At 42.0% G+C, this 60,948-nt stretch overlaps 4 protein-coding genes across 6 annotated transcripts; 3 read left to right on the forward strand and 1 right to left on the reverse strand.

Annotated features, from left to right (window-relative positions):
- Window positions 1–940: 940 nt before the first annotated feature.
- Window positions 941–7,783, forward strand: LOC311139246 (B-cell receptor CD22-like; the record flags this gene model as incomplete). The annotated part of the gene is made up of 10 exons (XM_084174142.1): window positions 941–1,298; window positions 1,643–1,900; window positions 2,108–2,377; window positions 3,146–3,415; window positions 5,191–5,464; window positions 6,114–6,191; window positions 6,333–6,381; window positions 6,505–6,591; window positions 6,899–7,023; window positions 7,681–7,783. Coding segments are annotated over 10 exons (1,872 nt in total), but the record flags the coding sequence as incomplete, so codon positions are not given.
- Window positions 7,784–26,371: 18,588 nt separating this feature from the next.
- Window positions 26,372–38,120, forward strand: LOC311139429 (B-cell receptor CD22-like; the record flags this gene model as incomplete). The annotated part of the gene is made up of 10 exons (XM_084174306.1): window positions 26,372–26,426; window positions 27,310–27,657; window positions 27,744–27,974; window positions 28,646–28,915; window positions 32,913–33,173; window positions 36,717–36,998; window positions 37,103–37,190; window positions 37,295–37,340; window positions 37,576–37,940; window positions 38,054–38,120. The coding sequence occupies 10 exons, from the start codon at window positions 26,372–26,374 to the stop codon at window positions 38,118–38,120; spliced, it is 2,013 nt and encodes a 670-aa protein (XP_084030432.1).
- A 539-nt stretch (window positions 38,121–38,659) lies between these two features.
- LOC311139645 (sialic acid-binding Ig-like lectin 5) lies at window positions 38,660–43,610 on the reverse strand. Its single transcript, XM_084174556.1, has 6 exons — window positions 43,455–43,610; window positions 42,961–43,338; window positions 40,277–40,540; window positions 39,851–40,120; window positions 39,573–39,669; window positions 38,660–39,256 (listed from the first exon to the last, which is right to left on the reverse strand). The coding sequence occupies exons 1-6, from the start codon at window positions 43,510–43,512 to the stop codon at window positions 39,184–39,186; spliced, it is 1,140 nt and encodes a 379-aa protein (XP_084030682.1). The 5' UTR covers window positions 43,513–43,610; the 3' UTR covers window positions 38,660–39,183.
- Window positions 43,611–44,064: 454 nt separating this feature from the next.
- On the forward strand, window positions 44,065–60,440 carry LOC311140849 (serine protease hepsin-like). 3 transcript variants are annotated; one of them, XM_084176116.1, is made up of 13 exons: window positions 44,069–44,528; window positions 44,984–45,127; window positions 49,884–50,006; window positions 50,468–50,509; window positions 50,609–50,747; window positions 51,307–51,426; window positions 51,575–51,615; window positions 51,857–52,022; window positions 52,178–52,374; window positions 53,219–53,314; window positions 58,238–58,380; window positions 58,656–58,820; window positions 58,955–59,092. In XM_084176116.1, exons 2-13 carry the CDS (start codon window positions 45,109–45,111, stop codon window positions 59,006–59,008), a joined length of 1,305 nt encoding a protein of 434 aa, XP_084032242.1. In that variant the 5' UTR covers window positions 44,069–44,528; window positions 44,984–45,108; the 3' UTR covers window positions 59,009–59,092. The 3 variants fall into 3 exon arrangements, with proteins under 3 accessions (XP_084032240.1, XP_084032241.1, XP_084032242.1); XM_084176114.1 differs by having other exon boundaries at window positions 44,065–44,528; window positions 58,656–60,440; XM_084176115.1 differs by having other exon boundaries at window positions 44,065–44,528; window positions 45,002–45,127; window positions 58,656–60,440.
- The last annotated feature ends 508 nt before the right edge of the window (window positions 60,441–60,948 follow it).

Below are 60,948 nucleotides of genomic sequence, written 5' to 3' on the forward strand. Positions count from 1 at the left end.
GTCGGAGCAAAGGCGGGTTGTTGAGGAGAGCTGGGCAGGAGCATGATTCGACAGGGTTAGAGGTGATGGCCGGAGACTCAAGACTGACCCGTTTCCGCCTACTGTTCTATCTTATCCTAGGTTAGGTCAGCCTCCCAAACAAAGTCTGCGACCTGCGTCTTCATAATAAAAGACACCGACTGACATCCCTGGCTACTCTGGGAGAGACGAGGACAAGGACACCTGGCGAGGTGGGTCATGATGATGTTGATGCTGATCGTTGCTTTCATTCCTTCTATTCACTCGTATCCATTTTCACTCTCTGACTCTGGTTGAATTTGACTTTGTAGGGCTCGTGCTGAGACATGTTGACAGTTGCGTTTGCATTGAGCGTCATCCTCACTGCTTTACCAGGTATCCGCATAACACAACTTATTGCACCGTAGTTACTGGCATTTGATTAACTGGCACTTCAGTAGCCTATAGCCTATTTCTGTGGTTATACTTCTAAAGTTACTCAGGTGTCCTTGCATTGCGCACAGGTTATTTATATGGTATTGATCTGTCAGACAGGCAATCAGCAGCAGGCAGCACACATTATTGGCTTCAATACTCCTGAGTGGCGCAGTGGTCTAAGGCACTGCATCGCAGTGCTAACTGTGCCACTAGAGATCCTGGTTCGAATCCAGGCTCTGTCGCAGCCGGCCGCGACCGGGAGACTCATGGGCGGCGCACAATTGGCCCAGCGTCGTCCAGGGTAGGGGAGGGAATGGCCGGCAGGGATGTAGCTCAGTTGATAGAGCATGGCGTTTGCAACGCCAGGGTTGTGGGTTCGATTCCCACGGGGGGCCAGTATAAAAAAAAAAAGATGTATTCACTAACTGTAAGTCGCTCTGGATAAGAGCGTCTGCTAAATGACTAAAATGTAAATGTAAATGTAAATCAGTAATGTTTGTGTTTTCTTCCAGGCTCTGGGGGTAGTAAGTGGACCGTATCCTTCACCAGGAGAGAGATCTGTGTCTGGGCTGGGACCACTGTCACTCTCCCCTGTTGGTATGACTACCCATCAGGACACACTGTCAGGAGGGTGATGTGGTTCAGGGTCTCTGGTCTGAGGGAGTTTGCCCACCACTCTGACTCCAGCTTGGTTAGCATGTCTTATAGAGGAAGGACAAAGTATACAGGCAGCCATAAAAGCTGTGGGATCCAGATCACCAATGTGAAACTCGGCGATGCTGGACAGTACCACTTCAGGTTTGAGACAGACCACCCACAGGGACGATGGACCTCCCCTGACACCGTCTCGCTCTCTGTCACAGGTCAGTCATCTAACCTGCATATCAAAACAACTTTTGTAATTTTGGTTCATTTGATTACATCTCTATAAGATTACATCTCCATGTTAATCTGTGCTTGAAATGCATTCATTGTAGTATGTCGTGGAGCATTTCCATTGACATTTACCACGTTCACTGTGATACATGCTTCTCCGAGCCACAATGATTCCAGGACGGACACAGTAACTGTCTCTAATACACAGAGCTGTTCAGGCTATATCAACGCCTTACGTCAAACCACATAGGAATATAATATTAGGTAAATGAAACAGAGTCATATTCGTTGAATGCTGTCCCAGAGTCCTCTCTGTCTGTGTTGTTCCCAGAGCTTCAGGTTCAGGTCCATCCTGCGAGGACAGCCAACATGTTTGGGTCAGGAGAGACAGTGTACCTGGGCTGTATAGCCAGAGGCTGTGCTGCAGCAGGGAGGAGTCTTGCTCTCTACAGGAACGGCATCAACCTGGGATCACCTGCAAAGTGGCTGACCATCTACAATTTTGACAGCCAGCACGCTGGTGCCTACACCTGTCGCCCAATCCCCCCACAGAATGTCCAGTCTCCGCCGCTGGCCTTGGCTCTGGGACGTGAGTAGTGTTTATGTGTGATTACTCAGTAACTACTGAATTTTGATTTGACATTTGAATTTTCATGACCTTATAGGATTCAGTTAGTATTTACTTTCTATCCCCCTCTCTCTCCTATCCATCTTCCTATTTCCTTTTCTTCTTTCCATTCTCTTCCCCTCTCTTTCTCCCCATTCGCTCTCCCCAACTCTCCCTATCTCACCCTAGATGCTCCTCGTTCCACAGTGATTGAGGTGAGTCCCATGGGTGTGGTAGTGGAGGGGGGCTCTGTGACTATGACCTGCAGCAGCAGTGGGGCTCCGGCGGTGGAGAGCTATGCCTGGTTTAAGGACAGGGATAGTGGCAGCATTCCAGACAGCTTCAGACCCCAGCTCCACCTGAAGAGGGTGTCCCACACCGACCGGGGAGAGTACTTCTGTGTGGCACGCAACCCACTTGGTACAGAGAGGTCCAAACCTGTCCTGCTCAATGTCACATGTAAGGGCCTGGCTGTTGGTATCTATACATGTCTATACATTATCAGTGCTTATTTGGTGTCTAACATTAGCCCTTGGTCATGACTCTCAGTCCCATTGCATTACACATGGGAGTCATTGGACGAAGGTGTCTCCTGTACGTGGGAGTTTTGTTAAGAGCCCCGACGCTCGGTCTGAGCATTGACACGCATTGCTTGCGGTACGGTTTTGGAAGCAGTTGATACCATTGAATTAGAATTCTAGTTCTATGGTCAATACAACAGTTACTGTATAACTAGTGAGTGTGATATGGTCAAGCCTTAAGTATGAAAAATTTATGCACTCACTAACTGTAAGTCGCTCTGGATAAGAGCGTCTGCTAAATGACTAAAATGTAAAATGTAATATTACATTATTGCCTTCTATAGAAACAAAATGTATATTACTGTTGTAAAGATTTAACATCTATTCATCTTTCACATGACCAAGTGCCAAACTGCCAGTAGTTCATGACACTGTCTGTGAGGGTAGTCTGGGCCAATCATGATTGGGTAATATGTTTATTTTGGCAACTATGGGGCCATCATTTGTCACAAGGCCTACAACAGGAAGTTACAGTTCACTTTCCACAATGTCCAGATTTAGAACTTCTCATGACTAAGAGTGTTTACAAGGGCATTTTGACTTCTTAAATTGTCACTGCATAGCTCTACTTTTCGTACCTGCAATTTACGTTAATACTCTGCCAAACGAATACATCATAACAATAATGTATTGTTTTGTTGTCCAGACACTCCAAAGAGCACCAAGGTGTTGGTCAGTCCAGCAGGAGACATCAAGGAAGGCTACTCTGTCAACCTGAGCTGCAGCAGCAAGGCCCACCCCCCAGTGGACCGCTACGCCTGGTTCAAGATCATGGGGGGTCAGACTTGGGCCAAAGGGTCAACACAGAACCTCTCCTTCTCCAGCGTCCGCTCACAGAACGGAGGACAGTACTCCTGCACGGCCTGGAACCAACACGGACAGGAGAGCTCCCCTGTTGTCACCCTGGCCATTCTCTGTAAGTGGAACAACAATGTACAGTAGTCTCCTGTTCAAGTAATATTCAAATAATGGCTGGCTGGTCACTGTTCTGAATTGTTGTCTGGATGCAGCAGATATAACACTGTAGCTGATAATGTTATGAAACTGTCAGAGGAAATCTGATAATGGTTCCTGACCGCACACTGTAAATTGATGAAAATACTGTGGTCATTTTGCAAGCACTTCTATTCCAAGAGAGAGATATAGTGTACACTGAGTGTACAAAACATTAGGAACACCTTCCTACTATTGAGTTGCACCCCTTTTTGCCATCAGAACAGCCTCAATTTGTCGGGCCATGGACTCTACAAGGTGTCGAAACCATTCCATAGGGATGCTGGCCTATGTTGACTCCAATGCTTCCCACAGTTGTGTCAAGTTGGCTGGATGTTCATTCTTGATACACACGGGAAACTGTTGAGCGTGAAAAACCCAGCAGCGTTGCAGTTCTTGACACACTCAAACCGGTGCGCCTGGCACCTACTACCATACCCTGTTCAAAGGCACTTACATATTTTGTCTTGCCCATTCACCCTCTGAACGGCACACATACACAATCCATGTATCAATTGTTTCAAGCCTTAAAAATCCTTCTTTAACCTGTCTCCTCCCCTTCATCTACACTGATTGAAGTGGTGACATCAATAAGGGATCATAGGTTTCACCTGGATTCACCTGGTTAGTCTATGTCATGTTTTGTCCACTCAGTGTATGTCCAACCTCAGGAGTGTGTTAAGGTGAGCAGGAGTGTGTGTGGATCCAGTGGGCTGCTCAGGTTCCTCTGTCTGCAAAATGACACCTACCCTCCTTTCTGCTCTGTGGAGGAACCAATCAATCTACCTCTGTCATTGTCAATACCTCCCCTCTATCTCCCTCCTCTATCTCTATCGCTCTATCTCCTCCCTCCCTCTCTCTCCCTCCTCCCTCTCTCTCCCTCGCTCTCTCTCCCTCCTCGCTTTCTCCTTTCTCCCTCTCCCCTCTCTCTATCTCTCTCTCCCATCTCTCTCCTCTCTCTCTTTCTCCCTCCTCTCTCTATCACCCTCTCTTGCCCTCTCTGTTTTGTCACTCTGTTCCTTTACATTTCTCAAAAATCGTTCTGTCTCTAAATATTTGTTTAACTTTCCTTGTTTCTCTCCCTCTTTCTCTCTCCTCCATCACCTTGGCTGCCTGTCGGTCTACTCCCCCCCTTCTCCTCTTCTCTCTCTCTCTCTCTCTCTCTCTCTCTCTCTCTCTCTCTCTCTCTCTCTCTCTCTCTCTCTCTCTCTCTCTCTCTCTCTCTCTCTCTCTCTCTCTCTCTCTCTCTCTCTTCCATCACCTTGGCTGCCTGTCGGTCTACTCCCCCCCTTCTCCTCTTCTCTCTCTCTCTCTCTCTCTCTCTCTCTCTCTCTCTCTCTCTCTCTCCTCCATCACCTTGGCTGCCTTTTCGGTCTACTCCCCCTCTTCTCTCTCTCTCTCTCTCTCTCCTCCATCACCTTGGCTGCCTGTCGGTCTACTCCCCCCCTTCCCTACTTCTCCTCTCTCTCTCTCTCTCTCTCTCTCTCTCTCTCTCTCTCTCTCTCTCTCTCTCTCTCTGTCTCTCTCTCTGTCTCTCTCCTCTCTCTGCCCTTGGCTGCCTGTCTGTCTACCTTATTATCCTTTATCTCTTTCACTCCCTGTCTGTGCCCTCTCCATGCCACCATGTTTTCTATCCTCTCCCCTATCCCTCTCTCTCTGCATGCCCCCCAACCTCTCCTCTTCTCCCCTCTCTCCCAGATGCCCCTAAGAACACGTCGGTGTTTGCGCAGCCCTCCAGTGTGATCGACGCGGGCCGTCCTCTGACTCTGACCTGCAGTAGCCAGGCCAACCCGGCGGTGGACAACTACACGTGGTTCAGGATCAATGCGGCTGACGCCTGGGTAACGCGATCGGGCCCCAGCTACACCTTCGCTGAGGTCAGCCCCAGGGAGAGTGGCCAGTACTACTGCGAGGCACGCAACCGCATCGGCGTCCACAGCTCGCCTGTCCTCACTGTCAGGGTCAGAGGTCAGTGGACTGGGCAGGATGGAGGGAAGGTAGAGGAGGAGGTGGGGGGGGGGGTAATCTATAAGAAAGCCCCTGGCTTTAAGTATTTCCAACAGAAAAGTTAGATTTAGCAAGCAAGCAGATTCAGGGCACATCTCGGAATCTGGGGGCCAGAGAATCTGAACTCAGTGACCCAGATGGCTTCTGTCTGTGTGTTTCTTATTTAATCACTACTGTAAATGTAATGTCTGTCTCACAGACATGTTTTGCAAGACACCCTATATAAATGTTTCACTGTATGCCCCCCAGTCTGCCCACTCATGATCACAGAGTATTTCTGCTTTCGATTCTCTGACCTGTGAGTCATATATTGATAACTTTCACTAACTGTAAAAGAGGAAGAAGAGCAGAACTTTGATATCAGAAAACAGAAGTTTAGACATTTGATAATTGATTAGCAGACAAAAGCTAGATATTTTACTCTGTCTGTCTTCCTGTCTATGTCTGTCAGTCTTTCTGTCCCTCTTTCCTTCTCGTCCTTCTTGGCCTTCTCTCTCCTCTCCTTCACTCTCACTGTCATTAACCCAAACATCTCCATTCTCCCCCTCTATGATGGTGACTACTGTCAGATTTACTCAGACTGACCCAGTTGTTGCGCTCTGATTGGCAGGCAGACTGAAGGTTATCGCCCTGGCCTCAGCTGTGGGCGTGTCTGCTGGTCTCATCACTCTGACTGTGGCCATCATGATCAGGTGACGTCCACTACACCTTTCTACACTATGATGGTCTATGGAAGGCAGGGGACGTTAGGAACATTGGCCAGAATCAGTGTTACTAGACACTTCATTTGATTGTGGGAATCAACATGTTGTATCCATCTGCCTTCTTCACAGCAAAAACATGCACAGAGTAGACATGGATTATCCAGAGGAAAACAAGAAGGTACTTGACTCTTCCTCCTCCAAGCATTGACATCAATATAGCCTAGCCATTATGTGATTAAGTAATATATAGACAAAGAATGAACAAATCAGTTTCATTTGTTGTATTTATATGGAATAACAGAGGCCATCAGTGACATCGGACACACTGTTCTACGAGTCAGTCCAGCAGAGCCTTCAGCTGAGGACTGGCAAGATGTCTGACATCCCGGTAGGTCAAACAATAACTCCCACTCTGTACCACTAGATGGAGACACCATGGTTCACTTGTAATAATCATGTCATGCCATTAGAGTTCCTCATGATTAGATTCCCATCTTCTTTTGAAAGATCAAAGGTAACAATATGTACCTACACTTTAATGACACTGCACCTACCATGTAAATACATTAGGGGTAGTTACAACCCCATAATTGGGCCACATTTTAAACCCAGGATTGGGTTCTCTCTATTGAAGTGACACCAACCCTTCTTCAGTCCACTCATGGGAATCCCCCTCTTTTCTCTGTGTTTGATAGGAGGAGCCAGAGGAGGTGTATGAGAGTGCCCATCCCTCCATCGTACCCCTGAAGGATGCTCCACCCTGCACAGAAGCAGACAGCATCCTCAACTACATCACCGTGCATTACTCCAGGATCCCCAGGTAACCAACCATCCTCCATCTCTCATTTCCTCCTCCCCTTCCTTATCGTCCTCCTCCTCTTTCTCCTCCTACACTCTCCCCTTGCTCCTCCTCTCCTCTCTTCTCTTCTTCTTTCCCCCTCTCTCTCCTTTCTACTCACCTTTCTCCTCCTCTTTCTCCTCCTCTTTCTCCTCCTCTTTCTCTTTCTCCTCCTCCTCTTTCTCCTCCTCCACTCCTCCTCTTTCTCCTCCTCTCCTCCTCTTTCTCCTCCTCTCCTCCTCTTTCTCCTCCTCTTCCTCCTCTCCTCCCCTTTCTCCTCCTCCTCTTTCTCCTCCTCTTCCTCCTATCCTCCTCTTTGTCCTCCTCTCCTCCTCTTTCTCCTCCTCTTCCTCCTCTCCTCCTCTTTCTCCTCCTCTCCTCCTCTTTCTCCTCCTCCTCCTCCTCCTCTCCTCCTCTCCTCTCCCTCGTATACTCTCTCCTCCCTCTCCTTCTGCTCCCCCTCCCTTCCATTTTCATTTCCCATCCCTCCTCTCTCGCCCTCTTTCTCCTCCAACCCTCTCCCTTCCTCCTCATGCTTCTCCTCTCCTCCCTCAGTCTTATCCTCCTCTCTTCCTCCTTCTGACATACAGACCAGTGGCACATTGCATTACCTATGTCCCTCCCTCTTTTCTTTCCCAGCCTGGACCAGATTCAAGTTACAAATATACCACTGGATGGCGATAAAGAGCCAAAGGATGCTGCCAATGTTGTTTACACTGTCCTGGCCAGACCACACCAGTAGTGGTGCAGGTAAAGTAGGGCATCTTTTTATATACACCTCACAATCTAATGAAATAATTTGCAATAAGTTCAAGTTTGACCATAAAAACATATTCTAAATGTGAATTCAGTGACACACCTCCATTAACTTCCTATTTTTCACATATCTCCCAGATGAGAACTGTAGCTTCCTCTGCTCAGTTTATCAGTTGAGTGACATCGCCAGAAGGATCTCTACCATCTTCCCCTGAACTGCTTCTGAGCAGGACTGCTCACTCTAAGCCAATTTACTGTTTTATCTAATTTACTACAAAGTCTAATTTACTAGGAATAGTTAAAGTAGTTACTTTTAATTCATTTTGCATTATAAGTGGCATTATAACTCATTTATTAGCATTTAACATTTTACTAGTAGTGGCCAGATTATTAAATATTCTGATAGCAGAATCATCCTAAAAATTCTACTTTTTCACCCTCAGAAGGAAGTCATTTTGTGCATTTCCTCTCTGGGTTCTCTCTATCTCCTCAATTAGATATCATTAAAATGTAACATACTTTACAAATGAACCCAGTTTGGTATACATCATCACTCATGCTAGGCTTATGGAGGATGTGTGTAAATGTGTTACTGTACATACCTTATGTTTAGGGTATGGTTGTTATGTCCCAAATTGCTTGTTGAAATACAGTGGGGAGAACAAGTATTTGATACACTGCCGATTTTGCAGGTTTTCCTACTTACAAAGCATGTAGAGGTCTGTAATTTTTATCATAGGTACACTTCAACTGTGAGAGACGGAATCTAAAACAAAAATCCAGAAAATCACATTGTATGATTTTTAAGTAATTAATTTGCATTTTATTGCATGACATAAGTATTTGATACATCAGAAAAGCAGAACTTAATATTTGGTACAGAAACCTTTGTTTGCAAATACAGAGATCATACGTTTCCTGTAGGTCTTGACCAGGTTTGCACACACTGCAGCAGGGATTTTGGCCCACTCCTCCATACAGACCTTCTCCAGATCCTTCAGGTTTCGGGGCTGTTACTGGGCAATACGGACTTTCAGCTCCCTCCAAAGATTTTCTATTGGGTTCAGGTCTGGAGACTGGCTAGGCCACTCCAGGACCTTGAGATGCTTCTTACGGAGCCACTCCTTAGTTGCCCGGGCTGTGTGTTTCGGGTCGTTGTCATGCTGGAAGACCCAGCCACGACCCATCTTCAATGCTCTTACTGAGGGAAGGAGGTTGTTGGCCAAGATCTCGCGATACATGGCCCCATCCATCCTCCCCTCAATACGGTGCAGTCGTCCTGTCCCCTTTGCAGAAAAGCATCCCCAAAGAATGATGTTTCCACCTCCATTCTTCACGGTTGGGATGGTGTTCTTGGGGTTGTACTCATCCTTCTTCTTCCTCCAAACACGGCGAGTGGAGTTTAGACCAAAAAGCTCTATTTTTATCTCATCAGACCACATGACCTTCTCCCATTCCTCCTCTGGATCATCCAGATGGTCATTGGCAAACTTCAGACGGGCCTGGACATGCGCTGGCTTGAGCAGGGGGACCTTGCGTGCGCTGCAGGATTTTAATCCATGACGGCGTAGTGTGTTACTAATGGTTTTCTTTGAGACTGTGGTCCCAGCTCTCTTCAGGTCATTGACCAGGTCCTGCCGTGTAGTTCTGGGCTGATCCCTCACCTTCCTCATGATCATTGATGCCCCACAAGGTGAGATCTTGCATGGAGCCCCAGACCGAGGGTGATTGACCGTCATCTTGAACTTCTTCCATTTTCTACTAATTGCGCCAACAGTTGTTGCCTTCTCACCAAGCTGCTTGCCTATTGTCCTGTAGCCCATCCCAGCCTTGTGCAGGTCTACAATTTTATCCCTGATGTCCTTACACAGCTCTCTGGTCTTGGCCATTGTGGAGAGGTTGGAGTCTGTTTGATTGAGTGTGTGGACAGGTGTCTTTTATACAGGTAACGAGTTCAAACAGGTGCAGTTAATACAGGTAATGAGTGGAGAACAGGAGGGCTTCTTAAAGAAAAACTAACAGGTTTGTGAGAGCCGGAATTCTTACTGGTCGGTAGGTGATCAAATACTTATGTCATGCAATAAAATGCAAATGAATTACTTAAAAATCATACAATGTGATTTTCTGGATTTTTGTTTTAGATTCCGTCTCTCACAGTTGAAGTGTACCTATGATAAAAATTACAGACCTCTACATGCTTTGTAAGTAGGAAAACCTGCAAAATCGGCAGTGTATCAAATACTTGTTCTCCCCACTGTAGCTTGTTGTCAAATAAACATTTTTAAATGAAGAAAAAATTACTAGATTTATTAAAGACATATTAATCAGGCAGACACTTACCCTGTTTATTATGGTCTATCATGCTGTGGATGTCAGTACTGAGTTATTGATTAATTATTGACGTATTAACTATGTACTACTACGCTGTATGGCTCATAACAGATGAACAGGGAAATACTGCAGAGGTCAGAGGGTATATGTTATATTGTTCTAATGTCATTGTTGTGTTACCCTGATGGTGAAATTATTTCTGAAATGATGAACCTCAAAGGATAGGACTGTATCTCATCTGAGATTACAGAGTAACTCACTCATCTAATGAATACAAATATATAAGAGGCCATGATATGGTCAACTGAGTCTGTCTGCACCAGAACGTGTACAGTATTACACATGGTGTCTCAGAGGGAGATGGGATATGCAAAAATCACATTCTAAATTCACACGTGTATAATACACACTTGTACATGTGTGAAATAAGAAAAAGACAAGCACCCACCAAATTATCATTATTATTATTATTATTATCATTATTATTATTATTATCATTATTATTGTTATTATTATTTTCATTATTATTGTTATTATTATTATTATTATTATCATTATTATTATTATTATTATTATTATTATCATTATTATTATTGTTATTATTATCACTTCAACATACTGAATGGCTCTAAATCACTAAATCTATTCCCTGCTTACATTGAAAAGTTAGATGACCTTCCCTGTCAACCTTCAGTCTCAACTTCTGCATTCTATTGTGACATTGTTATTATCACATCAGTCCATGGTATTTGCATGGTCATTTGCTGACCAGTCTTATTCTGTGGACGTGCTCTGTAGATAGGTGAGGGATCCTGTTTCTCTCTGTAAAGTTTCATGTGTTTCCTTTCATGCAGTTGATTTTTATGTTTGCAATGTTAATGTAGAACATGATTTATATTAAGAAATTGAAGCATAGTTAAGTTTATTTCATGTTTGGTGAGGATAATAAACAGAACGGCTAGATTATGTAAAGGTGTACAGTGGGGGGAAAAAGTATTTAGTCAGCCACCAATTGTGCAAGTTCTCCCACTTAAAAAGATGAGAGAGGCCTGTAATTTTCATCATAGGTACACGTCAACTATGACAGACAAAATGAGAAAAAAAATCCAGAAAATCACATTGTATGATTTTTTATGATTTTATTTGCAAATTATGGTGGAAAATAAGTATTTGGTCAATAACAAAAGTTTCTCAATACTTTGTTATATACCCTTTGTTGGCAATGACACAGGTCAAACGTTTTCTGTAAGTCTTCACAAGGTTTTCACACACTGTTGCTGGTATTTTGGCCCATTCCTCCATGCAGATCTCCTCTAGAGCAGTGATGTTTTGGGGCTGTCGCTGGGCAACACAGACTTTCAACTCCCTCCAAAGATTTTCTATGGGGTTGAGATCTGGAGACTGGCTAGGCCACTCCAGGACCTTGAAATGCTTCTTACGAAGCCACTCCTTCGTTGCCCGGGCGGTGTGTTTGGGATCATTGTCATGCTGAAAGACCCAGCCACGTTTCATCTTCAATGCCCTTGCTGATGGAAGGAGGTTTTCACTCAAAATCTCCCGATACATGGCCCCATTCATTCTTTCCTTTACACAGATCAGTCGTCCTGGTCCCTTTGCAGAAAAACAGCCCCAAAGCATGATGTTTCCACCCTAGCATGCTTCACTGTAGGTATGGTGTTCTTTGGATGCAACTCAGCATTCTTTGTCCTCCAAACACGACGAGTTGAGTTTTTACCAAAAAGTTCTATTTTGGTTTCATCTGACCATATGACATTCTCGCAATCCTCTTCTGGATCATCCAAATGCACTCTAGCAAACTTCAGACGGGCCTGGACATGTACTGGCTTAAGCAGGGGGACATGTCTGGCACTGCAGGATTTGAGTCCCTGGCGGTGTAGTGTGTTACTGATGGTAGGCTTTGTTACTTTGGTCCCAGCTCTCTGCAGGTCATTCACTAGGTCCCCCCGTGTGGTTCTGGGATTTTTGCTCACCGTTCTTGTGATCATTTTGACCCCACGGGGTGAGATCTTGCGTGGAGCCCCAGATCGAGGGAGATTATCAGTGGTCTTGTATGTCTTCCATTTCCTAATAATTGCTCCCACAGTTGATTTCTTCAAACCAAGCTGCTTACCTATTGCAGATTCAGTCTTCCCAGCCTGGTGCAGGTCTACAATTTTGTTTCTGGTGTCCTTTGACAGCTCTTTGGTCTTGGCCATAGTGGAGTTTGGAGTGTGACTGTTTGAAGTTGTGGACAGGTGTCTTTTATACTGATAACAAGTTCAAACAGGTGCCATTAATACAGGTAACGAGTGGAGGATAGAGGAGCCTCTTAAAGAAGAAGTTACAGGTCTGTGAGAGCCAGAAATCTTGCTTGTTTGTAGGTGACCAAATACTTATTTTCCACCATAATTTGCAAATAAATTCATAAAAAATCCTACAATGTGATTTTCTGTAAAAAATAATCTCAATTTGTCTGTCATAGTTGACGTGTACCTATGATGAAAATTACAGGCCTCTCTCATCTTTTTAAGTGGGAGAACTTGCACAATTGGTGGCTGACTAAATACTTTTTTTCCCCACTGTATCCAAGTTGTGCTGTCTTATTGACAGCAGGGTTGGGGTCAATTCCATTTAAATTCCACTCAATTCAGAAAGTACACCAAATTCCAATTCCAAATTTCCTAATTGAAAAGCCTTGAAGATAATTGGAATTGGGTACTTCCTGAATTGGGTACTTCCTGAATTTAAATGGAATTGACCCCAACCCTGATTGACAGATACAGTTACACCTTCTTTAAATTAAAACAGTGTTGATGCTGCCACCACCATGCTTCACCGTAGGGATGGTGCAAGGTTTCCTCCAGTCTGTTTGATGATTAGCTTTGCTACTGTCTAATGCTCTATAATTCCCTCAACCTGTGGTGTTTTTTATTGAGGTGTTGCAGTTTGATTCGATGTGGCTCTTTGAAACAACCAGTGTGATGCTGGGGATTACTCTCACGTTGCCAGGTGAGTAGAATATATTTTTTGGTTTGATGCTCTATCATTCTGTGGATGCCAGTATACAGTTCTGAATAAATTAATGATACAAACTGTATATTGTATATGGCTCATTAGAGATGAACAAGGAACTGATCAGAGGGGATATTTGATATTGGTCTAATGTCATTGTTGTATTACCTTGATGGTGAAATGTATATTTATCAAATGATTAACCTCAAAGGGAAGTAATATATTATCTGAGATTACAGAGTAACTCAATCTTTTCATCAACAGCCTGTTTGTGCACCAGCATGTGTAGAGTACAATCTCTCATATTAACATGTCTGAAGGAAGGCCACACATATAGTTGAAGTCAGAAATTTACATACACTTAGTTTGGAGTCATTAAAACTCGTTTTGCAACCACTCCACAAATGTCTTGTTAACAAACTATAGTTTTGGCAAGTCGGTTAGGACATCTACTTTGTGCATGACACAAGTCATTTGTCCAATAATTGTTTTACAGACAGATTATTTCACTTATAATTCACTGTATCACAATTCCAGTGGGTCAGAAGTTTACATACACTAAGTTCACTGTGCCTTTAAACAGCTTGGAAAATTCCAGAAAATGATGTCATGGCTTTAGAAGCTTCTGATAGGCTAATTGACATCATTTGAGTCAATTCGAGGTGTACCTGTGGATGTATTTCAAGGCATACCTTCAAACTCAGTGCCTATTTGCTTGACATCATGGGAAAATCAAAAGAAATCAACCAAAAACTGGTTCATCCTTGGGAGCAATTTACAAACGCCTGAAGGTACCACGTTCATCTGTACAAACAATAGTACGCAAGTATAAACACCATGGGACCACGCAGCCGTCATACCACTCAGGAAGGAGACGCGTTCTGTCTCCTAGAGATGAACGTACTTTGGTGCGAAAAGTGCAAATCAATCCCAGAACAACAGCAAAGGACCTTGTGAAGACGCTGGAGGAAACAAGTACGAAAGTATCTATATCCACAGTAAAACGAGTCCTATATCAACATAACCTGAAAGGCCGCTCAGCAAGGAAGAAGCCACCGCTCCAAAACCGCCATAAAAAAGCCAGACTACGCAACTGCACATGGGGACAAAGATCATACTTTTTGGAAAAATGTCCTCTGGTCTGATGAAACAAAAATATAACTGTTTGGCCATAATGACCATCGTTATGTTTGGAGGAAAAAGGGGGTTGCTTGCAAGCCGAAGAACACCGTCCCAACAGTGAAGCACGGGGGTGGCAGCTTCATGCTGTGGGGGTGCTTTGCTGCAGGAGGGACTGGTGCACTTCACAAAATAGATGGCATCATGAGGAAGGAAAATTATGTGGATATATTGAAGCAACATCTCAAGACATCAGTCAGGAAGTTAAAGCTTGGTCGCAAATGGGTCTTCCAAATGTACAATGACTCCAAGCATACTTCCAAAGTTGTGGCAAAATGGTTTAAGGACAATAAAGTCAAGGTATTGGAGTGACCATCACAAAGCGCTGACCTCAATCTCCTTGTGATAGCAAGGAGGCCTACGAACCTGACTCAGTTACACCACCTCTGTCAGGAGAAATGGGCCAAAATTCACCCAACTTATTGGAAGCTTGTGGAAGGCTACCCGAAACGTTTAACCCAAGTTAAACAATTTAAAGGCATTGCTACCAAATACTAATTGAGTGTATGTAAACTTCTGACCCACTGGGAATGTGATGAAAGAAATAAAAGCTGAAATAAATCACTCTCTACTATTATTCTGACATTTCACATTACTAAAATAAAGTGGTGATCCTAACTGACCTAAGACAGAGAATCTTTACTAGGATTAAATGTCAGGAATTGTGAAAAACTGAGTTTAAATGTATTTTGCTAAGGTGAATGTAAACTTCCGACTTCAGCTGTAGGAATACTATATTTTCCTACCTGTAAATGGCAAAAGGGTACTTCACGTATGAGTGTTGTAGATAAGTGTGATAACGTGAACTGTTTTTTGTTTTTTTGTTTGTGGGAGTAATTGGAAGATGACATTCAACGACACAACACCATGTGACTTAAGAGGGTCATCTGTGGTGTTTGGATGCACTTATGCCTACCCCTCAGACCAGACTATTACAAATACCTTCTGGAAGTTCTGGAGTCAATGGTGGGACAACTATCTCTGTTTGGCCAAGAAATACAGAGGATGTGCAGAATACCTTGGAAGTAGAAAGAAGAACTGCACCTTGAGAATGAATAACATAATTAGTAGTGATGCAACACCATGCTACTTCAGATTTGAGATGGTTAACGGAACAAAAGGATGACTGCATGTAACAGTAAAATATCAGTTTCACTAACTCTGACAGGTAATTTTGATAACATACACTACCAGTCAAAAGTTTGGACACACCTACTCATTCAAGGGTTTTTCTTTATTTCTACTATTTTTTACATTGTAGAATAATAGTGAAGACATCAAAACTATGAAATAACACATGGAATCATGTAGTAACCCAAAAAGTGTTAAACAAATAAAAAAATATTATATATTTGAGATTGTTCAAATAGCCACCCTTTGCCTTGATGACAGCTTTGCACACTCTTGGCATTCTCTCAACCATCTTCATGAGGTAGTCACCTTGAATGCATTTCAGTTAATGGGTGTGCCTTCTTAAAAGTTAATTTGTGGAATTTCCTTTCCTTCTTAATGCATTTGAGCCAATCAGTTGTGTTTTGACAAGGTAGGGGGGTATACAGAAGACAGCCCTATTTGGTAAAAGACCAAGTCCATATTATGGCAAGAACAGCTCAAATAAGCAAAGAGAAATGACAGTCCATCATTACTTTAAGACATGAAGGTCAGTCAACACGGAACATTTCAAGAACTTTGAAAGTTTCTTCAAGTGCAGTCGCAAAAACCAACAAGCGCTATGATGCAACTGGCTCTCATGAGGACCTCCACAGGAATGGAAGACCCAGAGTTAACTCTGCTGCAGAGGATAAGTTCATTAGAGTTACCAGCCTCAGAAATTGCAGCACAAATAAATGCTTCACAGAGTTCAAGTAACAGACACATCTCAACATCAACTGTTCAGAGGGGACTGTGTGAAACAGGGCTTCATGGTCAAATTGCTGCAAAGAAACCACTACTAAAGGACAGCAATAATAAGAACAGACGTGCTTGGGTCAAGAAACACGAGCAATAGACATTAGACCGGTGGAAATGTGTCCTTTGATCTGGAGTCCAAATGTGAGATTCTTGGTTCCAACCGCTGTGTCTTTGTGAGACACGGTGTGGGTGAACGGACGATCTCCGAATGTGTAGTTCCCACCGTAAAGCATGGAGGAGGAGGTGTTATGGTGTAGGGGTGCTTTGCTGGTGACACTGTCTGTGATGAATTTAGAATTCAAGGCACACTTAACCAGCATGGCTACCACAGCATTCTGCAGCGATACGCCATCCCATCTGGTTTATGCTTAGTGGGACTATCATTTGTTTTTCAACAGGACAATGACCCAACACACCTCCAGGCTGTGTAAGGGCTATTTGACCAAGAAGGAGAGTGATGGAGTGCTGCATCAGATTATCTGGCTTCCACAATCCACTGATCTCAACCCAATTGAGATGGTTTAGGATGAGTCGGACGGCAGAGTGAAGGAAAAGCAGCCAACAAGTGCTCAGCAAATGTGTGATCTCCTTCAAGACTGTTGGAAAAGCATTCCAGGTGAAGCTGGTTGAGAGAATCCCAAGAATGTGCAAAGCTGTCATCAAGGCAAAGGGTGGCTATTTGAAGAATCTCAAATATAAAAATATATTTTGATTTGTTTAACACTTTTTTGGTTACTGCATGATTCCATAAGTGTTATTTCATAGTTTTGATGTCTTCGCTATTATTCTACAATGTAAAAAAAGGTAAGCATAAAGAAAAAACCCTTGAATGAGTAGGTGTGTCCAAACATTTGACTGGTACTGTAAGTAAATCCCACTCTCATTACAGTATAAAACAATTTCAGTGATTACTGTTTTTCTTGCTCCTCTCTACCAGGGCTGACAGCTGTAATCAACCCTGCTACTGTGAGAGAGGGAGAGAGGGTGACACTAACGTGTGCCACAACCTGTACACTGAGTGACCATCCCACTATTTTATGGTTCAGGGACGGACACTCAGTGCCCAACACAGAGTTCCTGGCCAACATTGAGGATTCTGGTAGATACCAATGTGCTGTTCAAGGTCAAGATCATCTCTCCTCTGCTCCAGTGTCTCTTGATGTCCAATGTGAGTAAATACCTGATCTAACTAACATGAGCACATCATATTATTTGACTCATATTGGAGCAGCTATCTAGGTTCAAAGCTCAGCACCAAGGATGTGTTGCTTCTGAAATGTGTTAATTTAATTGCATTATTTCCAAAGAAAGGTCAAGAAACGTCAGTTATTATTTTTTGAAAAGATAATAGGATTTTGAAAGAAGTATGTAGATAACATAGTGTTCTCACATATAACAGCCCTTGTCCATTTGCTGTGAATGTCAATGTGCTTAAAAACAAATTTGAATTTGCCATGAGACACTGCAGTGTCTATTTGCTGAGTGTGGCTGTGTGTTTACATTGTGGTTACTTTAAGGGGAAGTTAAGCAGTTTGAGGATGGTGACAGGGTATGGTGAGAGGAAATAACAGTGAACTTGTTATGTGAACTATTTCAGTGTCTCTGTGCGTCTCCCAAAAGGTTGTAAGTCTTTTGGATTTAAGAAATGGACAGAGTCCCGGTCTGCATAGTCAGAGATTTATTCATTGAGAATTCTGCCGTCACAATTTCAGAGTCCATCTTTTATACTCACACGTCATACAAAAATCCCTCCCCTCTTTAGGCGGGCTGTAGTTTTCCACTTTAAAACTGCTCTTCTGACCATCAGTTCACACACACACATACACACACACACACATACATACACACACACACATGCATACACACACACATACATACACACACACATACATACACACACACACACATGCATTCCTTAGTTATCGCCGTCCTCACAATATCCTGCACCATATTTCATACTCCTTAAAAAGCCTAACAGTTTCTCTCCTCCCTAAATTGGGAGGCCTCTTTATCTTGGTTTCTCAGTTATCTGTAGACAGTTCTCCTTGTCCTTTGTTGTCTGGTCTAACTCTTACTCACATTGCTAAATAGTAGCTCAATGTCATAGTCTTTACTGGTCCTACACTCACACTAACACATTTCACACAGTTTCAGGGTGTAATAATTAGTCATTAATAATTATTCTATCAATCCACCCTTTGACTAAATGTTACACACATACTCACAAAATATATGTTGTTATAGAAATGAATCACACACATTGACGCATATAAGTTGATTTGCATATAAAAACATTAAAAATTGTCTCATTCAATACAGGTTCATCAGGGTTACCCCATGATTAAAAGCGTAACGTTACTCTTTAGCAATGGTACCTAACCTGTTTACCAACTATCTGGAAACAACAGTCTAAGCCTATAGTGAAGAACATTTGCTTCATCACATCCTGCAACATCGGTTAACTAGTACATCATACTTAAAACAAGACTTTAATACACAAAATATCATTACAATATCTTTTAAACTAGAGATTTATAGTTCTAGGAAAACATCCAGTCTCAAACTATCTGAATCGTAGTCGTCCTCCACCAAGCCTGGTGGGTCATATTCTTCATTCGGTTGGTCGGAGTCCGGGATTGGGCCGTATCTCACCATCTGCTGTGATACTGCATCTCCAACGCCTTGCTCACCAACCCTCGGACACAGGGAATAAGACAACATCCACAAAGAACATGTATACCCATAGAAGCTATAGCTGCACCCAGAATAGTTACAACAATAGTTTTCCATTTACCAAACATGTTATCAAACCAACCAGTCATTGATGTATTCACCCCCCAGTTCTCAGCCCATTCTTTACTTAATGCAGTGAGACCTGCCAGTGCTCTAGTTACTGTACCATCTGGGGCTGTATTGTTGGGGATAAACATACAACACATGACCTCCCACCATCTTGTAAATCCGCCCTTCTCTGCTAAAAGCATTTCGAGAACCAAACTATTCTGCAGGTCATGAGTGAGGTGGCGGATAGTTGGTCTGAGATTCTCTTCACTGCATCCCTTGTCTAATTAACGAACCTTTGTAGATGTAATTAATCCAGTCAACATTTTTATCAATTGTAACCCACCAGAAAAACGTTGTTGTAAACCCTTCTCCAATTTGATCTGTGATTCGCATTACTTTGGTGTCTATAACATTGATAATTTCCGGGGTTCATGGTGAATTGGGGTGCCTTAGTATTATCCTTTTTAAGAGTGGTTATTTTAATATCAGAACAATTAGGTGAGGTATGGTTTGATCCCAAATCTATCACACAAGAGAACATGGTCTGAGGCATAGGTGCAGTTAGAAGGGTTGGCCTACCTGTTGAACAGGCATAACAATTAGTTTGACCCAACACCCTAGCTGTGTAGTTCATCCACCTTACCCAGAAGTTCTCATTTGAAATTCCTTCTACTTCTCCTTGGTTCATTTCCTGCAAGAGGAAATATTCTACCCTTGGTGGTTTAGTGCTATATAGGATTCCTTCTGAGGGCCTTCCAAGGGGTATTAGACTATTTGTTGATACCTCTGGTGATAACATTGGATCTACCTGCTGATCTGTCTCAGAGGTGGAAGATTCATTTCTCTCCTGAAAAATGAACCTCAAACATATATCTGCCCCGAAATCATCAACACAGGCCCAATAGTTCCTTGCTATGTCATCTTGCATAATTGACTTTACCGTTATCACCAGTTCCGTTTAACATTTATCATGGGTTTGTTTAATTCCCCATCGGTGTACTGCGTCCATTCCATTCTCATAGTATGTTCCCCAGGTATGTTTAAACACCCTTGCCCAAGGACATGAGCGTTCCCCAGTGCAAATGTATTTACCATACCTTCTAGGATCTAACTTTCTTGTACACTCCCCCTTCTTACCAAAGCCCCCAAAACCTCCTATCTCTTCATGGGAGAAGTTGAATGGTATCTTGAATCCCCCATCTTGTCCTAAACTGACTTTAACTATTAAAATAATCATTTCCCCAATAGTCTTTCTTGGTTTCAGTATTTCTACGAAATCAAATCAGTGCATCATTTCCCTGTTTAGGTTGACCTGGATTAATCCATAGTATGGTCCCCCAAAATCCCCAAAACCGCCATCCCAATCCTGTCCCTGACCCACCTGCCTGGTACTTCCCCATACCCACACCTCTATAAACACCCCACAGTGATGAAAGGTCGGGGTAGGGTTTCTTCGTTAACAGAGTTTACCCCCGAACCCTAGTGGGGCAGTTCTTCTCTTTAACTCTGCTAGAGCTGCCCCGGCCAACTGTAAGTGCTGTTATTGTGAAGTGGAAATGCTCAGCCGCGAAGTGGTAGACCACATAAGCTCACAGAACGGGACCGCCGAGAGCTGAAGCGAGTAGCATGTAAAAAATCGCCTGTCCTCGGTTGCAACACTCACTACCGAGTTCCAAACTGCCTCTGGAAGCAACGTCAGCACAAAAACTGTTTGTCGGGAGCTTTATGAAATGGACAAGCCTAAGATCACCATGCGCAATGCCAAGCGTCGGCTGGAGTGGTGTAAAGCTCGCTGCCATTGGACTCTGGAGCAGTGGAAACACGCTCTCTTGAGTGATGAATCACGCTTCACTATCTGGCAGTCCAATGGACGAATCTCGGTTTGACGGGTGCCAGGAGAACGCTACCTGTAAAGACAAAAGTAAAAAATATGTTTTGAAAGAATGGAGGGGGAGGGGGGGCTTGAACCTGGGAGGTCTGTCGACATGCCCTTGGGCGGGGCGCTTGACCCTGGTTGCTCCTGTGGGTCGCTGGATGGGAGACGGTTAGATGACTGAATGTAACATAAATGTTGAGCGGTTGGATATTTAAATGACATTACACTCTTAATAATTTTTGTATTTGTATTTTTTATTAATTTCATTAACATTATTATTTTTATTTTTATTACATGCCTTTATTAATTTGACTGTCGCAAAATGTGTGGCTGTTGTATGTAAGATACAAAATACCCCTAACAGAGTATAGAGGCTTTACAGCTATACAACAAAATAATTATTTTATACAAGAAAGCGACCAGGGTCCAGTTGACCCATAGATTCATAGAATTTGATATTGATACTTATTAGGGTATCTGCAAGATAAGGGGGAAGAGCTAGTAAGAAGGGGTCCCATATTGTATAGAAATCTCCTTTCTTGTTCCTAAATATAGCTCTCTTTTTCTCCGGTGGTAACACTTTAAAGACCTCACAATACAACTGATTTATTGTTGGTGGCTGGTCTGTTATCCGGTTAAGGAGAATGCATTTGCGGGCCACAAAACATAGTTTTTTAAGAAGATTGAGCTGTGCTAAGGTAAGTGAGGGGCTGTTCCTGACGACACCCAGTACAAATAGCCATGGGTCCATTTATATAGAGTGTATAGCAGCATAAAATGAATAAATAAAGTGTTTAGGTCTTTCAACTTTCAACAGGAGATTGTCCACTGGGGTTCGTGTTGTGTTCTGTGGGGGGAGCACCATCTTGGATTCAATAAAATGTCTTACTTGCAGAAACCCAAAGAGTTTTCTGTGTGGTACAGCACATTTATTGTTGGATTTGCTGAAACGATAGCAACGTGTGACTATCAAACATATCGGATATTGACCTTATACCTTTCTGGTACCACAGGTAGAAAATGCTATCAGAAATGCCAGGGGAAAAGACCATGTTATTAATATGGGGAGTCAGAGCAGAAAAGTAATCCTTCCTCCCAAGGTGGAAATATCTCTCAAGAACTTAAAGGTACCGTTAAGAATCTGGTGCTGACTGAGTATGGAGATGTGAAGCATGAGTCATTACTGACCCAATTAGAGCAATGTCAATCTCTGAGCAATTATGCGACATGACATGCATAGTGCCAGGACTCCTAAATTATATGGTAGCTGCAGTTTACTAATTTTTAACCTTTTGTATTTTTCTGTGCCATAGAAAGTCTGAGAGGTATTTATTGAGTTCTTTAAAAGTATTTTTCATTATATGTAATGGGACCATCTGCAGAGGATACAAAAGTCTGGGGAAAACATTTTAATCAGATTAATTCTACCCAACCATGATAATGGCAGGTCCAACCACCTATCTAGGTATTCCTTAACTGCCCTAAGTACTGGTGCAAAGTTGCTGTTAGACAGGTTGTGAAGGTTATTTGAAATGTTCCAAAAATAAAAAATTGTCCAATTGAATGGGAAGTCATTCAAATTGTTGTTGTCACTCAAGCTCCCTAGAAGCATAGCTTCTGATTTATTACAATTAATTTTGTAGCCAGAAAAAAGAGCTAAACCTCTTAATTAAGTCAATAAGAATGGGGATAGAGGTTTCTGGATTAGAAATGAATAACAAAATATAATCTACATATAGAGATATAATGTGAGTTTGTCTGGCTGACATGCAATTCAGAAAGGATTGCATGTCAGCCAGATTATTGCTGGAGTCAGAGCTGTAGAGTGACAGGTAGTTATGCCTCATAATGGTATTTATTTCCCTAGTGGTGAATCGTTCCACCCCCGATTGATCCTTTAATGAAGATATAGCATCTGGTACAGTTCTATTCTTTCCAGTCTTGAAAGGAGTCGACTTGGCTTATTTCCATGTTCATATAATCTGTGTCTAGCCTGGAAAATAGATGATTCTGATTTGTCTGTAAACAGTTGGTCTAATGCTGATCTTGCAGTTTGTAATTCTTTGAAGAGCTGTTTGGAGGAAGTCCTTTCAAATTAATCTTCATGTGAGAGTGTGATTTGAAAGAGTCAGGCATAGGAGGGTAAATCACAGAATACAGAGTTTATTCCATAGTTCACGGTTACGCTGGATAGCGTCAACAGTCCAGTGCGCAAAACAGGCGCACTGGAACAAATACAGGCACACAGGGAAAATATACCCCGGCAAACAAAGTACAGGTAGCTCCACCGAGCTACACTCATCTCACATGCAACAATCACCCACAAGGACAAGGTGGCAGAGGGAACACTTAAACACATACTAAAGAGGGGAATATGAACCAGGTGTGTGTAATTGACAAGACAAGACAAATGGAATGATGAGATATGGAACGGCAGTGGCTAGAAGGCCGGTGACGACGAACGCCGAAGCCTGCCCGAACAAGGAGGGGAGGCAGCTTCGGAGGAAGTCGTGACACTTCAAGTTGCCTTACTTTTACTGTAAGTCCAACTGTAGTTTAAATGTTTTCTTTCTTTTAGCTAATTTGAATTGCCATGACAAACGGCAGTGTCTATTTCCTGACTGTGGCTGTGAGATTGCATTGTGGTAACTTTTAGGGGATGTTAAGCAAAGTTTGAGGATGGTGTTCATGATGACAGGGTATGGTGAGAGGAAAAAACAGTGAGCTATAGGCTACTAACTGAATGCAGAACTGTTCTGAGAACACCAATGGAAATAGTCTAACCCATTAGATTTACCAGAACTACTAATAGTGATGAAAGTTCAGTGTTATGATTTAGTTAAATATACAGGCAACATAATGTGTGGTGAGAGGTACTATATTAGTGTTGTTCTATAGAGATATGCTCAACATCATATAAACACTGTGGTTTATGGGATGTATAAACTTTGATTTTATTTGATATATTGGCACAGATGTTGTTACAGTGACAGTATACATCAACAACAACCAAATTAAAATATACGGACATTGCCTCTTCTGGCTCCAATTGGGAACAATCTTGGAAGATTTACAGTGCCTATAGAAAGTCTACACCCACCTTGGATTTCTACATATTCTATTGTGTTACAAAGGGGGATTAAAATGGATTGAATTGTCATTTTTCAGTCAATTATCTACACAAAGGCTCTGTAATGTCAAAGTGGAAGAGAAATTCTATTTTTTTTTTAAGATTCATGAAAAATAAAACACTAATATACCTTGATTAGATAATTATTCACCCCCCTGAGTCAATGCATGTTAGAAACACCTTTGGCATCGATTAGAGCTGTGAGTCGTCTTGGGTAAGTCTCATAAGAGCTTTGCACACCTCTTTTGTGCAATATTTGCCAATTTTTCTTTTCACAACTCTTCAAGCTCTGTCAAGGTGTTGGGGATCATGCTTAGACAGCAATATTCAATACTTTCCATAGATTTTCAAGCAGATTTAAGTCAAAACTGTAACTTGGAAACTCAGGAACATTAACTGTCTTCTTGGTAAGCAACTCCAGTGTAGATTTGGCTTTGTGTTATAGGTTATTGTCCTGCTGAAAGCTGAATTTCTCTCCCAGTGTCTAGTGTAAAGCAGACTGAAGCAGGTTTATTTTCATCCTGTAAAACTCCCCAGTCTTTGCTGATGTCAAGTATACCCATACCATGCTGAAGCCAACACCATGCTTGAAGATAAGGAGGCAGTTACTCAGTGATGTGTTGTGCTGGATTTGCCCCAAACATAAGGCTTTGCATTTAGGCCAAAAAGTATATTCCTTTGCCTTGTTTTTTTATTGCAGTATTACTTTAGTGCATTGTTGCATACTGGATCCGCGTTTTAGAATATTTTTTATTCTGTATATTTGTATTCTTCTTTTCACTCTGTCATTTAGGTAGTTACTGTGGAGTCACTACAATGTTGTTGATCACTTCCTCAGTTTTCTCCCATCACAGCCATTGAACTCTGTAGCTGTTTTAAAATCACCTATGACCTCATGGTGACATCCCTAAGCAGTTTCCTGCCTGTCCTGCAGCTCAGTTCAGAAGGAGGACTGTATCTATGATGTGTCTGGGTGGTGTACTGCATCATCCACAGCATAATTATTAACTTGTTGTATGTATGGGACAGAGGAAGGGTTAGTCATTTAAAAATCATGTCAACCCCTATTATTTCACACAGAATGAATCCATATAACTTATTAAGTGATTTGTTAAGGCATGTTTAATTCTGGACTAATTGAAGGTTGCCTGAACAAATGCAACGACTATATTTTTGTTGTTACGTTTTTATTAATCTAGAGAAAATAATATAATTTTCTTTTCACTTTGACATTATGGGGTATTTTGTGTAGATCAATGACAAAGAATTACAATTAAATCTATTTCAATCCCACTTTGTAACTCAACAAAATGTGAAAAAAGTTTAAGGGGGTGTAGGCTTTCTTCAGGCACAGTAAATATGGTTGTTGTTGATGTGCAGGAAGTTGCCCTGATGTGTATGATGTTGTGCTGAGTCTACCTTTATGTTGAATGTTCCTTCTTACTCTGGATCAAGTTCAAGATATACAAATATATCACTTGATGATGACAAAGGTCCAAGGACGCTACCAGTAGTGCTGAAACTAACATAGAGATGACATCACATTACTCACTAATGTGTTCTGTTGGGTTGCTGTTGACTTTGAAGAACATTTCTCAGCATTGTTAACATCTTTTTATTCACACACACTTTGGCTGTTTAGAAGTTCAAAATGGGTGATCGTAATTCTGGAGGTTGAGTTGGTTTTAACATGCAGTGTAATGGGCCTTTCTCTAGTTAATAGTATAATACGTATTCTCAATGTTGTTTATCATTTAGTAACAATTCTATACATCATGATGGCCTAATTCAACTGTATGGCTCGAAATCACACATTTAATCCCCACTCATATAGAAGTTTAAATTATCTTGCTATGTTACTGTAACCCCCTTAAATACACTATTATATATGAAGTGTATGATAACAGGAAGGAAAATAGCACCAAAAGGCTCCACAGACAAGTCATTATCAGCCCAACTTCTGCATTCTGCTTGTGACATAGTTATTATCACATCTTTCCGTGTTATTTATTTGCATGGTCATTTGCTGATCAGTCTCTCTGGAAGCGCTCTGCAGGAGGGTGAGTGGTGTTCTTTCTCTCTGTAGAGTTTCATGTGTTTTCTTTCCTTTAATAGGTGCAACATTGGTGCGCAGTGATGTTCAATCTATCTGTTGTGATAATTTAAAGACAGAATGACTACATGATGTAGAGCTGTGAGAAAACTCTTCAGAGACTGATAAATGTTACACCTTCGTTAAGTGAAAACACTGTTGGAGCATGTTTCATGATTGACTTTGCTATTAAATGAAGTAATTCCCTCCTCAATAGAACCCTGTGGTGTTTTATATCGAGGTGTTGCAGTTTGCTGCAATGTGGCTCTTTGAAACAACCAGTGTGATAATGGCGATTACTCTCACGTTGCCAGGTAACTATATTTTTTGCTTTGATGCTCTATCATGCTGTGGATGTTAACACTGACTTATGATCAATTAGTGAGATATGAACTATGTACTACTACTGTGTATGGCTCATAGGAGATGAACAGGGAAATACTGCAGAGGTCAGAGGGGATATGTTATATCGTCATTATTGTGTTACCTTGATGGTGAAATGTATATTTCTCAAATGACAGGGTTGGGGGGGTAACTGATTACAGTTACGTTACCAGCAAAAAATATTATAATAAGATTACAGATCGTTTTGAAAAACTAGATGATTACAGAAAAAAAATACATTGTGACACCTTTCTGTTTTCTAATGACATTCAATTCAGCATTGAAAAAACGCACAAGTTTAAGTTTGTTCCACCTCAGTGAGTCTGACCACAAGTCAGAGGCCATTATGGTGACACACCAAATGCATTTGATGGATCCTTTTTGCCTTCTTCTAATGCCTTTTAAGGGGAAAGTAATCCAAAAGTAATCAGATTATGTTACTGAGTTTGGGTAATCCAAAAGTTATGTTGCTGATAACATTTTGGGACAGGTAACTAGTAACTGTACCGGATTCTATTTGGAAAGTAAGCTACCCAACCTTGTCAAATTATTAACCTCAAAGGGAAGGAATGTCTTATCTGAGATTACAGGGCAACTTACTCTTCTAATGAACAAAAATGCAGAAGTGACTGATAGCCTGTTTGTGCACCAGCATGTGTAGAGTACTATCTCTCAAATGAATATGTCTGAAAGTAGGCCACACACAGGAATGCTATATTTTCCTACACCTTTAAATGGCAAATTGGTATGAGTGTTGTAGATAAGTGTGACAACGTTAACTATTTTTTGTTTTGTTGTTGTTGTTTTTTAAAGGTTTTTGTGAGTGTAATTGGGAGGTGACTTTCAACAATACAACACCATGTGCCTTAAGAGGGTCATCTGTGGTGTTTGGATGCAGTTATGTCTACCCCTCAGACCAGACTATAACAAACACCTTCTGGAAGTTCCAGACTCAAAAAGAGGACAATAATTTCTTTGAGGCCCAGCAATATGGAGGACGTGTAGAATACCTTGGAAATAGAGAACACAACTGCACCTTGAGAATTAATAACCTAATTAGTAGTGATGCAAATTCATACCTCTTCAGATTTAAGACAGTTAACAATGGTGGCAAATCAAATGCATGGAACAGTAAAACATGGGTTACACTAACTCTGACAGGTAATTTTTCTACCAGAAATAAATCCCACTCTCATAACACTATAAAACATTCAGTGATGACTGTGTTTCTTACTCCTCTCTACCAGGGCTGACAGCTGTAGTAAAACCTGCCACTGTAGGAGAGGGAGAGAAGGTGACACTAATGTGTGCCACAACCTGTACACTGAGTGACCATACCACTATTGTCTGGTTCAGGGATGGACACTCAGTACCCAACACAGAGTTCCTGGCCAGCATTGAGGATTCTGGTAGATACCAATGTACTGTTCAAGGTCAAGATAATCTCACCTCTACTCCAGTGTCTCTTGATGTCCAATGTGAGTTAATACCTGATCTACTAGACATGAGCACATCATATCACTGTATGCATTTTAGAATAAGGCTGTAACATAACAAAATGTGGAAAAAGTCAAGGGGTCTGAATACTTTCCCGAATGCACTGTACATTCAAAGCGCTGCACCAAGGATGTGCTGCCTCTGAAATGTGTTCATTTAATTGCATTATATTCCTAAGAAAGTTAAAAGAAACATTTTTGTTTTCTGTTAAAATAATAGGATGAATTTAGAAAGACCTATGTAGATAGCATGGTGTTTTCACATATAACAGCCCTTGTTCTGTTGGTGTGAATGTCAATGTGATTGATAGCAAATTTGAATTGAATATGACACACAGCAGTGTCTATTTGCTGAGCGTGGCGGTGTTTTTGCATTGTGGTTACTTTTGACAGGGTACGTATGGTGAGAGGAAATAACACAGTGATGGCTACTAACGAAATGCAAAACTGTTCTGAGAACATTAATAAATATATTCTGACCCATTATATTTACTGGAACCACTAATAGGGATGAAAGTTCAATCTTGTGGTTTTGTGAAATACACAGACAACCAAATGTGTGGTGAGAGGTACTATAGCAGTGTTGTGGTTCTATATAGAGAAATATGCTTAACATCATATAAACACTTGTAACCTTACTCCCTCTCCTACAGATGCTCCAAAGAATGTCACATTGTCAGTCAGTCCATCTGGAGATGTTGTTAAGGGTATCTCAGTCACTCTCACCTGCAGCTGCAGTGCAAACCCTACTGTGTTGAGCTACATCCTGTATAAGGAGAGTGGACAGCCCCTTACAAATCTAACACCAGCACAGAGTCACACCATTCATAACATCCATCCAGGGGACAGTGGAGGATACTACTGTGATGCCAGAAACAGTATCAACACAGGCAGATCTAATGTAACTACCCTCAATGTTCAGTGTGAGTATTGGCAGTTTAATTTGGTGCTAAAGAACTGTAGGCCAACATGAGTCACTTTGTGATGCCAGTTCCTTTTGGAAGAAATGTACAGTGCATTGCAAAAGTATTCATCTCCCTTAGCGTTTTTCCTATTTTGTTGCATTACAACCTGTCATTTAAACAGATTTTTATTTGGATTTCATGTAATGGACATACACAAAATAGTCCAAATTGGTGAAGTAAAATGAAAAAAATAACGTGTTTCAAAAAATTCAAAAAAATAAATAACGGAAAAGTGGTGCGTGCATATGTATTCCCCCCCTTTGCTATGAAGCCCCTAAATAAGATATTGTGCAACCAATTACCTTCAGAAGTCACATAATTAGTTAAATAAAGTCCACCTGTGTGCAATCTAAGTGTCACATGATCTGTCACATGATCTCAGTATATATACACCTGTTCTGAAAGGCCCCAGAGTCTGCAACACCGCTAAGTAAGGGGCACCACCAAGCAAGCGGCACCATGAAGACCAGGAAGCTCTCCAAACAGGTCAGGAACAAAGTTGTGGAGAAGTACAGATCAGGGTTGGGTTATAAAAAAATATCAGAAACTTTGAACATCCCACGGAGCACCATTAAATCCTTTATTAAAAAATGGAAAGAATATGGCACCACAGCAAACCTGCCAAGAGAGGGCCGCCCACCAAAACTCAGGACCAGTCAAGGAGGGCATTAATCAGAGAGGCAACAAAGAGACCAAAGATAACCCTGAAGGAACTGCAAAGCTCCACAGCGGAGATTGGAGTATCTGTCCATGGGACCACTTTAAGCCGTACACTCCACAGAGCTGGGCTTTACGGAAGAGTGGCCAGAAAACAGACACTGCTTAAGAAAAAAATAAGCAAACACGTTTGGTGTTCATCAAAAGGCATGTGGGAGACTCCCCAAATATATGGAAGAAGGTACTCTGGTCAGATGAGATTAAAATCAAGCTTTTTGGCCATCAAGGAAAACGCTATGTCTGGCGCAAACCCAACGCCTCTCATCACCCCGAGAACACCATCCCCACAGTGAAGCATGGCCGTTGACAGCATCATGCTCTGGGGATGTTTTTCATCGGCATGGACTGGGAAACTGGACAGAATTGAAGGAATGATGCATGGCGCTATATGTAACCAACTTCACATATCCCCCCAGAAAAAGGCACAAAATGTACACCCACACTTCAGGTTGACTCTGTTTTTATCTGCAGTAAAAGATATCAAACAGTGATTACAGGCATTGACAGGACGGTCACAGCCACACGTTCACTGCTCTCAGAATATCTCTCTCAGCCTGAATCCACAAAGTGATCGTATAGTATACATGCGTTGTGTTTAGAAAATAACAAAAATACAGAAAAGCATACCTGCAGTAAAAGATATCAAACAGTGATGACAGGCATTGACAGGACGGTCACAGCCACACGTTCACTGGTTAGGTAGGACACAAGATATATTTTAGATAGGAGCAACAGTAGTGATACAGTGGGGGAAAAAAGTATTTAGTCAGCCACCAATTGTGCAAGTTCTCCCACTTAAAAAGATGAGAGAGGCCTGTAATTTTCATCATAGGTACACGTCAACTATGACAGACAAATTGAGGAAAAAAAATCCAGAAAATCACATTGTAGGATTTTTAATGAATTTATTTGCAAATTATGGTGGAAAATAAGTATTTGGTCACCTACAAACAAGCAAGATTTCTGGCTCTCACAGACCTGTAACTTCTTCTTTAAGAGGCTCCTCTGTCCTCCACTCGTTACCTGTATTAATGGCACCTGTTTGAACTTGTTATCAGTATAAAAGACACCTGTCCACAACCTCAAACAGTCACACTCCAAACTCCACTATGGCCAAGACCAAAGAGCTGTCAAAGGACACCAGAAACAAAATTGTAGACCTGCACCAGGCTGGGAAGACTGAATCTGCAATAGGTAAGCAGCTTGGTTTGAAGAAATCAACTGTGGGAGCAATTATTAGGAAATGGAAGACATACAAGACCACTGATAATTTCCCTCGATCTGAGGCTCCACGCAAGATCTCACCCCGTGGGGTCAAAATGATCACAAGAACGGTGAGCAAAAATCCCAGAACCACAAGGGGGGACCTAGTGAATGACCTGCAGAGAGCTGGGACCAAAGTAACAAAGCCTACCATCAGTAACACACTACGCCGCCAGGGACTCAAATCCTGCAGTGCCAGACATGTCCCCCTGCTTAAGGCAGTACATGTCCAGGCCCGTCTGAAGTTTGCTAGAGTGCATTTGGATGATCCAGAAGAGGATTGGGAGAATGTCATATGGTCAGATGAAACCAAAATATAACTTTTTGGTAAAAACTCAACTCGTCGTGTTTGGAGGACAAAGAATGCTGAGTTGCATCCAAAGAACACCATACCTACTGTGAAGCATGGGGGTGGAAACATCATGCTTTGGGGCTGTTTTTCTGCAAAGGGACCAGGACGACTGATCCGTGTAAAGGAAAGAATGAATGGGGCCATGTATCGTGAGATTTTGAGTGAAAACCTCCTTCCATCAGCAAGGGCATTGAAGATGAAACGTGGCTGGGTCTTTCAGCATGACAATGATCCCAAACACACCGCCCGGGCAACGAAGGAGTGGCTTCGTAAGAAGCATTTCAAGGTCCTGGAGTGGCCTAGCCAGTCTCCAGATCTCAACCCCATAGAAAATCTTTGGAGGGAGTTGAAAGTCTGTGTTGCCCAGCGACAGCCCCAAAACATCACTGCTCTAGAGGAGATCTGCATGGAGGAATGGGCCAAAATACCAGCAACAGTGTGTGAAAACCTTGTGAAGACTTACAGAAAACGTTTGACCTGTGTCATTGCCAACAAAGGGTATATAACAAAGTATTGAGAAACTTTTGTTATTGACCAAATACTTATTTTCCACCATAATTTGCAAATACATTCATTAAAAATCCTACAATGTGATTTTCTGGAGAAAAAAATTCTCATTTTGTCTGTCATAGTTGACGTGTACCTATGCTGAAAATTACAGGCCTCTCTCATCTTTTTAAGTGGGAGAACTTGCACAATTGGTGGCTGACTAAATACTTTTTTCCCCCACTGTACATACCCTCAATGTGAAGTAATATGAAGACATAAATACAGAGCACAAGTACAACCCTTTTATATAAACCTTTTAAGGTAGTAAGAAAATAAACATTCACTTAATTTCAATAAGTCACCTGCTAGCAAATCACCTGCTGGCAATAGCTAGTGTGACGTTGTAGTGCAGTGACCAATGGTGCTAGTTAGCTCACCATTAACATGGCAAGCTAAGCCAGCAAAAACTTGGTTAACTTGCTGAAATAGGTCTTCAATACATTAATGGCAAAATAAATATATACAGTACATAGCCACATTTGCAATTGACTTTAGGATATATGAACCAGTTTTCCAAAAACACTTATGTTATACAGTTTTAAACAGTTTTTATATACAGATGAAGGAGACACAAACCTGCTCTCAGAATATCTCTCTCAGACTGAGGAGCAGGCAGACCAACATCCCAAATAGGGGAGAAGCACTCAAAACCCACTAGTTGTTCTTTTTTTTTTAAATGGTAAAAAAAATGGTAAGTCCTAAGACCTCTGGTATTACCAACCTTAATACAATGGCAGCAAATATTATTATGAATTCAGTAACACAAAATTAAAGGAAACTTTATTTATATCACCCCTTTTCCTGAAGTGAATGGTTTCACCCATGGTTCTGCACGCTCAAGTTTTCTGTTTTCTTGTCTTATTTCTTGTTTGTTTCATTAAAAAAAATATTTTGGATCTTCAAAGTGGTAGGCATGTTGTGTAAATCAAATGATACAAACCCCATAAAAATCTATTTTAATTCCAGGTTGTAAGGCAACAAAATAGGAAAAAATGCCATTGTATGCCTTGTTGACGCTGTGTGAAAGAAAAAAGGCTATTTGATGTACTCGCAGCTATTTGTTTTCACTTGCAGACCCTCCTGAGGACATCTCAGTAACAGTCAGTCCCTCTGGTCCAGTGGTAGAGGGCAGCTTTGTGAATCTGACCTGCAGCAGCCATGCTAATCCAGCAGTGAGCTACAGCTGGTACAGAGTCAATGGGAGCACCCCTGTCCAGTCAGGGACTCAGTTGTTATTTGAGGCTGTCTCTCCTGCTAACTCAGGGAGGTATTACTGTGAGGCATGGAACAAACATGGAGTCCTCAACTCATCACTCCTGTTTCTTGATGTTCTGTGTAAGTTAACGATGCTTGCTGTGAGGGATGTCAGTTTTTTGTGCTAAATTGTGTGTGCTTTCTTTATAGGGAAGCAGGTTGTGAAAACGTTATGTTGTTTAGCAAGACAGTTTAATCACACTGCAACAGTTTTCCACAACAGTGTAAACATAACGGGTCAGCAGAGTTGGAGTCAATCTCAATTCAATTCCTGTCTGTTGAATTGGACATGAAATACAGTATATCCTTAGGAAGCAATGCAATCTCAGTCTGTCAGGAATGTAGATTACATTGACACCTACCCTGTTGGCCAGGGCCTGATTTCCCAAAATCATCTTAAGGCTGTGTTAATAGTTAGTCTGCTAAATGGCATATTAGAACCTTCGTAGGAGTATCGTTAAATCGCTGAGGAATTTCGTAAAAACCGTCATTTCTAAATTACACTTGAAAACGCTTGTTATTTACCATCTGCCTCAGATCACTCGAAGAACAGCTAAGTGCGTCGTTAGATGCGTTTTTCCCCTACCATGTCACATTATACAGAGAAGATCTCCGCTAAACATAGAATCAAGATGTTTATCTGTCTCTCTGTGACCGTCAATAACTTCACAATGAAGTTGACAAAAAATTCAAAGTTGCCAATGTCTTTGCAATTGCTACAAACAAGTGAAGGATAAAAATATGTTTCAAATAAAAACAGAGATAACTGAATTAAAACTGAATATAAAATAAAATTATGATAAATCTGTAACTGTAATCTGTTACTTTACCAGCAAAAATATTGTAATCAGATTACAGATACTTTTGAAAAAGTAGATGATTACTTCTAGGATTACTTTTACATTCAGAAACAATGTTTTGGGAAAAAAATTGTCAATGACATTCACATCAGTTTGTTCTGCCTGAGTGTGTGACCACAAGTCAGAGACCACTATGATGACACACAAAATGCATTTGCTGGATCACGGGAAAAGAGCAGGAATAGGCTTTTGTAGGCTACAGTCCAAGCAAGATATGTCTTCCATTGGTGCGACTGCTGTCGGCATCCAAAGATTATCCAACTTGAATATTTAAAAAATACCCACATTTGGGTATTTTAAATGTGGTCATCCTACTGTTAATGCAATAGAATCCTACTCCGATGCGTTCTCCCTACAACAATATCTCTTGCATAATTTGTTTTGAATACTAAGTCTTGCATAGTTTGTTTTGTTTCGGTATGTTGCATTGAAAGTGGCTAATATTATGTTGATTCTATCATAGTTCCCACAGTAAAAGGAAACATTGATAGTGTTAACTAATGGGCAAAACTCTAGAAAGTTGAGTGAAGTTCAAGCTCGTGCTTCTCTGGCTGATATTTCTTCTGCATGGCAGTCCCTGAGGAGCTGAGTGTCACAGTTTAGAGGGAACATTGGTAACTGGTAACTGTAACAGATTACATTTAGAAAGTAACCTACCGAACACTGAGTATAGGCGACACATACAGTGTATTCGGAAAGTATTCAGACCCCTTGACTTTTTCCACATTTTCTTACTTTACAGCCTTATTCTAAATGTATTAAATTGTTTTGTTTTTCTCATCAATCTACACACAATACCCCATAATGACAAAGCAAAAACATTTTTGTAGAAAGTTTTGCTAATCATAAAAAACAGAAATGAAAATATCACATTTATATAAGTATTCAGACCCTTTACTCAGTATTTTGTTGAAGCACCATTGGCAGCGATTACACCCTCGAGTCTTCTTGGGTATGACGCTACAAGCTTGGCACATCTGTATTTGGGGAGTTACTCCCATTCCTCTCTGCAGATCCTCTCAAGCTCTGTCAGGTTGGATGGGGAGCATTGCTGCACAGCTATTTTCAGGTCTCTCAAGAGATTTTCGATCGGGTTCAAGTCCGGGCTCTGGCTGGGCCACTCAAGGACATTCAGAGACTTGTCACGAAGCCACTCTTGCATTGTCTTGGCTGTGTGCTTAGGGTCATTGTCGTGTTGGAAGGTGAACCTTCACCCAAGTCTGAGGTCCTGAGTGCTCTGGAACAGGTTTTCATCAAGGATCTCACTTTACTTTGCTCCGTTCATCTTTCCTTCGATCCTGACTAGTCTCCCAGTCCCTGCCACTGAAAAACATCAACACAGCATGATGCTGCCACCACCATGCTTCACCATAGGGATGGTGCCAGGTTTCCTCCAGACGTGACACTTCGCATTCAGGCCAAAGAGTTCAATCTTGATTTCATCAGACCAGAGAATCTTGTTTCTCATGGTCTGAGTCTTTAGGTGCCTTTTGGCAAACTCCAAGTGGGCTGTAATGTGCCTTTTACTGAGGAGTGGCTTCCATCTGGCCACAATACTATAAATGCCCGATTGGTGGAGTGCTGCAGAGATGGTTGTCCTTCTGGAAGGTTCACCCATCTCCACAGAGGAACTCTAGAGCTCGGACAGAGTGGCCATCGGGTTCTTGGTCACCTCCCTGACCAAGGCCCTTCTTCCCCGATTGCTCAGTTTGGCCGGGCGGCCAGCTGTAGGAAGAGTGTTGGTGGTTCCAAACTTCTTCCATTTAAGAATAATGGAGGCCACTGTGTTCTTGGGGACTTTCAATACTTCAGAAATGTTTGAATACCGTTCTCCAGATCGGTGCCTCGACACAATCCTGTCTCAGAGCTCTACAGAGAATTCCTTCGACCTCATGGCTTGGTTTTTGCTCTGACATGCACTGTCAACTGTTGGACCATTTATAGACAGGTGTGTGCCTTTCCAAATCATGTCCAATCAATTGATTTTACCACAGGTGGACTCCAATCAAGTTGTAGAAACATCTCAAGGATGATCAACGGAAACAGGATGGACTTGAGCTCAATAGTCTCATAGCAAAGGGTCTGAATACTTATGTAAATAAGGTATTTCTGTTTTTTATTTTTAATAAATTTGAAAACATTTCTAAAAACAGGTTTTCATTTTGTCATTATGGGGTATTGTGTGTAGATTGCTGAGAAATAAATTATATTTAATCAATTTTAGAACATGGCTGTAACGTAACAAAATGTGGAAAAAGTCAAGGGGTCTGAATACTTTCCGAAGGCACTGTAGGCCTATATAATTCAAGAATATTGAAATCAATTTAATGTTCATTCAATTGACTTCTATTTTGCTAATTGTAGGCTCCTGTCTGTCATTTCTGCCTGAATATTTTTTATTATGTGTAACGTGCGCAATTTTGTGCCAAATCTTGATTTAGTGTATTATTATAGGGTAAGCATTAGAATAAGCTGCCTCAATATTTGCAGCCGTAGGTAATATCTTTCTAGTAGCTGATGCTTTGTCAGTATTGTGGAATCATTCTAACGTTAAGCTAAGATTTGAATGGAGAAAGCTGATCCGAGGACAGCGTTGCCTTTCTTTCAATCCTTAGCAAACGTTCTCTCTGCATGGTGTTTAGGAAAGATGCATAATTAAAACACTCTTAAGCCTAAATTCCATCACTATCAGGAATCCGGGCCCAGGACTGTTTATTAATCATTACTTAATATCGAGCAGTCAGCACCTTTCTGCTTGCTTTAGATGCCCCAAGGAACACCTTGGTGTCAGTCAGTCCCTCTGGTCCAGTGTTAGAGAGAAGCTCTGTGAATCTGACCTGCAGTAGCCATGCCAACCCAGCAGTGGAGAACTACACCTGGTTTAAGAAGGATGGAGCAGACACCTCACAGACAGGGTCAGGAGAAATATTGAGATTGACCTCTCTAATCTCATCTGACAGTGGACAGTACTTCTGTGAGGCCAGGAACAGAGAAGGGGCTCACAACTCTACTGTGGTTCCTCTGACCATACAGGGTGCCAATCATGGTGAGTGTGGAGGGAAATGTCCTGTTCTCCTGAATCAATATGTTCTAAATGTGAATTCCCTTCTCTTGAATGTATTTTGTTCATGTACCCTGTGTCTTTTTCAGCTACAAATACTGTCCAAATGCTAGTTTACATTGGTTCCGCGCCCACAGCTTTCATGGTGATCATTACTCTTGTGTTCCTATGGATGTGGTAAGTCTAGCAACATTGTGTACTCAGTTCAATATCATAATGCAGAGTATGATGGCCTTGTGGTACCTATTTGTCCCCCCAAAGAAGTGTGTTTTCTTTGACAGGAAGAGCCCGTTCAAATTATGTCAAAAGACTGCTGTGGACAAAAAGGTGAGTAGAACACAGCATATACACTCTAATTCACAATACCAATAGCATGTCAGTGCAATAGTGTTATCTGAAGGTTTGAACGCATTAAGTGTTCATGGTACTTGAACAACATTCAAGCACAAGCTTCTATTCCTCCCCAGTAACAAGATATTTAGTTTAACCAACAGATGAAAATACGGTGAGTAGTCAATATATCAAACATTTTGTCTTGTTTTTGACTGATTCCATCTTTCAGGACGATCAAAACCCAGTCTTATCCAGTAGAAGGACCAGTAATGACCCAGCCACACAGGAAACTAGAACGGAGGAACAGGAACATGCCCTCTATGCCAACGTTCAACTGCCTCCCTCTCACACCCACCACCAAGACAGTTCTATGTACTCTGTGGTCCAGCCACCACCTCCGCAGAACCCTCCAGACCCTCATTACGCTACCTTTGACTTCCAGCAGTTCCACAGCTCCATCGACAGAGCCCAATTCTCCAGACCCCATGGAGAGGATGATGTTATATACTCCATGGTGAAAGCCAGACAGGCCAATGTGGCAGACAACCTCCAGTATGCCAGCATCCAGTTCCCCCTCCCCAGTCCTACTGCCAGGTAGGAGTGCACTCACTATCAGTTCAGTCCTTTTCCATATAACCTATTTCAGGAAGTCAGTTTATTTAAAATGTTTAATATACTCATACAACAACTCTATTTGATTTTTGCAGGCCAGAAGAAAGTTTAGAGGCGGACCATTCTGTTATCTACTCCACTGTTGCCAAACCTGAAGCCTGAAAATATCCTTTCATAATGTTGAATAAACTAAGCAGCATTGGAACGCAAGTTAAGATATGTAAAGTATGCAATTAATAAGTAGTTATGGTAATAGATGTATATGTCTTGTACTGTACTTGTAATGTATGTGTCTCAGGTGTGACGATGAGTTTCCGTTGCTTGTGCATGCTTCTATCTTCCTAATTGAATGATTGCACCTGTAATTTCATTGGTTGACTGTTTCTTTTTTTGTTTGAGGTGCGGCCGCCCAGGGAAAGGTGCTGGTAAGAGGGAAGTGGCCATGTGTCTGGTTTAGTTTGTAACTATCTGACTAAGTTTGAGAGAATATTGTTGATTTATCTTGAATGGAAGTTGAATTAAAGTTTTGTTAGATCTTCCCTCGACTGCACCAGAACCTGTATTTTTTGTTGTTTAGTTTGCTTTATTGATTATGTACTGTTATGACCTCCTTTTTGACCAGGCTGAGAGAGTCTCAGTAATTCAATTTGTATTCACTAGTGGAGGATTAAAAAAATAAATAAAAAAATGAACTTGCAACATGTTGTTGACTTCTTTATTTTGCCACTCAACCCAAACTTGAAGAACCTGTGTATAATGTGTGATGGACAAAACTCAACGTGGGGTGGCGTAGTGACATATGCCATGGTTATGTTATACATACAGTATCTTGATTATTACATGGATTTGTTATGATAAACTTTTATGTAATTGTAATTCAATTTATATATTTACATATATGGAATCTCTAGTTGTCCTTTCACTTTTGGTCATCCAATACTCAACAACTCTCCAACATAAAGGAAATAAATTACAGTAGGCCTATTACAGTAAAATGTCTTATTTTCTACAGTAGAGAGCTGAAATGAGGTGTACAGTACATGCTACAGATATTACTGTACATGTTTTTAAAGAAAATGGGATTTAGGGCTGGATACAGCTACACAACAGTGCCGCTGTGTGGCAGTAAACTGGGTACAACATCTCCCCGCAGAGTTCATTCAGTTCCTTTTCAGATCCTGCTAATGTAAGTGTCTCATTTGTTATGGTCATCCTTGATGTAATATCATGGTAACGGCTGCTGGATGGTGGTCTCTGTAAGACTGTAACCTGGTTGACTTGATGCCGGGAGAGTTTTCCTATAGGGGAAAGTTGTTATGGATCAGACCTTATTGTTTAATAAACTTGGTATATTGACTTTGTTTTCTAGTGGAGATTCTCTGTTTTGGTTGATAATGTTTTCTGCTATTACTCCAATAAACTTATCAGATGGAAGACTACAAAACAGTTAATTGACAATATAAAGTTATACTGTAAATATCAAATGAAAAATAAACTCTCAATGGTAAAGTAATTGTAGAGTAATTATATACAGCACAAACCAATACCTAAAGAGATTACAGATCACATCACTGTAATTTTTACTCTTAAACGTATTGTAACTTTTTCACTCACCTCCTAATGCAAACCACTGTTATAATGATGATCAGTGTCAGAGCGATGGGGATCCCCACTGTCACCAACCTCCACAGTATGGGGGACTGAACATTTACTGCAGAGAAGAAACTACTGTTAGCTCTATAGGCCAGGGATAGCTCACACTGGTGTACATACTGTCATTTGTTTCAATGGCAAATTTACAATAACAGGTGGCATAATCTTGATGTTATATTACAGACTAGACTAGAACAGGAAACACACTGTATATTTTCAATGCATCCCCTTGCACCTACCTTTCCCCACAGTCATGGTAACAGTAGAGCTCTGTGATCCATGCTTGTTCACCGCTACACAGCAGTACTTCCCACTGTCCTCATAGCTGATGTTAGTGATGCTGTAACTCTGCCCTGACCCTCTCAGTGAAGCTTGGGATTTTGTCCTCTGAAGCCAGGTGTAACGCTCTACTGCAGGGTTGGCATCACTGCTGCAGGTCAGAGTCACAGAGCTGCCCATCACTACCTCCCCAAAAGGATTGACTGACACTGATGTGTGCTTTGGAGCATCTGAAGGCAGAGAAAGGTAAAAAAAATATATATATATTTGGGTAACAATGAGAGATGTCTGGTACATACTTCCCTGTCTAAGTGGATCCCAAAAAACTCATGACAAACAGTGTTACTGATTCATTGTCTCTGTGATTGGGATTTTAAAGTACTTACACTGGACATTAATAGACAACGCTGAGGAGTGGAGCGGTCTATTGGTGGTCAGGGCCTCACAGTAGTAGTTTCCACTGGCTGTTGCGCTGATATTGGTGATGGTCATCGTCTGTCCCTTATCACCAGCCGTGTAGCCTCCAGTCTTGTACCAGGTGTAGCTCTCCACTGGAGGGTGGGCAGTACTACAGCAGAATAACGTCACTGAGCTGCCCTCAACAACATCACCAGAGGGACTGAGGGACACTGCTACTTCACTGGAATGATCTGAAAGTAGACAAGAGATGTGTAAGCAATAAGACATACCAGACAGATAACAGGCGAAGGGCACACAGATCAGAGAGACACAAGCCTTTTTATCATCAGACTATTTCTCTTATCCTGTTTTAAATGTAAATACACTGAAGCTTATATCCATATGTTGTTTCTGTGTTTGTAGTGGTGGTTGTCTGGGTATTGGGGGCGGGTGGTCACCCAAATAGACGATTCCAAGCTGACAGTCAAGACCATGTGACTTTCTGCTTTAATTTCTCAATTTTTGCATACAGTCGTTGTGCCACCATACCATCAGGTTTTAAAGTGCAATAACCTCTTAGTTACAAGAGAACTCTCACTGTTGTTGTCAACAGCTGGTACTGTAATCCCTCTACCCCCCCCCCCCCCCCCCCACCCCACAGCGGAGTCACTCACCACCTTCCGGAGACATTTGAAACCCCACCTCTTTAAGGAATACCTGGGATAGGATAAAGTAATCCTTCTACCCCCCCCCCCACACACAGCGGAGTCGCTCACCACCTTCCGGAGACATTTTTTTTTTTAAGTGGTTATCCCACTGGCTATAGGGTGAATGCATCAATTTGTGAGTCGCTCTGGACTAGAGCGTCTGCTAAATGACGTAAATGTGCCCTTGAGCAAGGCACTTAACCCTAATTGCTCCTGTAAGTCGCTCTGGATAAGAGCGTCTGCTAAATGACTAAAATGTAAATGTAATGTAAATGTACTGTACATACAGATATCAATAGCACTGTCACTATTACTCAGATAGACTTTCAGTAAGTTAATGAGAAAATTAGTAAATATTGAGACATTGACAAACTTCCAGAGGAAGTGTAAGAACACTATGAGTCTCTCTGAATCATGTGATCATACTGAAAAGAGGAAGCAATGGCTCCTCTCCTCAGAGTGACTCAGAAATGACGGTGACATCAATTTCAGTCCAACCTCTGAGGCTTGTGATCAGACCTGATCTCTGTGCAGACAAGCTGGAAGCTGACCACATCTTTAATAGCTCTCCTATTCTCATGAGTCAAATAGTTACACACTAAATGTATGTACAGGAAACAACCTCGAATGCTGATATTAAATGTTTGTGTTTTGAACATATAACAATGCAGTTACAGCATCCCTCCTTTATCATACAGTTTGTCAGTTGCAGTGGTGATTTTAGCATGTAAATCTTGGTGGGGCAAACTCAACATTTGACATTTACATTTTAGTCATTTAGCAGACGCTCTTATCCAGAGCGACTTACAGTTAGTGAGTGTATACATTTTCATACTGTCCTCCCGTGGGAATCAAACCCACAACCCTGGCGTTGCAAACGCCATGCTCTACCAACTGAGCTACAGAGGGCAACCTTTTTTTAATGCACTACACAACACAAAACTAAACAATACATTAATTGCACTATAACGGTGACGAACGGTGCCCACAAACTGTTAGATAGGATTGAGGTCAGGGCTTTGTAATTGGCCACACCAATACCTTTACTTTGTTGTCCTTAAGCCATTATGCCACAACTTTGGAAGTATGCTTGGGGTCATTGTCCATTTGGAAGACCCATTTGCGACCAAGCTTTAACTTCCTGACTGATGTCTTGAGATTTTGCTTCAATATATCCACATAATTTTCCTTCCTCATGATGCCATCTATTTTGTGAAGTGCACCAGTCCCTCCTGCAGCAAAGCACCCCCACAGCATGATGCTGCCACCCCCGTGCTTCACGGTTGGCATGGTGTTCTTCGGCTTGCGAGCGCCGTTTATAGTTGCGTACTATTGTTTGTACAGATGAACGTGGTACCTTCAGGCGTTTGGAAATTGCTCCCAAGGATGAACCAGACTTGTTGAGGTCTACAATATTTTTTCTGAGGTCTTGGCTGATTTCTTTTGATTTTCCCATGATGTCAAGCAAAGAGGCACTGAGTTTGAAGGTAGGCCTTGAAATACATCCACAGGAACACCTCCAATTGACTCAAATGATGTCAATTAGCCTATCAGAAGCTTCTAAAGCCATGATATCATTTTCTGGAATTTTCCAAGCTGTTTAAAGGCACAGTCAACTTAGTGTATGTAAACTTATGACCCACAGGAATTGTGATACAGTGAATTATAAGTGAAATAATCTGTCTGTAAACAATTGTTGGAAAAATTACTTGTGTCATGCACAAAGTAGATGTCCTAACCGACTTGCCAAAACTATAGTTTGTTAACAAGAAATTTGTAGAGTAGTTTAAAAACTTCTGACTTCAACTGTATGTATGTGGCTTTATTAACTCAATGCAGCTTTATTAAATTGCCACTGCTCAGTTGCTATCTACATATAATAATTGACCACAAGACATATTTACACAAGAACATTTACACAAAATATATGTCAAAAAAACATATAATAAGCACTGTGGTCTTACCAGACACTAGCAGGGTTACTCCAGGCTGTCCAGGAGGCTTCTCCACTGGGTGGTTGGTGATAAAGTAGAATACGTATGTCCCGCTATCAGACTTCCTCAGATCAGAGATCCTCAGGGTGCAGTTCCTGGTTCCTTCCTTCCCCAGGTACTCCACCCTGCCCTGGGAGGCTGGCTCAGGGAAGATACCCTGGCTATGGTACACATACCTGGGGGTGATGCAGCGGCTTTGGTCCCGGCACCACATCTCAGACAACACCCTGTAGGGCTGAGGGTAGTCGTAGGAGCAGGGGAGGACCACAGACGAGCCGGCCACGGCACACAGGGGAGTGGAGGGGACACGCACAGCCCAGTCACTACAGAGGACACCCACACAGCAGCCTGGGATACAATAAATTAATGAATATGATTTACAATACAATACTTTGTATGTCTATTCACATACCATGATAAAAGTGTGTTCCGTATGATAATGATGAATATGATGTCAGTTTTACCTTGCAGGATAAGTGAGAGAAGCCTCATCCAGCCAGTCTGGAAGACACCCAAAGCCATATCTGACGCTCCTCCACTCCCTTACTCACTGCACTCATTTACATTAGCAGCGAAGACCTCGACAGCGTCTGTCTTTCTGTCTGTCTGTTCGCTCACTCACTTCTCTTTTACTTAACTAGGAACTGGTCAAGGACATTGAGAAACAAAAAATAGGCGTGTAGAAAAGCAGTGACATTATAAGCCTGCAACAAAAAGCCAAGGCACTGTTGCTGGTTTTTTAATGTCACTGTCTCTAAACAAGACAGAGCTTGTTTTTGGTTCTGTCTATTTAGACCTTGTTTACAATGAGCATCCAGTATATGCAGATCTATGCGTTTACCTCTGACCGTTCTACCTACAGACCTGTCTAGCTCCAATCTTATCCCAACCCCTTGTGTACACCCTATAGTTTAGACATTAATGTTGCACGGACCATTAAGCTCCTGTGGCATGGTGTAAGCCTAGGACTGGCCAACCCATGCCTCAACTTCAATGCACTTTGGTCTATTGCACCTCGAACATTACCTGAATTTAACACATACATTTGAAACTAAGAAACGATGAATCAATTGAAGGGGTTGTTAACAGTTACACTTGATTAACCATGGTCTTCAAAAACAAAGGGCTTTAAACCTGTGCTCTGCAGGTGCCAGTTGACCGATATCTCATGACGTCACATGTATGTTACTTGGCCGTTTCTAAAATGATATGAGCGCAGAACTAGTCGAACTGCTGAGCGGTCATGTTTTTACAGAAAAAACAACTGTGTAAATACATTGATAGCTACAAGTTTTATCTATCGGAAATTATTTTTTAGTTTTGAACGAAGAACGGTTTTCTTTCGCACAAGGGGGGAAAGTGGGGAACGTTTTTTTTCGTACTCTTTGTAGCCATACAACCACTTGTCGAAGTATTGGGAATATCCATGACAGCCTATTCATACTGCTACCCCGTAGCGAACAGCGAGCCTCGAGAGTAATCGCCGAGATTGTAACTTCATTTTTGACAAGCAGTCAAACACCTGTTGCAAAAGAGAGGTGAGTGCTCTGAGAACGGTGTGGATTTTGAGTAACCTAATACTCTGTAATTTGAAAGCATGTGAGTTGTTTTTGATCATGAAAATACCCATGGAAAAGTAACAGATACATTCTGTCCAGTGTTCACATCTCAGGGTGATTGTTATGAGTTTATCGATATAAAAGGGATGTAGGCCTAATTATTCTATGCTAAATGGTAGGCCTATTGGTAGCTAGCTAGTATGTACACTGGGGAGAAACAGCATATCCTAATTCTGTGGTAAATGACAATATAGGTACCACTCATTAGTAGAGACATGTTTATTACACATTTATTCCATAGAAAATAACAATTTCCCCTTCAGCCTGGACTATTAGTCAAATCTGCTCAAAACAACTCACTTTGCCCTTTGGTTTATTTAACTTGTTTAACCCACCTCTCTCCAGTCTAACAGTTTATTAACGTTCATGTTCAGCTTTATCTTTTTATACAGGCTGGGAATAAGACTGGGTGGCAAGTTGACCACCACAGGAGCTGTGAAGGAGGACCACTCTGAACTTCAGCTACCTCTTTTCATTTTGTACTTTTGAGCGAGAAAAAATGACTGAGAAAAAGAATGGTGAGTGTTCCACACACATCCAGACATTGTGCTTGCCACATTTTTTCCCTCTATATTTGACATCAGACATCAGAACAACTCAGTGTTAAAGATTAATAGAACTGGCCACTGCTTGCTGTTTGATGGGGTAAGCTACCTTTTGTGGTGTTGAGTTTGTGATCTAGATTAGGAACCTTTTAAATATGGCTTTTTTCATACCGTCTGTTTTTGCCAAAGATCTTTCAAATAATTTAGCTTTTATTAAAGGACGCACATTCTTAGAAAAAAAGGTGCTATCTAGAACCTAAAAGGGTTTTTCGGCTGTCCCCATAGGGGAACGCTTTGAATAACCCTTTTTGGTTCCAGGTAGAACCCTGTTGGTTCCAGGTAGAACCCTATTCGGTTCTATGTAGAAACCTTTCCCCAGAGGGTTCTACATGGAACCCAAAAGTGTTCTACCTGGAAGCAAAAAGGGTTCTACCTGGAACCTAAAAGGGATCTCCTATGGGGACAGCCAATAAGAGTGCAGTGATACTTTATCCATGCGTCTTTGATTCTGTTTAGCAAAAACTTTGAGTATTTATTATTATCTATAACACAGGGAACCTCTTTTATTATCTAATTGGGGGGTCTAGAGTTCTTTCTGAATGGAGAACATTATCCTTCACCATTATCACTCATTTAACAATGTTTACTAAATCCAGTGGATTCTAGCATTCACTTCATTTCACTGTTCCTTTTAGACTTCTCAGCTGTCTCTCCTTCAGTTGTAGTGGCAGACCATAAACCGTATTTAACAACTCTCTATCTTTATGACACTGTAATGTCTTGTGTGATTATGTTTAGGGAATGACAGATGTGATAAGGGCCCAAGTGTACCTAGCTTGGAACCTCGTCAACCTTGTGAAATGTTTTTTGACTGCTCATATCAGTATTTCTGTTATCTAATTATCACTAGTATTAGGTGGTCCCAATCATGATCTTTACTCAATATTTTGAAAGCTATACCTGTATGTACTGATAAATAATCAAAACAGTGGTAATAACAAGGGTACAGTTATCTTGAGTTTAACATATTTTTTAGACCACAGTTATACTGTTGGCGTTTTACCAGACATAGCATCATTGATTGTGTGGCTTTTTATTTGGAGATTTAGAAGTACTCCTGAATTCTCAAGCATGGACACTTCCGTGTGTCTTGTAGAGAAATGCTCACCAGGACTCTCTGACAGATTCTATGTTTCAATGTAAAGCCATTGTCAAACCTGAGTCACCATCCAATGAACAACATCTCAGTCTCCTTCTGAGTTGATACCGTACAGTGGAGCAGAAACAGTTACAGCATGACTGGTGATTGTTGTGTGGTCTGGTTTCGTTTTGGTCTGGGTTGAGTTGTGGGCTCAGGTGTACAACACTGTGGTTTCTATCTGTGGTTTAGTTGCTGAAACTGCTGGTCTGTGGCATTCCATGACTCTTGATGTGTGAGAGATTTTAGTTACTTCATGTAGTGGACAGTCACAATTCTGAAACAGATGTAGCTTTATGAAATGTTCTTTCTATTGTGAAATGAGGCAGAATACCTTCTTCCTGAGAGAGACACAAGGGAATGAACTAGGCCTTTCACCTTATAGAAGTATCTCCCTTCAGCTAAGGAGACATGTATTTCCCACACACAGAGTGTACTCAGGTAGAGGCTAAAACAATAGCAGGGCTTGTTCTCCAGCTCCAGGCCTGTGACTCCAGGATCCACTGGAGTGGGTTTAGGAAATGTGGGGCTTTCCTGGAACCAGCAGCTGGAACACTGGAAGGGAGACTGGCCTGAGATAAAGTCAGCCCTTAGACAAGGTCTGGTTATGTCAATAAGATCTGTGGTCCCTTCCTCACCCCTGTCATTACAGAGAGTCCTGGGCAGGAACAGTAACACATTAATGTACTGATACAGCCTCACATGACATAGGTGGATGGGTTTGGTATGGGTTTTGTGGTCGTGGAAAGTTTTTGTTAGAAGTAGAATGTATCCTCAAAATCAACAAGGTTGAGAATCGCTTTTGTACAGAGAAGGAATGTTCTAATTTAAATCTGTAGTGCAGGGTTCTCCAAATCCGGTTCTGCAACGTGACTGGGTGTGCAGGGTTTTGCTCTAGCCCATACCTGTTTCAAACAATCAACTAATCATGGTCCTCGTGTGTTAGTGCTGGCTGGACCAAAAGCCAGCACACCCAGACTAATGTCTGGAAAAGTCCTTGAATCAGCAACCTATAACATGTGCTGAGTCAGGGTTCTCTGGGGTTGCCATAGGTGACTGCACCAAAACTGCTGTTATTGTTTGAAAAGAGTCAATTTTAGTATATAATGTACAGTCATCACACTAACAGAGCTTCACTGTATGTTATGCAGGTTAACTGTGTGTTTTTAAAACTGTACAGTATACAAAAGCCTACAAATTCAGGATACATTTTTACATCTTCATTTTCACTGTGTTAAATAGCGACAGTACTTGATGTTATTATTTTAACGCTGTCTCAGTAAAAACCCATGTATCTTATTGTTGATGGATGTTCCACACTGAGGATTTTCCCATCACTCTCTGAAGAGCCATCAGCTGCCTGTAAACTGTGCCCATATCCTGAGGTAGTGCGTACAGACGGCAGACCCCATGGCCTTACAGGACCCCCAGTGTTTTCTCCCTGAATTCGAGTCTCCCTCATCTGTGTGCGATGTTGATTTTCCTCTCTTTTAATTGGCAGAGTATCTTGTTGACGCTCGTTTTCCCTTCATAAGGCATAACGGGAAACAGTGTTATGTTATTGATAAGAAACATGCTCATTCGGCAGGCTCTTCTTCTACAGCTAGCTAGGGTGATCCAGGTAGTGGGCGGCAGGTAGCCTAGCGGTTAAGAGCATTGGTAACCAAAATGCCGCTAGTTCAAATCCCCGGGCCGACTAGGTGAAAAATCTGTCTGTGCCCTTGAGCAAGGCATTTAACCCTAATTGCTCCTGTAAGTCGCTCTGGATAAGAGCATCTGATAAATGACTAAAATTTAAAATGTAAAATATAGTGCAGCTGTTTGTGTTGTTGGTGTCGAATGGTTGAATAATGTCTTCACTATTGGGCATGTATTGATGTTTGTATGTAGGAGATTGTTCCTAAGTGTCCGTCAGACTAGTGTATTGCCCACATAGCTAGGGCCACGTGACCAGATCAGTAAAACGTATTGGCCCTATAGTATACATAAAGACTTGTGTATACCTATATAGTAATAACAGATTTATAGACCTGTGTATTACCTACACGTGTGTTAGACCTGAGTTGGATCCACACACAGACAGTGTGTTTGTTTGCGCTGAGTCAGGAGCTTATCATGCCTTGCAGTCAGTCAGTCACTCAGTGTCTCTGCTGGTCTGCTCTGCTGGGCTGGTCTGGTGTGGCAGGTCTCCACACAGGCTGAAGCTGGCTGGCCGGCCTGCACGGTTAATGAACACTCCAGAACTCCACTCTCTGCGCCTCAGCTACCTGCCTGCAAACACAGCAGATGTACGCATGTTACCTGTGTGTGTGTGGTTTGGTTTTACTGTCCTTGTGGGGACGTGATGTCCTCACAAGGATAGTAAAACAAGGAAAATCCGGACAAGTGGGGACATTTCGCCGGTCCCGACAAGGAAAAAGGCTTTTGTAGGCCTAGGGGTTAGATTTAGGATTAGGGTTAAAATTAGGGTTAGGGTTAGAATTAAGGTTAGGGGTTAGGAGTTAGGGTTAGGTTTAGTTTTAGGGTTAGGGTTTTGGTGTTAAGGTTAGGGTTAAGGTTAGGGTTAGGTTTAGGGTTAGGGCTAGGGTTTAGGGAAAGTAGGAATTTTTTGTGTGTGTGTGTGTGCGGTGCATAAGTGTGTCTCACACGTGTGACGTAAGTTGTAAACGGTGGTTGAATAATCAAGTGTGGCTTTGTTTTGGTTCAACCAAACTTTAAAAGTTAGTGACTGGTCAGTTCATGGACCTTTCATCATCATCAGTAATTTAATGTAATGAACTGACCACTCATTCTGCCCAACCTTGTGTTCTAGCTAGGGACACAGTGACAATTTGTTGGGGCTCGAGATGGCACTGAAATCAAGCCTGCAGTTTGTTTTAGCTCTATGGAAATGGAGCAGACTTTGGACTATTGATCCTATTCATTTGTACTTTTTCAATGTGCCAATTTGCCAGTGTGTTATTATGGCACTCTCTTTTCCTTTTCACCTATCTGATTAAAACACTTTTACTTCTTCAAGATGTTCAAACGTTCACTGTGGCCCTTTCCAAAGTTACCCCTGGACAAGTCCAACCAGGCAGGATATTACCCCACCCACTTTGCCAAAGCACAGCCCCCATACCACCAAAGGGATATCAACAGACCACTAACTTACTACCCTGAGACAAGGCCAAGTGTAGCCCACGAAGATCTCACTCACCGCACGAGCCCGAGGGGGCGCAAAACCGGACAGGAAGATCACGTCAGTGACTCAACCCACTCAGGTCGAGTATAGCAAAAAAAAGCCTGGCACGATGTGATGCACCCCTCCTAGGGACGGAATGGGAGAGCGCAAGCAAGCCAGTGACTCAGCCCCCGTAATTGGGTCAGAGGCAGAGAATCCCAGTGGAGAGAGGGAAGCAGGCAGAGACAACAAGGGTGGTTCGTCATTCCAGTGCCTTGCCGTTCACCTTCACACCCCTGGGCCAGACGACACTCAGTGTGACGCTGAACGTAATGGTATGTTTTTGTTGTGTGTGTTGTCTTTTACAGGAAGTCCGGGGATTTCTCTCCCGGGAAGCGCGGGGGTGACCTTCCTGACCCCATGTCGCGTGGCGGGCGTGTGTCTGACCGTGGTGCTACTGGGGGGGATTGGAGCTGCTGTCTGGGCTGTAGGTGAGAGACCTCTGCTTCTGCTCTCACATAGTAGTGATGCGTACCTTTTGGCAATGTGCAGTGCTTTATGGGTAATGTAGTTTTAGTTTTTCCATAGTACAGACAGAGACGGTAGAGGAAGCGAGACATCCCACTCCCTCATTTTTTTTCTGTTTCAATGGAAGTCAATGAACTAAGTACACCAGAACCAGCTGCTATCACATTGGTGTCTATGGGAGAGCCACCCCCTTAAGTAGACAGGAACTGACCATTTTTTTCAATGGTAAACAACCTGAATTAACTATCTTAATTTATCCTCCATCTTTGGTACAAATATTACCAACATTGTTTGATTGCAGTCAGTGGAGTTGTTTGCAGGCTCTGTGAGGTTTGCTGTTTCATCAACAGAGTGTGTATGCACTTTACAGTTTTATATTACATGTTGTTGACTTTTGTTTGTTTCTTTGTTTTTCAAATCCTAGTAACGTTTTGTATCCGAGAAGAAGACACAGGATTATATGATGGTAAGTGAGAGGGAAACCACTTCACCAAAGCCAACCTCATATAGTATCTGAATCGATAGAAGGGCTTGTTTGATCTAGTATTTCATTGCTCCACCCCAGTCCAGGTGAACTCCAATCCAAGCTCGGACCTACGTCTCCGGGTGTTTGACTCGGCCCAGCGACGGTGGAGACACGTCTGTTCCTCAGAGGCCAACCAGCTCCTGGCCAACATAAGCTGTGAGGAGATGGGCTTTGTCAGGTGAGGAGATTGATGGATTGTGATATGAAAGGCTTTAGATTAAATACAAAATTGGGAGTCACTATCTACAGCATCATAAAAGGATACCCCTATGCCATGGAAGAAGGCTGCATAGAAATTGCTCCACCCTTGCCTGGTTGCTAAAATTGTAATGGTTTGCCTAATTTCAGTTTGTGGCCACAAAACAAGCAATGTATAGTTTAGAGAATCTAAACAGCTGTGAAATACATGTAAAGAAATATATATATATATTGTATTTCCAGCTGTTTGAAGCTGGTGTACAAAGCTGAAAATAAAAAGAGGCGAAAACTAAACTTAAGGACAGGAAGCATAAATATAGTGCATATAGAATGGATCTACCGCATCTCCTACTTCCTTTCAATGAGAATGACAGATCTATACCTCACAATGCTATGTGAATTTGGTTGGGTCGCTCAAAGAGTTATACATACTGCGCCTCTAAGTAACTTAATCGGGTTTAGGCCAGGGATCTTTCAACTGATCTGTCAGTGATAGAAGTCTCTTTAATAAAGAGATGCATGCTTTGTGTCCCCACCAGCGTGGTGAATTACTCCGTGTTCAGTATCCCTGAAGGCAGTAACGACCGTGAGGAGGTCTTCTGTGTCAAAGAGAAGGAGCTGACCTACGGCAAGAAGATCAAAGAGTCTCTATATCCCTGGTAAGACATTCTTATAATACTCTTATATCTCCTAGATGATCTTAAGGCCGTGTTTATTAAACTAGAGCTGGCTGAAAAGGAGAGAAGAGCAGGAATTCAGGGTTCCAGGCTGATGTGTCTGACTGTTGTTGCTGTTGTTGTTTTTCAGTGGCTGTGAAAGTGGCCAGGTTCTAAGTCTGCTTTGTCAAGGTAGGTACTGCTGAGAGCTTTGGTTTGGTCCTGTCACCATGACACACTTTTTACACAAAGTGATGAAAAGCAACCTGAGAGTTGTACAGGATGGCTTAACTCTCTCTCTCTCCTGCATCTCTCTTTACTCATCCCTCCCTATCTCTCTCTTCCTTCCACTCTCTCCTCCTCCTCCCTCCCCATCCATATCTCTCTCTCCTCCCTATCCCTCCCTCCCTCCCCTCTCTTTCTCTCTGTCTAGACTGTGGCAGGCGTAGTCTGACAGAGGACCGTATAGTGGGTGGTGTGGATGCTAGGCAGGGTAGCTGGCCGTGGCAGGTCAGTCTGCAGTATGACGGGGTGCACCAGTGTGGAGGCTCCATCATCTCAGACCGCTGGATCGTCAGCGCAGCCCACTGCTTCCCAGAGTACGCCCTGAATCTTTCTCTCCCTCTCTCTCTCTCTCTCTCTCTCTCTCTCTCTCTCTCTCTCTCTCTCTCTCTCTCTCTCTCTCTCTCTCTCTCTCTCTCTCTCACGCACACACACACACTTCTTCTCATTGATTCTGTTTGTCCTCTCTCAGGAGGAACCGTCAGGTGTCTCGATGGAGGGTGTTACTGGGCTCCATCTACAACAAGCTCACCCATAAGAATGTTAGGGTTCTTGAGGTAAAGACTGTGGTGTACCACAGCAGCTACCTGCCCTTCGTAGACCCCAACATAGATGACAACAGCAGAGACATCGCTGTCCTGGCTCTGGCCCAGCCTCTTCACTTCACAGGTAAACACATCAGGGCCCATATTGTTATAGCTTATTATACAGTGATGATTTGTTGTTCTTTTTCAAGGCACATCAGATGAAGCCACAATGTGCTTAGAGGTAGAAGAGAGAGAGAGAGAGAGAGGGGGGGGGGGGGTAGAGAGAAGTGATAAAGCGAGATAGAGAATGAGGGACGAGTCACTATGGTAATTCCCTTCCTCAGGGTTCAGGTTTCCAGACAGACTTCCAACAAAGGCCCTCTTTACTGCCTGCCTGCAGTCGCCTGGACAAAAGACAATGATATCAGAACCGGACAGAATAGTTTGGCCTCTGTTTCACTGTAATTGTTCATTTCCTGGAATCTCTGGACGTTCATAGAAAAACATTACATTGTTATAATGTGAGAGAGAAAACTCTCTAGGACAGCGTTTTGGATTTTGCCTTAACACTACACGGCTGATTCAAATTATCAAAGCTTGATGATTAGTTGATTATTTGAATCAGCTGTGTAGTGCTAGGGCAAAAAACAAAACGTGCACCCCCGAGTTTGGGAAACCCTGCTCTAGGATGTAGTTGTTATGCAGGCACTACAGTGAACTTCCTGTTGTTTATCAAGGCCAGATGTATTGGGCCTTGTCTGACATCTAGTGGTTAGACAGAATTGCAACTATTCTCATGATAAAATAACACACTGGTGGGGAAATTGAGAACATGCAAAATTAGCCGGACAAGATTAACATTGTCCGTAGTGAATACAACACACAAGCCATCAAGTAATCTCAATTTCTGTGCAAGTATACAATTAATTACAATTCAATCTCATCTCATCTCTCTCTCCCTCCTCTTCACCCTCTGTTTTCTGTAGACTACATCCAGCCGGTGTGCTTACCCCACTATGGCCAGCGCCTGATTGACGGCCAAATGGGGACAGTGACAGGCTGGGGAAATGTAGGTTACTATGGTGAGTGACTGTGTAACCTTCTACATCCTTAAACTTACATCTGGTCCCATAGCCAGATTCTGTAGGAGCTGGGCTTAAAACACCATCTGGTCCCAGAGACAGATACCAGATACTGTAGGAGCTGGCCTTAAAACATAATATGTCCTAGAGCCAGATACTGTAGGAGCTGGGTTTAAAACATAATCTGGTCCCAGAGCCAGATACTGTAGGAGCTGGGTTTAAAACATAATCTGGTCCCAGAGCCAGATACTGTAGGAGCTGGGTTTAAAACATAATCTGGTCCCAGAGACAGATACTGTAGGAGCTTGCCTTAAAACACGATCTGGTCCCAGAGACAGATACTGTAGGAGCTGGGCTTAAAACATAATCTGTCCCAGAGCCAGATACTAAAGAAGCTGGGCTTAAAACATAATCTGGTCCCAGAGACAGATACTGTAGGAGCTGGGCTTAAAACATAATCTGGTCCCAGAGACAGATACTTTAGGAGCTGGGTTTAAAACATAATCTGGTCCCAGAGACAGATACTGTAGGAGCTGGTCTTAAAACATAATCAGATCCCAGAGCCAGATACTGTAGGAGCTGGGCTTAAAACGTAATCTGGTCCCATAGACAGATACTGAAGGAGCTGGGTTTAAAATGTCATCTGGTCCCAGAGACAGATACTGTAGGAGCTGGATTTAAAATATAATCTGGTCCAAGAGACAGATACTGTAGGAGCTGGATTTAAAACATAATCTGGTCCCAGAGACAGATACTGTAGGAGCTGGGTTTAAAACATAATCTGGAACCATAGACAGATACTGTAGGAGCTGGGCTTAAAACATAATCTGGTCCCAGAGACAGATACTGTTGGAGCTGGGTTTAAAACATAATCTGGTCCCAGAAACAAATACTTTAGGAGCTGGGATTAAAACATAATCTGGTCCCAGAAACAAATACTTTAGGAGCTGGGTTTAAAACATAATCTGGTCCCAGAGACAGATACTGTAGGAGCTGGGTTTAAAACATAATCTGGTCCCAGAGACAGATACTGTAGGAGCTGGTTTTAAAACATAATCTGGTCCCAGAGACAGATACTTTAGGAGCTGGGTTTAAAACATAATCTGATCCCAGAGACAGATACTGTAGGAGCTGGTCTTAAAACATAATCAGATCCCAGAGCCAGATACTGTAGGAGCTGGGCTTAAAACGTCATCTGGTCCCATAGACAGATACTGAAGGAGCTGGGTTTAAAATGTCATCTGGTCCCAGAGACAGATACTGTAGGAGCTGGATTTAAAACATAATCTGGTCGCAGAGACAGATACTGTAGGAGCTGGGTTTAAAACATAATCTGGAACCATAGACAGATACTGTAGGAGCTGGGCTTAAAACAGAATCTGGTCCCAGAGACAGATACTGTTGGAGCTGGGTTTAAAACATAATCTGGTCCCAGAGACAGATACTGTAGGAGCTGGGCTTAAAACATCACCTGATTCCAGAGACATATACTGTAGGAGCTGGGCTTAAAACATCACCTGGTTCCAGAGACAGATACTGTAGGAGCTGGGCTTAAAACATAACCTGGTTCCAGAGACATATACTGTAGGAGCTGGGCTTAAAACATAACCTGGTTCCAGAGACAGATACTGTAGGAGCTGGGTTTAAAACATAATCTGGTCCCAGAGACAGATACTGTAGGAGCTGGGTTTAAAACATAATCTGGTCCCAGAGACAGATACTGTAGGAGCTGGGTTTAAAACATAATCTGGTCCCAGAGACAGATACTGTAGGAGCTTGCCTTAAAACACGATCTGGTCCCAGAGACAGATACTGTAGGAGCTGGGCTTAAAACATAATCTGTCCCAGAGCCAGATACTAAAGGAGCTGGGCTTAAAACATAATCTGGTCCCAGAGACAGATACTGTAGGAGCTGGGCTTAAAACATAATCTGGTCCCAGAGACAGATACTTTAGGAGCTGGGTTTAAAACATAATCTGGTCCCAGAGACAGATACTGTAGGAGCTGGTCTTAAAACATAATCAGATCCCAGAGCCAGATACTGTAGGAGCTGGGCTTAAAACGTAATCTGGTCCCATAGACAGATACTGAAGGAGCTGGGTTTAAAATGTCATCTGGTCCCAGAGACAGATACTGTAGGAGCTGGATTTAAAATATAATCTGGTCCAAGAGACAGATACTGTAGGAGCTGGATTTAAAACATAATCTGGTCCCAGAGACAGATACTGTAGGAGCTGGGTTTAAAACATAATCTGGAACCATAGACAGATACTGTAGGAGCTGGGCTTAAAACATAATCTGGTCCCAGAGACAGATACTGTTGGAGCTGGGTTTAAAACATAATCTGGTCCCAGAAACAAATACTTTAGGAGCTGGGATTAAAACATAATCTGGTCCCAGAAACAAATACTTTAGGAGCTGGGTTTAAAACATAATCTGGTCCCAGAGACAGATACTGTAGGAGCTGGGCTTAAAACATAATCTGGTCCCAGAGACAGATACTGTAGGAGCTGGTTTTAAAACATAATCTGGTCCCAGAGACAGATACTTTAGGAGCTGGGTTTAAAACATAATCTGATCCCAGAGACAGATACTGTAGGAGCTGGTCTTAAAACATAATCAGATCCCAGAGCCAGATACTGTAGGAGCTGGGCTTAAAACGTCATCTGGTCCCATAGACAGATACTGAAGGAGCTGGGTTTAAAATGTAATCTGGTCCCAGAGACAGATACTGTAGGAGCTGGATTTAAAACATAATCTGGTCCAAGAGACAGATACTGTAAGAGCTGGGTTTAAAACATAATCTGGTCCCAGAGACAGATACTGTTGGAGCTGGGCTTAAAACATAATCTGGTCCCAGAAACAAATACTTTAGGAGCTGGGTTTAAAACATAATCTGGTCCCAGAAACAAATACTTTAGGAGCTGGGTTTAAAACATAATCTGGTCCCAGAGACAGATACTGTAGGAGCTGGATTTAAAACATAATCTGGTCCAAGAGACAGATACTGTAAGAGCTGGGTTTAAAACATAATCTGGTCGCAGAGACAGATACTGTAGGAGCTGGGTTTAAAACATAATCTGGAACCATAGACAGATACTGTAGGAGCTGGGCTTAAAACAGAATCTGGTCCCAGAGACAGATACTGTTGGAGCTGGGTTTAAAACATAATCTGGTCCCAGAGACAGATACTGTAGGAGCTGGGCTTAAAACATCACCTGATTCCAGAGACATATACTGTAGGAGCTGGGCTTAAAACATCACCTGGTTCCAGAGACAGATACTGTAGGAGCTGGGCTTAAAACATAACCTGGTTCCAGAGACAGATACTGTAGGAGCTGGGCTTAAAACATAACCTGGTTCCAGAGACAGATACTGTAGGAGCTGGGTTTAAAACATAATCTGGTCCCAGAGACAGATACTGTAGGAGCTGGGTTTAAAACATAATCTGGTCCCAGAAACAAATACTTTAGGAGCTGGGTTTAAAACATAATCTGGTCCCAGAGACAGATACTGTAGGAGCTGGATTTAAAACATAATCTGGTCCAAGAGACAGATACTGTAAGAGCTGGGTTTAAAACATAATCTGGTCGCAGAGACAGATACTGTAGGAGCTGGGTTTAAAACATAATCTGGAACCATCGACAGATACTGTAGGAGCTGGGCTTAAAACAGAATCTGGTCCCAGAGACAGATACTGTTGGAGCTGGGTTTAAAACATAATCTGGTCCCAGAGACAGATACTGTAGGAGCTGGGCTTAAAACATCACCTGATTCCAGAGACATATACTGTAGGAGCTGGGCTTAAAACATCACCTGGTTCCAGAGACAGATACTGTAGGAGCTGGGCTTAAAACATAACCTGGTTCCAGAGACAGATACTGTAGGAGCTGGGCTTAAAACATAACCTGGTTCCAGAGACAGATACTGTAGGAGCTGGGTTTAAAACATAATCTGGTCCCAGAGACAGATACTGTAGGAGCTGGGTTTAAAACATAATCTGGTCCCAGAGACAGATACTGTAGGAGCTGGGTTTAAAACATAATCTGGAACCTTAGACAGATACTGTAGGAGCTGGGCTTAAAACATAATCTGATCCCAGAGACAGATACCGTAGGAGCTGGGTTTAAAACATAATCTGGTCCCAGAGCCAGATACTGTAGGAGCTGGGTTTAAAACATAATCTGGAACCATAGGCAGATACTGTAGGAGCTGGGTTTAAAACATAATCTGGTCCCAGAGACAGATACTGTAGGAGCTGGGTTTAAAACATAATCTGATCCCATAGACAGATACTGTAGGAGCTGGGTTTAAAACATAATCTGGAACCATAGACAGATACTGTAGGAGCTAGGCTTAAAACGTAATCGGGTCCCAGAGACAGATACTGTAGGAGCTAGGCTTAAAACGTAATCGGGTCCCAGAGACAGATACTGTAGGAGCTGGTCTTAAAACATAATCTGGTCCCAGAGACAGATACTGTAGGAGCTGGGTTTAAAACATAATCTGGAACCATAGAGAGACAGAGTAGGTGGATCCTTGTTGTCATTGGACAAGACAGCCTCTCCCTATGTCTTTCTTTCTCTCCCTCCTCGCTCTCTCTGTATGACCTTTGAATATGTAAACAGGGACAGTGTCATAGTGTGTAGATGTGCCAACTACTATTGACCAGGAATCAACAATCTTTTGGTCAGATATGGTGGTCAGATCACGCCATCATTAATGTGTATGGAGGGACTAACAGCTCTCTCTCTCTCTCTCTCTCTCTCTCTCTCTCTCTCTCTCTCTCTCTCTCTCTCTCTATCTCTCTCTCTCTCTCTCTCTCTCTCTCTCTCTCTCTCTCTCTCTCTCTCTCTCTCTCTCTCTCTCTCTCTCTCTCTCTCTCTCTCTCTCTCTCTCTCTCTCTCTCTCTCTCTCTCTCAGGGACTCTTGCTGACGTTCTTCAGGAGGCTAACGTGCCGATCATCAACGACGCTGTCTGTAACGCCCCTGATTACTATGACAACCAGATCACCACCAGCATGTTCTGTGCTGGCTTTGAGAAGGGTGGTACCGATGCCTGCCAGGTAACCAGCTATAGTGACATCTAAATCCCCTGCCCTGACAGTCAATTCATAAATTTGAACAAGAAATTACACCTTCCATCCATATTCTGTCTTCCACTTACAAACGTCATCTATTGACATATAAATGTGCCGGATATGAGCAAGGTTGTACCATTGCTCTCTATCCAGATTCTAGCTTTTACATGAGACATTTTTAATATTTAGATAATCCATTCACCCAAGTGAGAATGATTTTGTAATGTACTATGTGTGAGTGGTTGACTTTTTTATCTCAGGGGGACAGCGGGGGCCCGTTTGTGGCTGAGGACTGCCTGTCCAAGGCCAGCCGTTACCGCCTGATGGGGGTGGTGAGCTGGGGAACAGGCTGTGCCATGGCCAAGAAGCCTGGCGTCTACACCAGAGTGTCCCGCTTCCTACCCTGGATCTCCTCAGCCATGAGGGTGAGTACAGTATGCAGACATACACACACGCACATACGCATGCACACACACACACACACACACACACACACACACACGTACACAGATGCACACAGGTGGAAGTATAATCTTCTTTTCCTGTCTTATCTTCACAGATGTATCACAATTCACCAGGAGTGCACAAAATGGCGCGTACATGGGAGCACTAACCATACCTTTAAGGGATCAGAAATTACCAAAATCTTATCCCTTCAGACTTACTGCACTTCACCTGTTAAAAATCCCCATCCTATTTGGGGAACATTGAGCAAATATCTGATGTATAGGTAAATTCAGCTAGATTACCTGAGGAAACCCTTGAAGTGGTAGCTTGACCAAAGAATAACCAATAGGTGTATGGTCTTGTGAAATGTAAAAAGTGTCAAATGAAAAGACTTATGGGACATGCATGACAAAGTCATAGAAAATCACCACTCTGCCAGCCAATGTACAGGTTGTACTGTCATATGGGGATTATTTGTATGTCATCAAAGGGTACATTTTTGTATTCAGGGTTTCCTTACAGTTTGACTCTTTTCAGGTGCAACAAACTTATAATACACAACAAGCCTGATGAAAATGTCATGCTCAAACAGACATTAAAAAACATTCAGGCTAGTTTTGCCATGAAGTTTCTCCTTCATATTATTCCCTTAAACAAATAATGCCAAAGTTACTGAAGAGATTTTAACATAGACAGCATGTAGCTGAAATTCCCTGAGACCTAAAATGCTTGTAACAAAAAAAACATTGGTGTCAGATATTCAGCTCTTGGAATTGTCTCACTATCCTTTGTTTGTACCACAGATTGCAGTTCAGAGTGACTGTAAAGTTCTATAATGATATATGATGTTTCTTTGTTTTGTTTTTGTTCGGGACATGAATTTAGGGACAAGTAAACAGGGGAAATGTAAAATATATTTCTATTACATGTATGTAGATTAGAAATTGAGCTATAGAACGTAGGAAATATTCATAGTTAAATCAGTTTTTTATTTGTTTTGCTTTATTGTAAATATTAGTAGCTGATTTTTTGAAAATGGATGTTTATTTGTAAGTGATCCATGGATTTCAATCTCAAATATGCAATAACAACCAGAATCATGTTCTTATTAACCATTTCAGCTTCACAAGTTACTAAGGAATTACTGTTAACAACACCAAGTCATATTACATATTCATCACAGGATGATGCATTACACTACAGAGATCAAACTCAGTTGTGTGTTGTCAGTTAAGGGCCTATTACCTGCTGAGAACCACAACTACTTTATTGGTAGAGAATTAGCTACACAGCAACACTAGAAAAACTCTGCACAATTGCCGGTATTGTCTGTTGATCATCATGATTCAATTTGCTGTAGTTTATTGTGATGTAGTTTATCAAGCTTATTTGATGGTCTTTATGCTTTCATTTCCCCGTTTTATATTGTTTGAAGTCTAGTCTCTATGCAGATGAGAATGTATATATATATTCTGTGAAGAAATTATGAAATTTTTAGTAAGGATGTTATTGTTACTGATTTCAACTCTGTTCCTTCTGTAAATGTAAATTGTTCTATTGAATATTGTATTGAAATAAAGATTTAATTTAACAAACTGGATGATGTATGTCAAATGTCATCTACAGGTATAGGATCTTAATTTGAGTCAGTTTGCTACAGAAGGAAAATAATCATGCAGCAACAGGAAATGTGAATTATTATGTGGATTATAATTAATTTACATTTTTGTAGGGGTTGATACATTTTCCATTAGGGAAAATCAAATCTGAAATTTCAAAGTGGAAATTACAAACTCCAGAATACTTTTTAAAGTTTTAAATTTCCTGCAAATGGGTGATCAAATTAAGATCCTACATCTGTACCAGTATTATATTATGCGGCTAAAGCCTCAGTCAAAGCCTGTCATTTCCGTAACACATAACACTTTGTATCTGGACACAGTTGTGGAACTGGTTTTATGGAATCTAAACATTCCTAGTTTACAGGAACTGAACTATTCAGACATCCTGAAAGGTGATACTATAGATGTCTCACTATATGATCAGTTCTACAGTTAATGTGATCTAACGTATCATTGAATCATTGGATAACTGCATGACTGCCCT

This window comes from Coregonus lavaretus (assembly GCF_964263955.1).
Source record: "Coregonus lavaretus genome assembly, chromosome: 13".
In the NCBI taxonomy this organism is placed as follows: Eukaryota; Metazoa; Chordata; class Actinopteri; order Salmoniformes; family Salmonidae; genus Coregonus; species Coregonus lavaretus.

Bases quoted from the DNA above. Each gene is read 5' to 3' on its own strand.
- LOC311139645 (XM_084174556.1), bottom strand. From the start codon at position 43,512: ATGGCTTTGGGTGTCTTCCAGACTGGCTGGATGAGGCTTCTCTCACTT. The intron at 40,121-40,276 runs GTAAGTACTTTA...CTCTGCCTTCAG, and splicing joins GTTGTCTATTAATGTCCAGT to ATGCTCCAAAGCACACATCA. The intron at 39,670-39,850 runs GTAGGTGCAAGG...TCTTCTCTGCAG, and splicing joins TACCATGACTGTGGGGAAAG to TAAATGTTCAGTCCCCCATA.
- LOC311140849 (XM_084176114.1), top strand. The intron at 52,023-52,177 runs GTACGCCCTGAA...GTCCTCTCTCAG, and splicing joins GCAGCCCACTGCTTCCCAGA to GAGGAACCGTCAGGTGTCTC. The intron at 52,375-53,218 runs GTAAACACATCA...TGTTTTCTGTAG, and splicing joins CCAGCCTCTTCACTTCACAG to ACTACATCCAGCCGGTGTGC.